At 47.8% G+C, this 69,909-nt stretch overlaps 2 protein-coding genes and 2 long non-coding RNA genes across 9 annotated transcripts in view; 2 read left to right on the top strand and 2 right to left on the bottom strand.

Annotated features, from left to right (window-relative positions):
- Positions 1-9,395: 9,395 nt before the first annotated feature.
- Positions 9,396-12,827, bottom strand: LOC140637336 (DLA class I histocompatibility antigen, A9/A9 alpha chain-like). Its single transcript, XM_072833781.1, has 8 exons — positions 12,673-12,827; positions 12,206-12,475; positions 11,730-12,005; positions 10,862-11,137; positions 10,640-10,744; positions 10,175-10,207; positions 9,993-10,040; positions 9,396-9,866 (listed from the first exon to the last, which is right to left on the bottom strand). Exons 1-8 carry the CDS (start codon positions 12,743-12,745, stop codon positions 9,862-9,864), a joined length of 1,086 nt encoding a protein of 361 aa, XP_072689882.1. The 5' UTR covers positions 12,746-12,827; the 3' UTR covers positions 9,396-9,861.
- Positions 12,828-34,990: 22,163 nt separating this feature from the next.
- Positions 34,991-38,933, bottom strand: LOC140637326 (uncharacterized). 2 transcript variants are annotated; one of them, XR_012034502.1, is made up of 3 exons: positions 37,681-38,933; positions 36,393-36,524; positions 34,991-35,491 (listed from the first exon to the last, which is right to left on the bottom strand). It is a non-coding gene; the product is annotated as an uncharacterized lncRNA (long non-coding RNA). The 2 variants fall into 2 exon arrangements; XR_012034501.1 differs by lacking the exon at positions 34,991-35,491 and having other exon boundaries at positions 35,673-36,524; positions 37,681-38,166; positions 38,576-38,933.
- A 12,071-nt stretch (positions 38,934-51,004) lies between these two features.
- LOC140637335 (DLA class I histocompatibility antigen, A9/A9 alpha chain) lies at positions 51,005-54,372 on the top strand. 2 transcript variants are annotated; one of them, XM_072833780.1, is made up of 8 exons: positions 51,005-51,162; positions 51,336-51,605; positions 51,806-52,081; positions 52,675-52,950; positions 53,069-53,176; positions 53,609-53,641; positions 53,775-53,822; positions 53,950-54,372. In XM_072833780.1, exons 1-8 carry the CDS (start codon positions 51,090-51,092, stop codon positions 53,952-53,954), a joined length of 1,089 nt encoding a protein of 362 aa, XP_072689881.1. In that variant the 5' UTR covers positions 51,005-51,089; the 3' UTR covers positions 53,955-54,372. The 2 variants fall into 2 exon arrangements, with proteins under 2 accessions (XP_072689881.1, XP_072689880.1); XM_072833779.1 differs by lacking the exons at positions 53,609-53,641; positions 53,775-53,822 and having other exon boundaries at positions 53,069-53,199; positions 53,905-54,372.
- A 14,758-nt stretch (positions 54,373-69,130) lies between these two features.
- The window catches only part of LOC140637340 (uncharacterized), a 9,450-nt gene continuing 8,671 nt past the window's right edge, over positions 69,131-69,909 (top strand). The window contains exon 1 of one of the 4 annotated variants that reach the window (XR_012034513.1): positions 69,131-69,517. This is a non-coding gene — a long non-coding RNA (uncharacterized lncRNA). The other 3 variants (XR_012034512.1, XR_012034510.1, XR_012034511.1) reach the window with 3 other exon arrangements.

Consider the following 69,909-nt stretch of genomic DNA (forward strand, 5'->3'; position numbering starts at 1 on the left):
TCTCCTCTGTCAGTGATTTTGTTAGATCTTTTTTCTTTTTAATAAGGATGGCTAGAAGCTATTTTATTAATTCTTTCAAAGAACCAGCTCCTGGTTTTGTTGATCTATTCTACAGTTCTTCTGGTCTCTATTTCATTGAGCTCTTCTCTAATCTTTATTATCTCTCTTCTTCTGCTGGATTCAGGCTTTATTTGCTGTTCTTTCTCCAATTCTTTTAGGTGCAAGGTATTTGCTATGTATTTGAGCAAGGTATTTTAGCTATGTATTTGAGTTTTCTCCAATTTTTTGAGGTAGGCTTATATTGTGATGTATTTCCCTCTTAGGACCACTTTTGCTGTATCCCAAAGATTTTTTTTTAATTTTTTTAAATTTTTATTTATTTATGATAGTCACAGAGAGAGAGAAAGAGAGGCAAAGACATAGGCAGAGGGAGAAGCAAGCTCTATGCACCGGGAGCCCGACGTGGGATTCGATCCCGGGTCTCCAGGATCGCGCCCTGGGCCCAAGGCAGGCGCCAAACCGCTGCGCCACCCAGGGATCCCTCCCAAAGATTTTGAACAGTTATATTTTCATTTTCATTAGTTTCTGTGAATCTTTTTAATTCTTCTCTTTTTTACTGGTTGACCCATTCATCTTTTAGTAGGATGCTCTTTAACCTCCATGTGTTTGAGTTTCCTCCAAATTTCTTCTTGTGATTGAGTTGTAGTTTCAAACATTGTGATATGAAAATATGCAGGAGACAATCCCAATCTTTCCCTATGGGTTGAGACCTGATTTGTGACCCACTATGTGGTCTATTATGGAGAAAGTTCCATGTGCACTTGAGAAGAATGTGTGTTCAGTTGCATTAGGCTGAAATGTTCTGTATATGCCTGTGAAATCCATTTGGTCCAGTGTATCATTCAAGACCCTTGTTTCTTTGGTGATATCCTGCTTAGAATATCTGTCATTTGCAGAGAGTGCCGTGTTGAAGTTTCCTACTATTTGTGTATTATTATCTAAGTATCTCCTTACTTTGGTTATGAATCAATTGATATACTTGGCAGCTCCCACATTAGAGGCATAGATATTCATAATTGTTAGGTCTTCTTGTTGGATAGACCTTTTAAGTATGATATAGTGCCCCTCTGCATCTTACTACAGTATGGGATAAAATCTAATTTATTTGATATGAGGACTGCTACCCCAGCTTTCTTTTGAGGACCATTTGAATGGTAAATTGTTCTCCACCCCTTTATTTTCAGGCTGAGGTGTCCTTAGGTGTAAAATGAGTCTCTCGTAGACACATACAGATGGGTCTTGCTTTTTTATCCAGTCCATACCCTGCATCTTTTGATGCGATAATTTAGCCCATTCACATAACTATTGACAGACAGGAATCTAGTGTCATCGTATTCCCTATTCAGTCCTTGTTTTTGTGGATTCTCTGGGCTCCCTCTTTCTTTTACAGTGTCCCCCTTTTGCTGGTTTGGTGGTCACATATTCTTTCAGTTTCTGCCTATCTTGGAAGCTCTTTATCTCTTCTTCTATTCTTAATGAGAGCCTGCTGGATAAAGTATTCTTGGCTGCATGTTCTCATTTAGGACCCTGAATATATCCTACCAGCCCTTTCTGACCTGCCTGGTCTGTGGAGAGGTCTGCTGTTAATCTGATATTTCTCCCCACATAAATTAAGAATCTCTTGTCTCAAGCTGCTTTAAGGATTTTCTGTTTATCTTTGAAATTTGCAAGTTTCACTATCATTATTATTATTGTCAAGGTGTTGAATGGTTTTTATTAATTTTTGAGAGGGTCCTCTCTATCTCTTGGATCTGAATGCCTGTTTCCTTCTCCAGATTGGAGAAGTTCTCAGCTATGATTTGTTCAAATATACTTGTGGTCCTCTCTCTCTTTCAGCCTCTTCTGGAACCCCAATAAGATGAATATTCTTCCTTTACAAACTATCATTTATTTCCCTAAGCCTTTCATTGTGGGCTCTTAATTGTTTTTCTCTTTTTTCCTCGGCTTCCTTCCTTTCCATCAACTTTCCTTCTATGTCTCTCACTCTCTCTTCCACCTCATTAACCCTAGCAGAGCACCCAGTTTGGATTGCATCTCAGTTAAAACTGTTTTTTATTTCGGCCTGATTAGATCTCAATTCTGCAGTAACGAAGTCTCTAGAGTCCTTTATGCTTTTTTCCAGAGCCACCAGTAACTTTATAATTGTACTTCTGAATTGAATTTCTTTATATTATATATATATATATTGAAGTTCAATTTGCCAACATATAGTAGAACACCCAGTGCTCATCCCATCAAGTGCCCCCCTCGGTGCCTGTCACCCAGTCACCCCATCACCCCACCTGCCTCCCCTTCCACTACACCTTGTTCATTTCCCAGAGTTAGGAGTCTCTCATGTTCTGTCACCCTCTCTAATTTTTCCCACTCATTTTCCCTCCTTTCTCATATAATCCCTTTCACTATTTCTCACATTCCCCGTATGAGTAAAACTATATGATGACTGTCCTTCTCCGGTTGACTTATTGCACTCAGCACAATACCCTCCAGTTCCATCCATGTTGAAGCAAATGGTGAGTATTCATCGTTTCTAATGGCTAATATTCCATCATATATATGTCACATCTTCTTTATCCATTCATCTTAAATTTCTGTCATCGTATTTAAATCCATATTCTGTAACTCTGTGGCAGAGCGTATTGGTTCTGGTTCTTTCTTTTGTGGTGAATTCTTCCTTCTGGTTATTTTGTCCAGTGCAGGAGTGGCTGTATGAGTGAACTAAGTAAAAAATATCAACCACAGCCTAAGAAAAATACACTGTAGATGATTTCAAAGAGGTCAGAGACCAGAAAATAAAAGAAAAAGAAGAACAGAACACAATAAAACAAAAGGACTACTTAAATGAAAAACAAATTTTAAAACAAACTAGTAAAAATTAAAAAAAAAAAACAAAACCAAAGACAAGAAAGAAGAAAAAAAAGAAAGGGGAAAAAAAGGGGGCAGGATGATGGTGGTGAGGAAGTGGTAGTGGTTTGGTAATGTAATCTCCTTGAGGGGACCTAGAGGGTGATCCTCTTGGTTCTGAGTGTATTTTGTTCTGTATGTTAGAAGATGCCAGTCCCAAATTTATATAAACCAGCAATACTTATATAAAGACCCAACATTAACCACAAAGATATAAATAAGATAAAAGAGGGGGGCAGAATGGGAAGGAAGAGAGAATATAATCTCTGAGAATGAACCAACATGGTGTTCCATTTGGTTCTGGGTGTATTTGGTCATGTGTTGGAAGGTACTAACTTCCACTATTGTAAAACAAAATGAGACAGAAAAAAAAACAAAAACAAAAACAAAAACAAAAAAAAACAAAAACCCTATAGCTCGTATATCTCCCAAAATTAAATTGAATACATTGAAGGGAATCCAGAAGTGAAAAATATATCTAATACATGTAATTGTAGAAATATGACAGTCAAAAAGGAAAAAACTTAAAAACGAAGAGTTGGTAAAGTATCATAGTTAAGGTGGGAAAAGAGAAAAAATATTGGAAAATTTTAGCCTGATATAAAAATGAGTCGTAATTAAAAAAAAAAAAAAAAAAAGACCCTCTAGTTCTACATACTATTTTCCCTCAGTCCTGGAGCTTTCCAGCGCTGCTTGTTCAGTAAACTTGTTCAGTAAACTTGTTCAGTAAACTTTCCAGCCCTGCTTGTTCAGTAAACTCTTCCCCTGTTCTTCCAGCTGGTCTTCTGGGGGAGGGGACTGCTGTGCTGATTCTCAGGTGTGTGTGCACCTGGGGGAGCTGCCCCACCTCCTGCCAGGTGCGGGTCGCAGTGAGAGCTGTTTACCCTGTGAGGCTTTTGTTCCCTAGAGGCCCTGCCTCTCTCAAAAGCAAGGTGAAAGGAAGAGAAAAAAATAGCTTTGGCCAGATCTCCAACTCTGGAGTCAGCTCCCCCAGTAACCACCCGCAGTCTCCCAGTCCACACTGGCCTGGATGCTCCCTGGGCGGGGGCGGGGGGGCGGTGCTCACCTGCACAGCTCAGGGGCACTCAGCGGCAGGAGCATCTTTGCTATCCTGTGCCCTCCCCACCTCTGCTTGTACCGGGGGAGCGCAGGATCGTGAGCTGTGTCCCCCGGCGCCCTAGGATCTGCGGCCTGCGCTGCTGGAATCGTGCGCTCCGGGCTGCGGCTCCCGAAGGCAGCAGGGCTCAGCCCCCTCAGCCCAGAGCCCCCACCTGACCGACCAGCTTCTCCCCAAGGCCCCGCCGGGCGTGGCTCCAGCCCTTCACCGAGCTCTGCGCAGTGTGGAGCGCAGAGGGGCGCTCTCCCCGAGTGCCCCTCCTCTGCTAATGACCCTGGGAGACTGGAGGCTCCACTGTACCCCTGTGCTTCTGCCCAGTTTCCCTGCTGAGCGCCTTTCCATCGGGGAAGAATCCAGAGCGGAGTTAAAGTCCGCTTCTCAGGGGCTTGGCTTTCCTGTCCCCCTCCCCAGGCTCCCGCAGGCCTTAGCCCGGCTCCTGGGGGAGCAGGTTGGGGGGCTCCTTCACTTGATTCTTTTTTATTTTGTTTTTTTTTTCCACCTTCTAACCTTGATAGAAGTGAAAACCCTTCTCTCTGTAGCGTTCTGGCTATTTTCTCTTTAAATCTCAGGTCAGATTCATAGGTTTTCAGGATGGTTTGAAAGTTATCCAGGTAAGTTGGTGGGGCCGGGTGAGGTGAGGACCCTACTCCTGTGCCATTACCAATCTCCTGCCCAGCTAATATCTTTATGATCATTTTTTAATTTTTTTAATGATCATTGTTTTAAATTCTAGTTCAGACATCTTACTTATATCCATATTGATAATATCCCTGGCAGTGAGTATTACCTCCTTTTTTTGTGTGTCTTTTGGGGTGAATTTCTCTGTCTAGTCATTTTGTCCATGAAAGAAAGAAGGAAAGAAAGAGTGAAAAAAAAAAAAAACCCAGCCAAAATAGCAATAATAACAGTAACAACAATAAGTTTAGAATGTGTTTCTGGTATATCCTGTATACACTCTGCTGTTATGTTTTGGCTGCTCTTTCCTATTGGTCCTCCCTGCACAGAGTTCCTCCGTGCTTGTAGTGGGGAGTGTTTGGACCATTAAGTTGATATGCTTTGATTTGTTTGTCAAACTAAACCTACAAAAGAGGGCAGCCCTGGTGGCTCAGCGGTTTGGCGCCGCCTTCAGCCCAGGGCGTGATCCTGGAGACTGGGGTTCATGTCCCATGTCGGGCTCCCTGCTTGGAGCCTGCTTCTCCCACTACCTGTGTCTCTGCCCCTCTCTCTCTGTGTCTCTCATAAATAAATAAATAAAATCTTAAAAAATAAAAACCTATAAAAGAAAAAAGAAAAGAAGTGAAAACAAAAAAGAAAAAACAAACCAAAAAAACCCTGATCCAAGACAAGAAAAAAAGATAAGAAACTAATACACAAACTTGATTCTAAACAATAAGAAAGAAGAAAGAAAGAAAAAGAAAAAATTAAGAAAGAAAGAAAAGGGAAAGAAGAAAAGAGGACAAATTAAAAAAGAAGCCTGATCTGAAAAATATGAGAAGGAAACAAATCTACAAATGAACAAAATATTATAAGCCTTATACAAAGAAAAGATAAAAAGAAAAAATACATATAAAATAAAAGATAAGGAACAAAAAGGAAAAATTAAAAAACAAATTTAAAAGCTTTTTTTTTTTTTTTTTTTTTTTTTTTTTTATTAAGAAGAGGAGAGAAAAAAGAAAAAGGAAGCAAGCCTGGTCATATTTCCATCGAAGCTGATGTTTTGGAGCTTTCTTCAATCAGTAAACTCCGCAGATGTGGGGCACCTGTGTCGGTGCTCTGGGGAGAGGCGCTCTGCGGGCTCAAGCGGCCCACTTGTCCCGGGAAGGGAGGGCGCTGCTGCCCGGCAGGGGCGGGGTTCGTGCAGGGACTCCAGCCTCGTGGAGGTGCGGTGCTCCTCTCTGGAGTCGGGGTGCCGCGGCGGGGCGGAGGAGAGCGCGGTGGTGGGCAGGATACAATGTGGCTTCACTCACCTCTTGGCCGAGGAGCGAACTCCCACTGCTCAGGAGACCCTCTTAGAAAAGCGAATAACCAAAAAAAAAAAAAAAAAAGAAAAGCGAATAACCTGTGTCCTGGGCGGCCCCGGCTTCCCTACCCTCTCTGTGCCGCAGCCGTGGGCGCGCCCCCAGCCACAGCTCTCTTAGAGTTTCTGTCTGGTCAGTGGTTGGGGTTCAAAATTCCAAGTTTTAAAGGGCCTGGGAACGTGCACGCCTGCCCCCGTCCGCCTGCAGAGAGGCTCGGGGTGTCCCCAGCACCGTCCCAAGCCCAAAAGGCCGCTGCACAGTGGCCGCGCAGAGGCTAGAGTCTACTGCAGCTGCTCAGCGAGAAGACCTGGCTGGAGCCAGGCTACTGGCCGTCTGCCCTCGTCTCGGTCCCCTACCCCCTCTGTCCCAGAGAAGTCATCACAGAGGCTTGAATCTGTTGCGGCTCCCAGAGAAGTAAAGGAGGAGGTTTTCCGTCCTCTGCGCACCTCGACCCTGCTCTGCTGAACGCCCCGCGACGGCTCCCGGCGGGCCTTTCGTCCTTGGAGAGGCTAAATATGCCCCCCACAGGCCCTCCGGGAGGGGAGCACCTCTTCCGACCGGCCCAGGGATCTCCTCACCAGGACTTACTGTGCACCCCTACCTGCTGGGCTCTTTGCGGCTTTCTCCCTCTGCTCCCCTAAAAGGGCGCCCTCCTGCGTCTGGCAGCGGCTTTCCTTGCCACGTGGCCCAACCAGGGCTCGCAACCTCGCATCTGCCACGTTCCCTCGCTAAGTGTGCACATTGGTTCCTTGATCCCCGGATGTCTTCCCAGTTGTTCAAAACCCTTGAACGTTGATCCAGCTGTATTGGAAGGAGGAGGCAAATTTCAGAGTCCCCCCACGTCTCCATCTTACCTCCGCCCCCCCATCCTATCTGACTAGCATTGTTAAAGTCCCTTTTAGCTCATGAGTGCATCCACTCCAGCTTTCTCATGCTTGTCTGCCTGACGTAACCTTTCCAACCCTTTGACTTCAATCAGTTTGTAACTGATTCTCAAGGGTGTCTAGCAGACACTCTAGTAGACGGCGTAGATGGATCTTGTTTTGTAGATGGATCTTGTTTTGTGTTCAGTCTAACAATCTGCACTTTGATGGACGTAATTGACATTGACATCTAATGTTAATATTGACACTGTTGGATTTAGGATGCCATTTTACTTTTATTTTTCATGCCTTCACTCGTTCTTTTACTGAATACTTCTTATTCAGTGAATAAACTGTAATATTTTCATCATTGAATCATCAATCACTCTATATTGTACTTATTTTCAAGAAGTGCTTTTGCTTTTGCCATTATTTTCGACACTTTCAATATAGTGATTTTTTCATTATATCATATCCATAATATATATTCAAATAATATATATTTATATACTTCTATCATACCCTAGTCATGTTATATTTTGTCTTATGATTCCAATATTGAAGTTTCCTGAGCTTTTTTTTACTACTGATTCTTTCTAAAGTTGCTCAATCACAGTCTTTTTTTCATTTGAACTTTACATTTTTGTTATGAATTGCTTTATTTTCTTTGTGTAATTATTTGTGTCATTTTTTTGACACATAGGTTCAAAGAGAGATTTCTCTGGAGAAATTTGTTTCTTTCTTATAATTTTTGGGTCATCACCAATACAGGACAATTACATACTAATCTAGTGACATGAAGTTATTTTGCCCCAATGGCCAATGGGCCAATATTGGATTATGAATAAATAAAATCTTTAAAACTCAGTCCACAGTGTTATTGGAAATGGAATCCCCATCAACTATTTTCCTTTCTGCTATTTATATGGCATGAAAGTAGGTGCCAGAGTGTAAGTCACCTCAACCAGTGGGGATTTGTGTCTCCTGTGAGCCAGTACTGGTCTGTAAACTGTTACTCAGCTTATAAAAACATACATACAGAAATTGAAAGTGAGTGTAAGCAAAAAAGCTCTACATCAACCTGTGTGAGATTGGTCATTACCAAAACAATAATGAGCATGCATATCACATCATTGGATCTGTTAAAAATCACTGTGATTATTACCTGTTCGTGGACTAGAGATGAAATAGGATAATGTCTAACCTGGAATAGTGTTTCAGACTTTTGTGGAGGCCATGAAATCTGATAAAATTGAAGATATTCTCCCCAGAAAAATATATGCATGTATAAAGAAACCTAAAATGTCAGCATATGTACATCATCTGAAGTGATACAGATCTGGATTTTTAATCTCAGGAAGAGACAAAGGCCAGGAGAAGACATGCTGAGCAATCACTTCATCACCCAACGATTCTCTTCCACTTATCTTTGAGTAGGAACTGGAGTCGACAGAAGCTGGACCTGTAACAACCATCAAGGGATAAGGTGAAAGATGCCATTTAGGAGTCACTCTTTCACCCAAGCTCACACGAGGGCCTACAGCGTACAGATCAAGTTCTAGTCTGAGATAACTGCTCCAAATGTTGAAATCTGTCATCCTCTCCAATTCCTGACCCTTGATGTCCATTCCCGGAACTTGTACCACTCTTCCCACGTAAAGGAATCCCACACTTAAAAGAATCTTAAAGATGGCAGAGACCATCTCCTTCTACAGAGAGGAGAAATCACTCTGTCAAATAGTCTTGAACTTGGACATGACATGAAACTACAACAGTCACGTGACCACCTACCACACTTAGGACATGTGACAGACACTGGGACAGTGTACATGCATTGAGCCCAGGTGGTCTGAGGAGTGTCACAGGAGTGTCATGCAGCTGTAAGGTGCAGCAGAGAGCCTCAGCCTCAGGGTCCAATGTCCTACCTCAGGGGAGACAGTGGTGTGAACAGTCACATCTACACCCAGTAGCAGGGAGCTGGTTGTATGGGGGCCTCCACTGAGGGTCCATTGTGGATTCTGTTCCTGGCTGTGTAGCCTCAAGCCTGTTTAGTGGCATTTCTTGAAATAAAAAAAGGCCCCATATACTCTCTCTTCCCTAAGTCTCTAACTGTATGTATGTATCACAATGAGTTAGAAATGCATGTATAGTTTAAGACAATAAAGTTTCAGACATTTTTTAGCTTTATTAAAATGTAACGGATGTACACTTTTGTGTAAGTTTAAAGGCACAACCTGTTAATGTGATACATTTCTATACTACAAAATGATTTCAACCATAGCATTAGCTAACACATGCATCATGTCACCTAGCTACCATTTCCTTTAGGATGGTGCATTCAATATCCATTCATTTCTGTCTCAACCTTACAAACTTCACTTCTATTACTTCATCAGCCTCACGTGCCATGAATTAGAAAATATATCTGGATTCTCATTTTTTTTTTTAAGATTTTATTTATTTATTCATGAGAGACAGGCAGAGGGAGAAGCACGTTCCATGCAGGGAGCCTGATGTGGGACTCCATCCCGGGTCCCCAGGATCAGGCCCTGGGCTGAAAGTGGCGCTAAACCACAGAGCCACCAGGGCTGCCCTGGATTCTCATTTTGAATAGAAAAGTAAGGCACTAGCACTCAGCCCAACATGAAACAAAGACAGGGATGGAGATGGTCCAGCCCTCCCTCTGCTGGACAGGAAAGCACATCAGAGAAGAGAGCGCACATCAGATTAGGGACAGGTCATGGTGGGCAGGGTGGGCCAATCTCCCCACCTCCTCACATTATGCTCCTAGGGACACAGGCACATCCTGACACTGTTTGCAGAGACAAGCCAGGGTTGTTGATGTCATCACATGAGATGTGAACACATCTTGCATCGCTCAGTCCCCACAGGGCAGCTGGTCTCACACTGAAAAACAATCAAGTACAAACTGAGGTCAGTCACATAAGTGCTGACATTCTCAACAGTCCCCCTCGCACTCATCAGGTCCCCAAGGCCCCAACCCTCCCCACTTCAGGGTCTCCAGGGTCTCACCTCTAGGAGCTGTCAGAGACACATCAGAGCCCTGGGCACTGTCATCACCTAGAGGAGAATAAACAGGACGTGGTCAGAGCTCACAGGAGGTGAGTCTAAAGGAGCAACTGTGGGGGTGAGCTCCCCATGGGGTCCTGTCTACACTCCCCCGGGGTCTCAGGGATCACTCCCTGCATACTCACATGCAGCATGAGAGTAGCCTGGTCCTTTTCCTCCTGTGGGAAGAAAACATCATGTGAGAGGCCGGGCACAGGGCTGGGCCAGGAGATCCTCGAGGAAGCTCCCAGTCCTGGTGCAGAGTGAGTCTGCAGAATTCTGACTGACCGCCCAGGTCAGGGTCAGGAGACAAGCCATGAGGTGAGGGGTCACTGGACCACCTGACTTGCTGGAGGTCTGTCCTCAGCAGGGGCCTTCCGCTCTGTCCTGTGACGGCTGGGAATCAGTCCCCGTCACCAGAATCACCAAGGCGAAATTCTGGCCTTCATTTTCCCAAGTGTTTGCTGCACAGTGAGTGTGAGAACACAGCTCCAGTGTGGGAGAGTAACCGCGTATGGACGACACCTCCCGTTAACAAGGCAGGACAGCGTGCTCCCTAGGAAACCCCCCAACAGGACAGGAAAACACAGAGTATTCAGTCGGTTCCCTACCTGAGCGCTGCTTCCTCCAGATCACAGCTCCAATCACCCCAGCGACCACGAGGAGAACCAGAGCAGCAATGCTGACGATGACAATGGTGGACAGAGGGGAAGGCTCTGGAAAGGGGAGGGAGGTGAGGGTCCAGCCTCTGGCTTGAGACCTGACTCTGCTGAAATTCTCCAGAAGAGCTCCACTTGCCCTGAGTAGAAGCTCTACCCCGAGGCCCTCCTTACCCCATCTCTGCGTGACAGGCTCCGCCAGCCCCTCATGCTGCACGTGGCACGTGTATCTCTGCTCCTGTCCAGAGGGCACCACCACGGCCGCCCACTTCTGGAAGGTCCCATCTCCTGCAGGCCTGGTGTCCACAACCTCTGTGTCCTGGGTCTGGTCCTCCCCATCCCGCTGCCAGGTCAGGGTGATCTCCGCAGGGTAGAAGCCCAGCGCCCAGCACCTCAGGGTGACCTCATGGTCAGAGACGGGGTGGCGGGTCACACGTGTGCTGGGGGGTTCTGAGAAGGAAGAATTGGAAAACCCACACTTTGGTTAACTGCGTGGTCCACTGAGACTGCATTTGTGTGACCATCCTAGGGTGGACAGGGCAGTTGGTTCACTTGGAAGAAGCACAAAGCCCAGTCACCAACCTAGCCTTTGGGATGTCCTAATCTTTAGAAATTCTAGAATCAGGGAGAGAGTCCAGGGTAGGAGGCTGCAGGTCTAAGGTGGAGAGCACACTAATGGTCCTGACCATGGTGGAGGCTGAAGGAGTCAGAAAACTCCGAGTTCAAGCTCCAAATATGTTTTCATTGAAGAAGGCCTTGAGGGAAAGTCATGGTTCCCACCCAGCTGCCAGGTCAAAGGGCACCACTGGCGGTTATCTCAGGATGGCCTCCACCTGCCTCCCGGAGACCCTGGATTGCTCCATTGTCCTTCGAGAAAAGCGGCCTCTGGGTGAGTCACCCTAGTAGGACTATCAACACCCAGGCGGATCCCCTGTCCCCACCCGTGGGAGGGGCCGTGTTCTGACCCGGAGTCCATATTCCCTTCCTGGTGGGAAGCCCTCCCTAGTGGAGGCGAGATCGGGGAGGCCCGGGGCCCCGGTACCTGCGCGCAGCAGCGTCTCCTTCCCCATCTCCAGGTACCTCTGCAGCCACTCCACGCACGTCGTCTCCAGGTAGTTCCTACGGTGCTCTGCATCACCTGCCGCCTCCCACTTGCGCCGGGTGATCTGCGCCGCCGTGTCCGCCGCGGTCCAGGAGCGCAGGTCCTCGTTCAGGGCGATGTAATCGGCGCCGTCGTAGGCGTCCTGCCTGTACCCGCGGAGGAGGCGCCCGCCGGGCCCCAGGTCACAGCCGTACATGGTCTGGATGGTGTGAGACCCTGGCCCCGCCCCGACAGGCCGCCAATCAGTCCAAAGAGAAAGTAAAACCTCCCGGGAGTTCCCGCGGGTTCGGGACGGGGACGAGGGGGAGGGGCGGGGGCCTCGGACTCGGGGTGACGCCCGGACCCGGACCCTCGGGGCGACCCGGCCGGTCGGGGGGATGGGGGTCGTGCCCCGGCCCCGGGCCCGCGCCGCTCACCGGCCTCGCTCTGGTTGTAGTAGCCGCGCAGGATGTCCAGGCCCACTCGGTACCCTCGTGCGGTCTCCTTGATGGTCCGCGTCTGCCGGTCCCAATACTCCGGCCCCTCCTGCTCCACCCACGGCGCCCGCGGCTCCGTCCTCCCAGTGGCCGCGTCGCTGTCGAACCGCACGAACTGCGTGTCGTCCACGTAGCCGACGGCGATGAAGCGGGGGTCCCCGCGGCCGGGCCGGGACACGGAGGTGTAGAAATACCTCAGGGAGTGGGAGCCTGCGGAGCCGACGGGTGAGACCCCGCCCGACCCCCTCCCGCCGCGGGGCCCGGGGCCCGGGGGAGATGCCCGGGGCGGGGCGGAGGCGGGAGGGACCGGGGAGCCCAGGCCGCGGGGGGCCGGGGGCGGCGGAGAGGCGGCTTCCCGGGGTCCCGCGTCCCCGCCCGCCGGTCCCCTCGCTCCCGCCCGCACTCACCCGCCCGGGTCAGGGTCACGGCCAGGGCCGCCGACAGCAGCACGAGGAGGGCTCGCGGCATCACCACCTCCATCTCCGGGCTCCGGGGACACTGGCCGTCGCCGCTGGACTCGGGGGCGGAGGCGGAGGCTTTCGAGCCCGGGACCCGGTGCCGCTGATTGGCTCCCCCAGAAACGCTGCACCCAATGGGAGTGCGCGCTGGGGCTGCGTCACGAGTCTCCAGGCAGGGGGCCCTGAGCCAGGTTGGGAGACGGAGAAGTGAAACCCGGGGAGGTGGGGACTCCCCAGCCTGAGCGTCCCCGCCCCGGACCCGCCCTGGGGCCTGAGAGCCTGAGAGGCAGCCCGGGGTCCTGAGACCTTGCCCCGCAGCGCTCTTGTCACTCTGACTCCCTGAGTCCTGGCCCGGGAGCTGTGTGAGGCAGTGAGTCTAGAACATTCTGTTCCCACAGGGCATCTACACAGTGTCACAGATTACTGAGGATCCCAGGAAAATTGTGGCTGTGGGTTAATCTATCAATATTTATCATAGTAGGAACAAAAGAGGTTTAAAAATGTATTGGGGCGCCTGGGTGCCTCTGTCAGGTAAGCCTTAGACCCTTGACTTGCTCTCAACTCAGGATCTCAGGTGGTGAGATCTAGCCGCCAAGGGTTTGGGGCTCAGCAGGGAAAACTGCTCAAGATTCTGTCTCTCCTTCTCCCTCTGCCCCTCCCTGCCACACTCTTTCTCTAAAAAATAAATAAATAAAAATATTGTAAAAATTTTATTAATTCATTAATAAATGATATGATTTAATTAATATGATTAGAATCATATTAATAACCCATGCCATGAAAACAGTAATATTGTTTTTATGAAAAATAACTATTTCCCCAAATACACAGGGTCGTGAGTGGTTTTGTTCATTTTACACAATTTTAAGTTTCTTCTGTCTCATTAGAGTGTCTCTATTAGAAAGTACTAGTTGTTCAGATTTGCTTCTGTATTTATTGTGTTGTTTTGGTTGATTTGTGTGAAAACATTTACAGACTTGCAAAAATAGGGGAGAACCATATGTTTCATAACTTTCTCATATAATTATGGAAAGTCATCTTAGATACTATATTAAAACTACAGAAATTGTACTTTCTCAAGTTATCTGCCAAGTGGCACCGAACACAGTATCACTATGTCCTTCTCTGTTATACTAAAATCCACAGGCCCAACTTGTCACTGAATAGATCCTGTACTAATGCATGATTTTTTTTTTAACCTAATGTGTTGTTTCACTAGGTTATGTGGGTGTTCCAGTGTTGATTAGACAGGAATGAATTACCAGAAAGTCACATTTGTTTTAAAATTACCACATATCCCAACAGAAATGTTTGTCAACACTGAGAAGGTGTCAAGGCTTTTGGTGGATCACAACTTTTCTAAAATTCTGATTATTATTTTGAGAGCTTACATTTTATTGAGGCTTCAAGTATTGTCGGCTATCATATGTGAGTTGATTTTCATGAAATGATAGGTTCATGTTTGTTTTCAGGAAACTGTCTTCCAAATATCCTAGTATAAATATTGCAAGTTTCTGTGTCATTCATTCCTTTAGTTAAAACAGCATTCTGGGGCAGCCCCGGTGGCTCAGCGGTTTAGCGCCACCTTCAGGCCAGGGCTTGATCCTGGAGACGAGGGATCGAGTCCCGCATCTGGCTCCCTGCATGGAGCCTGCTTCTCCCTCTGCCTGTGTTTCTGCCTCTCTCTCTCTCTCTCTCTCTCTCTCTCTCTGTGTGTGTGTGTTTCTCATGAAAAAATAAATAAAATCTTTTTTAAAAACCCCAGCATTCTGTAAAAGAAGAAGAAGAAAGAGAAGCAGCAGCAGCAGCCAGTTAACCAGTTAAATTCATACAAATTTTATAAAAATATTTTCCTTGGAGCTTACAGATGTAGCGGAAATGCAGCACATGCACATAAAAGACATGTTTAAAATGTGGATTTGAGGGATGCCTGAGTGGCTCAGTGGTTGAGCGTCTGCCTTTGGCTCAGGGCGTGATCCCGCGGTCCTGGGATTGAGTCCCACATCGGGCTCCCTGCAAGGAGCCTGCTTCTCCCTCTGCCTCTGTCTTTGACTCTCTCTCTGTGTCTCTCATGAATAAATAAATAAACTCTTTTAAAAACATGTGGATTTAAGAATAATTAGTAGAAATTATAACTTTTAATGCTTCAACCAGGATGTTTGAGTGTGATACTAGCTTGTTTTGTTTTTGTTTTCCATTGAGGTTTTATTTGCCAGTATGTATCACATCCCTAGGAAAAGAACCTCAGGATTTTCCCTCGTGTGTGTTTTCATCTTGCTTCTCCCTGGTCTGTGATGCCAACGGGGTTGTCAGTACAATGAAACCAAACTGATGGGACGGGAGCAGATTCTTCTGCCATTTCTGTAGATCTTTGAGTTGTGTATCTAGTCTGGGGGTGATCCCTCCACACATGTTTGACCTGCCCCTGAGGTCACAACAATTCCCCAGCTCCGTGATCATCAATGATTTCAAATTCGCCGATGAAACCCTGCCTTGTCATCAGCTAGAAACGGTACGATGACTTTGGTGCATGACCTAATAAGACCAACCACTTGCCTCTCTTTTAGGCATTGCTAATGCCTTTGAAAGTGGGGCACTCGGGTGCCTCAGTCCATTAAGTGTCTGCCCTTGGCTTAGGTCATGATCCCAGGGTCCTAAGTTCAAGCCTTGCATCTGGCTTCCTGCCCAGCGGGGAGCCTGCTTCTCCCTCTCCCTCCGTCTGCCACTCCTCCCGCTTGTGCTCTCAATCTCTCTCTCTTTCTCTGTCAAATAAATAAATTCTTTTTTTAAAAAATGCTCTTGAGAGCATCTGCCAGAACATTCATGAACCACTATGACTGCATGAAAAGATGGCAGAAAACAGTGTTTTTGTTTCTTTCTGGAAATAGGTAGTGGTGAAGAAGAAGAGCTATTGCTGTTTGCACCCATAACCTCCATTCTTGCTAAGTTTCACCTCAGTGAGAATGTCAACAAGTGAAAAGGCCAATAATGTCTAAGACTGTTACGAAAATAGGTTCTAACCTCATGGACCACAGTGACGTCAGGTGACGTCAGGTGTTCCACAGAGCACACTTGGAGAACTGCTGCTCTGAATAACCCTGTGGGAGTCTCCCAGCTGGTCCTACCCTGGCCTCCTCCTCACTTAGCAGAATCCGTTTCCTTGAGTTGCACATCCCGTCTCTGCAGACTCAGCTCTGAGGATAGCCCTGAGTGCATCTAGAAGAGAACTCATCTGGGAATGTGATGCAGGCGGGGGTCCTCAGTGAGGGAAGAGAGGTGGAGGGACAGGGATTTTCCTGTTGTAATTGAGGACAGTTTGTGCCTGAAGGCACCAGACCCATGAATAACCCTCTTTGATTTTGTGACACACCAGCTTTATATGTATTCACATCCCAGACAGAAATCTGACGTCGTTGTAAGAGAAATCATATTGGTCTTTTCGTTTTACATGTGTCTAATGCATCTGACTTGAGGCCCACAGGCAGAGCAGTGCCATCCAAAGAACATTCTGTGCAGAAGGAAGTGTTCTGTGCGTTGTGCAGTATGGTGGCCACAAACTACATGGCACTTAAAATGTGGGTTGTGTGCTGACCGGCTGCATTTTTAAAAATTTTATTTAAATTCAATTAATTAACATATAGTATATTGATAGTTTCAGAGACAGAATTTAGTGATTCATCAGTTGTATATAACACACAGTACTCATTACATCAAGTGCCCTCCTTAATGCCCATCACCCACCCTCTACCCGTCTCTTCTTTAGCAGCCCTCAGTTTGTTTCCTATAGTTCAATGTCTCCTATGGTTTGTCTCCCTCTCTGATTTCATCTTATTTTATGTTTCCCTCTTCTCTTGTGATTATCTCTTTTGTGATATCTTGTGATATATCTTTCATATACTTGTCTTTCTCTGATTGACTTATTTCATTTAGCATGAAATCCTCTAGTTCCATCCAAGTCCTTGCAAATGTCAAGATTTTATTCTTTTTGATGGTAGAGTAATATTCCATTATATATATATGTATACACACACATATACATATCTCACTCTTCTTTATTCATTATCTTTTGGTGGACAACTCAATTCTTCCCATATTTTGGCTACTGTGGACATTGCTACTGTAAACATAGGGGCACATGTGCCCCCTCAAATCACTATGATTGTATCTTTTGGATAAATTGCACTGAGTAGTGCAATTGCTGGGTCATAAGGTAGCTCTATTTTTAACTTTTTGAAGAATCTTCATATTGTTTTCCAGAGTGGCTGCACCAGCTTGCATTCCCACTAACAGTTTAAGAGGGTTCCCCTTTCTCTACTTCCTCACCATTATCTATTGATTCTTGAGTTGTTCATTTTAGCCATTCTGACTGGTGTGAAGTGGTATCTTATTGTGGTTCTGGCTTGTATTTCTCTGATGATGAATAACACTGATCATTGCGCATGTGTCTATTGGCCATTAGGATGCTTTCTTTGGAGAAATGTCTGTTCATATCTTCTGCCTATTTCTTGACTAGTTTGTTATTTGGGTGTTGAGTTTGATAAGTTCCTTATAGAGCTTGGATACTAGCCCTTTATCTGATAAGGTATTTGCAAACATCTTCTTCCATTCTGTAGGTTGCCTTTTAGTTTTGTCAACTGTTTTCTTCACTGTGCAGAAGATTTTTATCTTGATGAAGTCTCAATAGTTCATTTTTGCTTTTGTTTCCCTTGCCTTTGGAGACGTGTCTAGCCAGAAGTTGCTGTGGCTGAGGTCAAAGAGGTTGCTTCCTGTGTTGTCTTCTAGATTTTGAGGGATTCCTGTCTCACATAGTTCTTTTATCCATTTTGAATTTATTTTAGTGTATGGTGTAAGAAAATGGTCTAGTTTCATTCTTCTACATGTGGATGTCCAATTTTTTCAACACCGTTTGCTAAAAGACTGTCTTTTTTCCTTGGATATTTTCCTGCTTTGTTGAAGATGAGTTGGCCATAGAGTTTTCAGAGTACAGATCTATTACCTCTTTGGTTGGGTTTATTGCTAGGTATCTTGTGGGTTTGGGTGCAATTGTAAATGGTATCTATTCCTTAATTTCTCTTTCTTCTGTCTCATTGCTAGTGTATGGAAAGGCAACTGATTTCTCTGCACTGATTTTTATATCCTGCCACTTACTGAATTCCTATGAGTTCTAGCAATGTTGAGGTGGAATCCTTTGGGTTTTCAACATAGAGTACCATGTCATCTGCAAAGAGTGAAACCTTGACTTTGACGGGGATCCGTGGGTGGCTCAGTGGTTTGGCGCCTGCCTTCGCCCAGGGCATACTCCTGGAGACCTGGGATCGAGTCCCATGTCAGGCTTCTACATGGAGCCTGCTTCTTCCTCTACCTGTGTCTCTGCCTCCCTTTCTCTCTCTGTGTGTGTCTCTCATGAATAATAAATAAAAATCTTTAAAGAAAAAAGAAAGAAAGCTTTACTTCATCTTTGCTGATTTGGATGCCTTATTTCTTTTTGTTATCTGATTGGTGAGGCTAGAACTTCTAGTACAATGGAGAGAGTGGGCACCCCTGGCATGTTCCTGACCTTAGGAGAAAAGCTCTCAGGTTTTCCCCGTTGAGAATGATAGTCACTGTGGGCTTTTTGTATATGGCTTTTATGATATTGAGGTATGTTCCTATATCCCTACACTGCAAAGAGTTTTAGTCAAGAGAGGAACTGTATTTTGTCACATACTTTTTCTACATCTGTTGAGCGAATCATATGGTTCTTGTCCCTTCTTTTATTATGTAGTATATCACATTGATTGATTTTTGTGGATGTTGAACCACCGTGGCAGCCCAGGAATAAATGCCATTTGGTTTTGGTGAATACTCCTTTTAACATACCATTTGATCCTGTTGGTTACTATCTTGGTGAGAATTTTGGCTCCCGTGTTCAGGGTCTGTAATTCTCCTTTTTTGGGGGGTCTTTGTCTAGTTTTGGGATCAGGGTAATGCTGGCCTCATAGAATGAGTTTGGAAGTTTTCCTTCCATTTCTATTTTTTGAAACAACTTCAAAAGAGTATATATTAATTCTCCTTTAAGCAACTGCCTTTGGCCCAGGGCATGATCCTGGAGTCCCAGGATCAAGTCCCACATCGGGTTACCTGCATGGGGCCCGCTTCTCCTTCTGCCTTGTCTCTGCCTCTCTCTCTCATGAATAAATAAATAAAATCTTTTAAAAAATAAGTAAAAGTTAGGTAGAATTCCACTGGGAGGCCACCTGGTCCTGGAGTCTTATTTGTTGGGAGATTTTGGATTACTGTTTCAATTTCCTTGCTGGTTATGGGTCTATTCAAGGTTTCTATTTCTTCTTGTTTCAGTTTTGGTAGTTTATATGTTTCTAAGAATACATCCATTTCTTCCAGATTGCCTAATTTGTTGGGATATAGTTACTCATAATATGTTCTCCTTTTTTAAAGATTTTATTTATTTATGAATGAGAGACATAGAGAAAGATGCAGAACCATAGGAAGAAGCAGGCTCCCTGCAGGGACCCCAATGTGGGACACTTCAGCCCAGGACCCTGGGATCATGACCTGAGCCAAAGGCAAATGCTCCACCACTGAACCACCCAGGCGCCCTCCTCACAATATGTTCTTATAATTGTTTATTTCTTTGGTGTTGGATCTCTTCTCTTTTATTTATGATTTTATTTATTTCAGTCCTTTCCTTTTTCTTTTTGATAAGTCTGGCTAAGGTTTATCAATCTTACTAATTCTTTCAGAGAACCAGCTCCTAGTTTTGTTGATCTGTTCTGCTATTCTGCTGGTTTCTATTTCATTGATGCCTGGTCTAATCTTTATTATTTCTCTTCTCCAGCTTGGTTTAAGCTTTATTTACTGTTGTTTTTCCAGTTCCTTTAGGTGTAAGGTTAAGTTGTGTATTTGAGACTTTTCTTGTTTCTTTTTTAAAAAAATATTTTATTTATTCATGAGAGACAGAGAGAGAGTGAGAGAGGCAGAGACACAGGCAGAGGGAGAAGCAGGCTCCTAGCAGGGAGCCCGATGTGGGACTTGATCCTGAGACTCCAGGATCACACCCTGATCTGAAGGCAGATGCTCAACCTCTGAGCCACCCAGGCATCCCTTTTCTTATTTCTTGAGAACGGCTTGTATTGCTATATACTTCCCTCTTAGGACCACCTTTGCTGCATCCCAAAGTTTTTGAACTGTCGTGTTTCCATTTTCATTGGTTTCCATGACTTTTTAAAAAATTCTTTAATTTCCTGGTTGTCCCATTCATTCTTTAGTAGGATGCTCTTTAATGTATTTGTGTTCCTTGTATTTGTCTTCCTTCCAGATTATCTCTTGTGACTGAGCTCTAGTTTTAAAGTATCGTGCTCTGAAAATATGTAAGGAATAATTCCAATCTTTCGCTATCAGTTGAGACCTGATTTACGATCTATTCTGGAAAATATTCCACGTGTACTCAAGAAGAATGTGCTTTCTATTGCTTTAGGATGAAAGGCTCTGAATATATCTGTGAGTCCATCTGGTCCAGTGTGTCATTCAAAGCCCTTATTCCCTTGTTGATCTTCTGCTTAGATGATCTGTACCTTGTTGTGAGTGGGGTATTGAAGTCCCTTGCTATTATTTTATTATTATCAGTGAGTTTCTTTAATTTTGTTATTAATTGATTTATATAATTGGCTGCTCCGATTAGGGGCACAAATATTTACAATTGTTAGATCTTCTTGGATAGACCCTTTTTTTATGATATAGTCTCCTTTTTCATCTCTTATATAGTCTTTGCTTTAATGTCTAATTTGTCTGATATAAGGATTGCTACCTTAGCTTTCTTTTGGTGTCCATTAGTATGATATGGTTCTTCACCCCCTTACTTTCAATCTGGAGGTGTCTTTGGGTCTAAAGTGAATCTCTTGTAAAACATCTCTTATATATCAATTGGTCTTGTTTATCAAATCGGATACTCTGTGTCTTTCGGTGAGAGTATTTATTTCATTTACATTCATCATAATTATTGAGTTTATGAATTTATTGCCATTGTATTACCTCTAAAGTCACTGTTTCTGTATATTGTCTCTGTTCCTTTCTTGGCTTTGTTAGTTTTGGGCTCTCTCTTTGCTCAATGGATCCCCTTTAATACTTCTTGCAGGGCTGGTTTAGTGGTCACAAATTATTTTAGTTTCTCTTTGTTCTGGAAGCTCTTTATCTCTCCTTCTATTCTGAATGACAGTCTTGCTGGATAAAAAATTATTGGCTGCATATTTTTTTTCTCATTTAGCCCCTTGAATATCTCATGCCAGCCCTTTCTGGCTTGCTAGGTTTCTGTGGATAGGTCTGCTGTCAGCCTTATGTATCTACCCTTGTAGGTTAAGGACTTCTTCCATGCTTTCAGGATTTTCTATTTATCATTAGAATGATAGCTATGATCTATAGCTATCATTCAGATAGTATATTTAGAACATTCTTAGTTTTCAAGACCCTCTTCAAAAAAATACTGTGACATATAGATTATGTATATTAAATTTCTCTTCATATGGAAGTCATAGATTTGTCTATGTGGGTCTGAGACATTTCCTTAAAATATAGCATTAATATTTAATTAATGTACATTATAACAGTTAAATTGTACTGACATAACACATGATGTACCACATCAAGATCATAAGTGTTCGGGATCCCTGGGTGGCGCAGCGGTTTAGCGCCTGCCTTTGGCCCAGGGCGCGATCCTGGAGACCCGGGATCAAATCCCACATCGGGCTCTCGGTGCATGGAGCCTGCTTCTCCCTCTGCCTATGTCTCTGCCTCTCTCTCTCTCCCTCTGTGACTATCATAAATAAATAAAAAAAATTAAAAAAAAGATCATAAGTGTTCAAAATGCCCATCACTGGAGCTAACTAATGTCTCTATTGCTTTGATTGTCTTGTTGGTATTTGCATTCACTGGGAAAACATAAGCAGGCCCATAAGTCTTCGCTGAACCCAATGAGAAGATATATTGGACATACATCTATCAGTTACCTTGTAGGCCTTGTACATACTTGTAAATGTCATAAAGTGGAAGATGGACATCTGAGATTCCACTACCTTAGAATCTTTTTTACTTGTTTCTCCTGCCCATACTTTTACCCAAATTCAAACAGTTCTGTTTCCTTTCTTCATCCTTGAAACCCTCTGTTCTTCATTTCTACCAAGGTGAAAATACACATGTCCCAGGATTGAGTCCCACATCGGGCTCCCTGCATGGAGCCTGCTTCTCCTTCTGCCTCTATCTCTGCCCCTCTCTGTGTGTCTCTCAGGAATAAATAAATAAAATCTTTGAAAAAAAAGACACAAAAACAACTTTGACAGACAAAAGGGTAACATGCTTCAATGTTCTTCAGCCAAAGACCACCAGGAGCACCTGTGGGCATTCAAGTTGGATCTATTACTTGTTACAGTGAAAGAGATCACACCTCTTTGGGGGCTATGGCACATGTTAAGATGGAGGTGTTGGAACATATAAAAGATGTAAGGGCAGCCCGGGTGGCTCAGTGGTTTAGTGCCACCTTCAGCCCGGGGCAGGATCCTAGAGACCTGGATCGAGTCCCACGTCAGGCTCCCTGCATGGGGCCTGCTTCTCCCTCTGCCTGTGTCTCTGCCTCTCTCTCAATCTCACTCTCTCTCTCTCTCTCTCTCTGATGAATAAATAAATGAAATCTTTAAAAAAGAAAAAAGATATGAGCCTTTGATTGGTGTTGTTGGAGAGGATCTGAGGAAGCTGGGGCCCACTCCTAACTATGTGTTGTCAGGAGGTGTGGGCAATTCTATGCTTGAACATCTCAAAGAATCTCATCTCTGGGCAGGTCAGACCAGAGTGAGGATAAAGTATCGTGGTAAAGAAGCAGCGATTGCTCACATTGGCTGACACAGGGAGAGGTTTGGTATTTTGTGGGTTATACAGTGCCTTGTTTTTTTGTTTGTAATGACACAAATAGTGTCATGATTTGAATTTCCTTGTCTGATGTTGATGTTTATGTCCTACAGGAGAATAATATGGCCAGGTAGTTGGCATTAGCCAGCTTCTTATCACACTGGCAGCCAACTCTCAGTGTCAGACCAGTTCCTGATGTTGAAGGCTGCTATTTTTTCTCTCTCTTAAATTCCATATTTTAAAATAACTATAACCCATTTCAAAAATAATTAAATAATTTGTGTTTTCTTTTTCTTTGGGTAAATACCCAAGAGTGGAATTATAGGGTTATATGGTGAATCACTATGTTGTATACATGAAAGGAATGTAACATTGTATGCCAAAGCTGCTCAAGAAATAAAAAAAGAAAAAGAAAAAAAGGATTTAAAATATTTTTTTAAATTTTGGAAAAGAAGAAATGAAATATCAAACAAATATATGCTGGGATACCCGGGTGGCGCAGCCGTTTGGCGCCTGCCTTTGGCCCGGGGCACGATCCTGGAGACCTGGGATTGAATCCCACATTGGGCTCCCTGCATGGAGCCTGCTTCTCCCTCTGCCTATGTCTCTGCCTCTCTCTCTGTGTGTGTGACTATCATGAATAAATAAATAAAATCTTTAAAAAAACAAATATATGCTAATAAGGATACACAAACAAAAATGAGAATGTGGACTAAGAAATAGGAATAAAACTTAGAATCTATAAGCTTGTCAAAGGTGAAAGTAAGGAATGAGAGTGTCCATCAGAGAGTTGGGAAAAGGCAACATCATAGAAGTTGATGAGAGTGAAAACTGGCATAAAATTTGTAAAGGGTGCTTCATAAAATATCTCCATAATTTAAATTTGCTTATATTGTGACACAGACATTTTCTTTGAGGAGTTTATCCTAAGGAGATAATCACACAGATTCTCAAGAATATATTTCAAAGATGTTTCTTGAATTGTGGTTTATAAAAACAAGGAACAGAGCTCATCTAAATGCTATAATAAATATGATAATGATAAATATAAACTTCTTTTTTAATTTTTTTTTTATTTTATTTATGATAGTCGCACAGAGAGAGAGAGAGAAGCAGAGACATAGGCAGAGGGAGAAGCAGGCTCCATGCACCGGGAGCCTGACGTGGGATTCGATCCCGGGTCTCCAGGATCGCGCCCTGGGCCAAAGGCAGGCGCCAAACCGCTGCGCCACCCAGGGATCCCGATAATGATAAATATAAATAGTGGAGGGGATCCCTGGGTGGCGCAGCGGTTTGGCGCCTGCCTTTGGCCCAGGGCGCGATCCTGGAGACCCGGGATCGAATCCCACGTCAGGCTCCCGGTGCATGGAGCCTGCTTCTCCCTCTGCCTGTGTCTCTGCCTCTCTCTCTCACTGTGTGCCTATCATAAATAAAAAAAAAAAAAAAAAAAAAAAAAAAAAAAAAAAAAAAATTAAAAAAAATTAAAAAAAAATATATAAATAGTGGAACACCTAGTCTGTCTCAAGGATTAGGACCATGTGATTTATACAGAGGGTCAAAGTTAATCATCCAAGCAGACTCATGAAATATCACATAGGGGATCCCTTTGTATAGATATGGAAACAGAGATTCGAAGAGAATGAGAAGGTGGAAGACCCAGGTTTCAACGCAGCAGATTTGCTCTCAGAGATCTTGAAGATTTATCCTTCATTGTTACCTGTCCATCAGGAAGTGGTTACGACCGTGCACTCTGTGTAAGTGAATTGTTACAATGTTCCAGAATGTTCTGCCATAGGAGGCTGCTGGACTCAGAGCCTAGGAGGTCATTGAGGGGCAGTGTGACTCTCCTGCTCAAAGCCCATCCATCAGTGTACATCTCAAAGCTTCCAGTGGCTCAGGATCAACTGGACTCTGGAGGCTACAACACAGAAAAATTGTGAGCCCCTGGTCAATATGACACTGGCACTGTCATGTGGGAGATGAGCATGTAGCAGAATAGACAGAGGTAAATGTAAGTTGTGCCTGAGATGAGTGGTGTGTGATAAAATACCATGATACCATGAAAGCAGATGACCGGGAGACCTAGAAGATCCCCTAACACCAGTATGAATCATACCTGCAGTATATAAATAGAAAACAAAAACACAACTATACACAGTGGTATACATAGAACAGGGAACAGCTCTGGGAAATTGAAAATATGAGCATAGAAATGAATTATTTAGTTGATGCACTGGACAATTAACGTTGTCCTTCCCTGAAGCAGTACAATCAGGAAGGTGAAGGCATCAGCAGAGAAGACCTGTTTGTTTCTTAATAAAGTGATTCCAACAAGTTATAACACTATTTTTAAAAAGAATAGAGAGTAGGAATTGATGCAAACAATATTTCAAGAATATTTCTCAGAGTTGACAGGATATACACACATGTTGAAAGACCTACTCAAATTCTTAACTGAAGTAGATGAGAAGAGACCCACACCAGGGACGTCATGAAAAGTCAGAAGATGGAAGAGCAGACACCCTGAAAACTCCAAGAGTCAACAACACAGATCACAGGTCTGGGGCCCCAAAGACATGACATGAGGCCCCCAATTCCCAAGGACAACTCTGCCTAGCACAGAGTCTCTCACTTCACCGTGTGAATCAGGGTGAAGGCAGCCTGAAGCTCCACAGATGTTTATAGTTTCTGTTCTACTTTCCATGGTCCTTTCCACAGGACACCACTGCCAGTAGGCAAAGTGGGAATAATGACTGAGAAAAGGAAACATGGGGAGCACATGGGACCCCAGCAACAGGGGGCCAGGACAAGAGAGGCACCCATAAGGAGGTGAAGGGGGTACGGGTGTCAGCGCTGCCTCAGGTGTGTAGGCACCCCGTCCCCATGGGACAAGGCTGAGGGCTGCAGACCAGGCGTCTGCACAGACATAAAGCTAGGGGGAGAGTGGGTGGGCTCAAAGATGTTCTTGAAGATTTCCCCAGTGGGAGCTGGGGAACGATTTAAAAGGAGCACAACAGAACTAAGCAAATTAAGGGATAAAATATTTATTTATGGGGAAAATTTTAAACTGACTCAAAAGGAAACTTAATCATAAGTCTACAAAATGCTCAGTTGTGACTAACATTTCATGGTCATAATAATGTAAACACTGCACACTGAGCTCATCAAAATTATCAAGTTATTATATGAGGAAGATGGGAGTGTGTGAAAGAAGAGCCAATTCAGTGAAGAAGTCCCATAAACCTGAAGACCAGAGAACCAGTCTGAGAAGCAGGCTACTTAAAAGCACAGGAATGACTTGTGCTCATCAGCAGGCCCCCCTGCTTCTCCCATCACCTCTCCCACATCCTGGGCAACCACTAAACTACTGTCTTTCTCTGTAGATTTGCCTTTTATGGACATTTCTTAAAATGTCACCTTGATTTCTTTGTCACTTTCCCATTTATCCCCTTTCCCACTGCTCACCGTGTCTGCACCCTGGGAGACCATCCTCCACCCACCACTTAGGGAGTGGACTCCTGTATCTCCAGATGCTCCTGTGCCTTCTGCCTGCCACTTGAGTTTGGCAAATGGGAAGCTCCAGCCCATTTACTCAGTAAGTAGTGTGTCCAATGCTCACTGATCTGAGCAGTGTTGACATGTTCTGTGTGCTAATCCTTGGTTGCTAGCATGCGTGGCAAAGATTCCTCCCAATACATGGCCTGTCTTTCCATTTTCTTGATGACGTCTTTAGATGAACAGCACTTATTAGTCATAACTAATAACATAAAGGAAATCTTTCTCTATTGCAAATGTCTTCCGAGTTCTGCTAACCAAGTTCTTTCTTTAAAAAAAAAAAAAGATTTTATTTATTTATTCATGAGAGACACAGAGAGAGATATGAAGAGACCCAAGCAGAGGGAGAAGCAAGCTCCATGCAGGAAGCCCAACCTGAGACTCAATCCCAGGTCTCCAGGATCATGTCCTGGGCTGAAGGTGGAGCTAAACAGCTGAGCCACCTGGGCGTCCCCAAGTTCTCTTTTTATCAGAATCATAAAGATCTTTTTCTGTAATCTTTTCTGAAATTTTATAGATTGTAATCTATTCGTTTTTGCATGTGTATGGTGTGAAAAAAAGGTTCACATCTATTTTGTTGCTTCACAAATGGCCAGTAGTTGGTTCACTTTTACTGAAAAACTCCATCCTTTCTCCTCTCTCCTCAAGTCCTATCTCTATCAACAATCCATATCCACGTATATATGGGATTATTTCTAAATTCCTTAAGTGGTACACTGGCCTCCTTTTTCATCTCTGACAATTTCCTTCTGAATATCCTAGCTTTATAGTTTCTGTTGGATTAAATAAATCCATAAATGTTGTGTTCTGATCTGACTTCGAGAGTGTCTTTGCAACCATTGAAGATTGAGAAGCACCTTTCCAAGTTCAACAAAAATGTTTCATCTTAGCTGGCAACATGCATGTCAGGTAACTAATGTTTTTGGCTGCTCTCGTGTGTCCCTGAATGACGGTATAAGTGCCATGAGTATTGATTTTCAGGTTAAAACAATTTTTAGCAAATAGGTGAATTTGTAAATATGCAACCTGTGAATGCTAAGGCACGACTATAAGTGTGTCGTTTGGCCCAACAGGTGATGTGTCTGATGGATGCCAAGGGGCTGAGCATGAGTGGAGTGGGGTGCTCTTAGGTTCCATGGGAGCATGTGGAGACATTGAATAAATTAAAATCTCAATAAAAAAATCAAACCTCATATATAAAAATCTTGAATGGTTTTAAATTCTTAAAAATCCCAATCTACATTGGCCCCATCGGAGTTCTTAAATTTGTTTATTTCTCCTTGTATCACTCCCTGAGGAGCATTCTGACAGCTTACTGATTGTGTAAACTGTTCACACTAAAAGGACTTCCCAGAATTCGGGTAGGTCTTCAGTTTCACGTTTCGTAGTAGGGAGATAGATGTTGGTCTTTCCAGACCCTAGTTCCAATATTTACCCCTTTTCCATGGAGCATCTGATTCCCGCCTCCTCACGTGTCTGCCGAATTTCCTCCTGTTCTCTGTATCTTCTCAGAGGCCAATCTGCTCAGAGAACCAAAGGAGAGAAAGAAGGAGTAAGTTATAGTGGGAGCACAGACGAAACATGTGGGGGGAAGAAGAGGGACTCGGAGGGGCCCGCGGGGAGGAGTGCACGTGCTGAACCCTCCCACTCGAGCACACACCCTCGGTCCCCTACACACCGCCCCGTGGACCCACCCCTTGGTCTCCACGCACAGGCAGAGATCTCTGCGGGGTCTGTGCGGGGCTGCACGGCGTTGGCCCAGCTGCGGGAGAAGCAGAACTCCCCAGCCATCGCCATCGCCCCCACAGAGGACACCCGGGGGAGAGGGAGTCACAGATGAAAGATGTCTCCTGTGGAAACATCTTGGAAGAATCAGACCCTTGTGAGGAGGGACTGCTCACTTTCTTCTTATTTCCTTTCTCACAAAGGCTTTGTCCGTATCCGAGTTTAAGGAACTTCAAGGACAAGTTCACGTGGCTGCCGACCTACCTGGCCGAGGCCCGGACGCTGAGCAGGTGAACCCCGCCGTCACTACCAGGTGCCCGAGGATTCCCACACCTACCTGCATGGGGTACGCTCCAACCACGCGGCACCAGTGACCCCGTCCTCCTGATTTCCTGTGCCTTCATACCTGACATCTTCACCCCTCCTGTTGGGGGTCCCTCTACTCTGGGGTCTCGCCAGGACTACCCTCTGTCTCCTTCCAGGTGACCCGAGCAGGCCGGTTTGGCACCAAGGGCTTGGCCGTCATATTTGTGTCAGAAGAAGATGATGCGGGGATCCCTGGGTGGCTCAGCGATTTAGCGTCACCTTTGGCCCAGGGCGCGATCCTGGGGTCCCGGGACTGAGTCCCACATCGGGCTCCCAGCGTGGAGCCTGCTTCTCCCTCTGCCTGTGTCTCTGCCTCTCTCTCTCTCTGTCTCTCATCTCATCTAAAAAAAATTTTTTTTTAATTTTTAAAAAAAGAAGAAGAAAATGATGCCAAGATCGTCACTGAGGTGCAGGGAGGTGCTGAGGGTAGAGCAGTGAGCTGCCCAATGACACAGACACTTCCTCCTACGGTGAGGATGGGCCTCAGGCAACTGGCCCCTCAACTCTTCAGTCGATTTGTTCCTTAGTGTGTTTGTTCTGAACCATATGGTGCCTATACCGGGCACCCGAGGCATGAGGGGCCTCACAAGTTGCTGCCCCCGATCTTGGGATGTTTATTCCTATGTGGGGTCCCTCTTCTCTCTCATCCAATTATTCCTCTTTCTACACCCCGTGTCTCCCCTCTGACCCCACATCCCACACAAACACCCGTGTGTATAGGGTCTGAGTGTCTGCCAATCCACGCGGCCTCTTCACGCCTCATTGTCCCTGTGTCACGTTTCCTCTGTGGATGTGCGGCCACGGGAGAGGGCTCACCCGTCCTTCTGGGATGTGACACTCTGTTCAAGAGACAGGCTGAGGGACACACTGCTGCCACCTGCCCTGGGACCCCCACCCCCGCCCCACGGCTTTCCCCCTGTGGTGCATCACCACCACTCCTGGAACCTCATTTCCTGATTTCTCAGAATTTTTCAAACAATATTAAAATGAACCGTGCATGCATCTGTGGTACCTGTGAGTTTGGGGTGAGGTTGGTTAGGGCATGATTCGGGGTTGATTCCTGTAAGGGCTTTGGGCTTATGTACTGGGCTGTGGAACCCAGGTCAGAGGGCAGTTGTGTGGTTTCCTTTTCTTCTAATTTTTTTTTTTTTTTATGATAGTCACACACAGAGAGAGAGAGAGGCAGAGACACAGGCAGAGGGAGAAGCAGGCTCCATGCACCGGGAACCCGACATGGGATTCGATCCCGGGTCTCCAGGATCACGCCCTGGGCCAAAGGCAGGCGCCAAACCGCTGCGCCACCCAGGGATCCCAGTTTCCTTTTCTTCTAGACTCTTTGTCTGCCTTGGGGATCTTGGTCAGGCTGGCACCATGGACAAGACAAGAAGTGTTCTCTCCTTTTCAAGTTTGGAAGATTTTGGGAAGGATTGGTGTTGATTCTTCCTCGGTGTTTGGTAGAGTTCACCGCTAAAAGCATCTGACCAAGGGCATCTCTGTGGTTTGATTAGGGGTTTAATATTCTTACTAGTTATGGGTCTTGTCACGGCTGTTTCTTCATAATTACATCTTCGCAGGTTGCCTGTTCCTAGGGATTTGTTCATTTCATGTAGGTTTTCCAATTTTTTTCATGTATTCATGTTATTTCCCTAAGGCCTTTCCACACTCATTAACTGTAGGTTTTTAATTGTTAACCTATTGTACTTCACAAAATGTGTAGCTCTTAAATTATGTAATTAAGAGAGGTTTTTCAAAGAATGGAAGGATTACCCAAATATCCATGACCATAAATAAAAATTGGTATGTTTTATAGATTAATCTTTCCAATTAGTTTCTTTAATTTTTTTTATTTGGACATAGTTAACAGAAAGGTTAGTTAGTTTCAAGTGTAAAAGAGAACAACTCCACCTCTCTGCTTCCCACAGTGTAAGTAACACCACAGAATGATGAGCCAGTACCACTGATGGCATTCCCTGTCTCTCCCTGCCTTTATTCCTAGGACTTCTTCATTCTAGAACCTCTGCCTCGTGCTCTCCTTCACCCATTGCGCCTGTCCTCCCACCTGCTTGCCTCTGGCAATCACCTTGTTCTTGATATGTATAGATAGGAGTCTACTTTTTGATTTTTTACTCATTTGATTTGTTCTTTAGATTCCACATATGAGTTAATCATAGGGTGTCTGTCTTTCTCAAGTCTGACTTGTTTCACTTGGCACACAAACCACATGTAGGTCCATCCCTGTTGTCACAGATGGCAAGATCTTATCCTGACTTATGGCTGCAGAATATTCTATTGTGTGCATCCGTGCTAGTGTGTATATAACCAATCCTTGTCCTCCTGTCTCTGGGTGGACACAGGTGGCACCCGTGTGGATTTGAAAAGCATCACATTCTCATCATTAGCCGGGATGAGCGCCCCCTGGTGTCCAGAGCCCTGTCCAGGTTCTAGGAGCTGAGAGAAACCCTGGAGAGGGCCTGGGAGGAGAGACGGCAGCTGGCTCCTGAGGCCGCACCTGGAGAGGACGGTAAGGGACCTGCCACCACCCTCTGCTCTCAGATGGATTCTGACTGAGAAGCCTGGGTGGGGTCTGCACTGAAAGTCAGGTGGAGATGTCAGAGCAGAAACCTGGGCATCAGTGTAGAGATGAAGAAGCTTCTGGGCAGCCCTGGGCTCCACAGGGGTCAGGCTCTGGGCTGTGGCAGGGGCTGCAGAAGAGGAGAGCTCAGGGGATTCTGAGGATTCTGTATCTCTCTGCAGCTCCTCTCTCCGGGCCCTCGATGGTCAAACCAGGGAAATTCACTGAGTAGAGACTCTTTTTTGGACTCCTTCTTTCTAGATTTTTCAAAACTCAGTTAAACCAAAATCATTTCTTACATGACTCAGCAGCTCACTGTCTACATCCTACTCCATGGTGTGGACGTGAGGACTGGGTTACAGGCCTGAGATCCCAGCTCCCCGGGGCCCCCTGCCCCCTGCAAAGGTCCAAGAGGGGTCCCTTTGCTGGCCTCACCCCTGGTACCCAGAAGTCTCTCTCCCAGTGCAGGGATGGGGCAGAGCTGGGAGTGTACATCTGCTGGGAGTGCACTCCGGCCCCACATGGTGAAGAGTAAACCAGGGATTTCGTTTGACACACCTCCACCCCAGGTACTGACCCCCATACCTGGGGGTTGAGCAAAGTCCACAAGTACAACTAAGGCCCAGTCACCCTAAACATCCTTGTCCTGTTGACAGAGCCCATGTGAGCACCCCAATCCCTGCTCCTCCCTGGCACCTCTCACACACTCAGCACCACCATCTGCCTGGAGTCCACCAGGACCAATGCCGTTAAGTCCTTTCCCTCCCCTGCATCAGTCACCCCGGCCCCCCAGGATCTCCTGCACTCTCACTCCACAAGGCTCTGCACACTCCTACCCTGCCTCCTCTCATGCCCCCTCCCCAGCTCCTGAACCCTCCACTGCACCCCAGGAATGTTCAGCTATGACCAGCAAATACCCAGGGTCCCCTCTCCTCACAGCTCTAACAGAATCCAGGTCCCCCTGAGGACCCGGATCCCCATGCAGTCCTCTCCCGTGGGATATATCCTCTCCCATGGACCTGGCATCCCTGGGATGGGAGGTGGGTGAGCCTTTGGTACCTCCAACACCCAGCCCCCTCTTCTCTCTGCTAATGATCTTGTTTCCTAAGTCACTGAACACACGGAACACATTAGAGGACAATTTTACAGATTTCTCCCACCATCTACTCATGTCCTAGCACCTGTACCCACTTGATGGGCCTTCCTGTCCTTTAGCACAGGTGACCCATCCAGTTGTGCGAGCCAGAGCCAGTCCCTCCGCTGCTGCCCAACACCTCATCCCTTCTTATCAACTTACAAGTCCTGGTCCAGAAGTTACTTCCCCGTTAACATTTTCCTCATCGGTGTTGGTCCTCAACTAGATCATTGTGGTGGCCGTGACAATACACGACCCTGACTCTCAGCTTGAGGAAGTGTAACTGAGCCATGGCCTCGGCTGTGTGCTCTCAAATCTGACGCCATCTCTGCCCAGAGATGACACTTCCTATGGAATTCCTCCAGCCAATGCTTGGGAACAGCAAGGAAACTGAGGCAGGACTCTTCCTCTTCTCCCGGCTGACCTGGGCTCTGGACTCCCCGACACCCTGGTGAGCTTGCCTTACTCTGCACTGGGTCTAGGGTGCTTCCAGCCAACCTCCCTTCTCTCTCTCCTTCCCTCAGCTTCAGACTGGCATCAAGATCTGATGTCTCCTAGCCTTTCGGCCTCCTTCCCCATGTCTTCTCACAAGGAGTTCTCCTAACCAGTCCAATTCCTGGCATTATCATGCTGTACTTGTGGCTGTTCATATGGGACACCAAAACACAAGTGGCATCAGGAATGGCCCAAGAATGGGGGCACAAAAGGGGATTTGGGACGAGATGAGCTCACGCACTGTCTGGTAGGAAAGGAAGACACTATAGTGGGGATACAGCTTTCACCAAAATAGCCCAAAGTCCCTATGCTCATGTGCCTTTGTTCTAGATGCTTCTCAAGAGTGAGATGGAGCCACTGGAGCATTTTCAGTGAAGACATGACACAACCTCACTCACATCAGCAGAATTGCTGTTCTGGGTGGTGAAAGTGGCCCTGGGTGGCAGGTGTTGGGGTGGCAGCAGGGCCCCAATCAGGAGTGAGAGGGGGTGTAGCAGGACAAGAGGCCCTGAAGGATGAGAGACAGAGAGAAGGGCTGCAGACATAGGTGGAAGGAGAGAAGCAGAGGTGAAGGTTCTACAGCAGTGGAATCCTCACGTTTAAATCCGTGGTTATACAGATTTTTAATAAATTCCTATCTACAGGGCTTAGCAAGACGTTGGCATCTAGTACGTGCTACCCTGTGTGCGGCTGCCTGAAAACCAATTGCCTCCTTATGATAATCAGATAATACCCAGAGCGGGAATACATATGCCCTTATCTTGGCGTTCCTTCCCACACGGGCAATGCGTGGACGCGGTGAGGGCCCGGTGACGGCCCAGAACACTTGCCACTTCCAGGTGATCAACGCTTGTCCAGGCTTCAGCTGAAATAACAGCAACAGATGTGCTTCCGTGCCCTGAGGAGACGTCCCGGAGGCCACAGACAACCTGGGGCTCGGGAATGGAGGTAATCGGGACGCGGTCACCGATCTAGCGTTTGGGACAACCCAAGAGCTCTGTGAGTCTGAGCGCTGCTGTATGGTCCCCTGTCTGCAGGAAGGGCCAAAGTCACCCCACAGATCAGACTGCCGCTGTTCAGGGGCTAGGAGGTTGTGCAGCACGCCTGGGGTCAACAGGAAGGACACGGGCCTCAGTGGGACTCCGTGGCTGCCGCCTCAGACACAGCTTCTCCAGGTAAAGAGAAAAGCCCTGTCTCTCCATCTCTGCTCCCAGGGCAGCTGACTGTGTGCTGTCAGAGTCCCTGGGGATGCGTTTCCTCCTAGAAGAGTCCAGAAGGAGACAGGTAGGCGGTGGGAGGTAAGAGAGTCCAGTTCAGCGAGTATTCTGGAAAGGGCAGTGAGGACCAGGGGCAGAGTCCAGCCTGAGAGTCTCTCCCTAGTAGTGTCCTCAGAGCCCTGGGCCAGGACTCAGGAAGAGGGGGTGACAAAGTGGTCACCTGGTCACCGTGCAGGAGGAGAGGGGTCAGGGCAAAGTCCCGGGTCCCCGGGAAGGCCTGGATCTCAGGGTCCCCGGATGGAGGGCAGGTGAGGTGTAGGGAAGCCCAGCGCTGGCGGTCCCCACCTCCCGGGGTTTGACGTCATCTCGCGGCCTGGCTCGGGTCCTCCTGCCCGGAGACTCCTGACGCGGTCCCGGCTCGCACTCCCATTGGGTGCGAGGTTTCCGGAGGAGCCAATCAGCGGTCCCGGGTCCCGGGCTCTAGAGTCCTCCCGAGATCTGCGGGGACGCCGCTACCCCTCCCACCCTGAGGGTCAGGGTCGTGGGCCCCCAGCGCTCGTCCTGCTGCGGTCGGGGGCCCTGGCCGCGACCCTGACCCGGCCGGGGAGTGCGGGCGGGAGCGGGGGGGCCGCCCGGCGGGGACGCGGGACCCGGGGAAGCCGCCTCTCCGCCGCCCCCGGCCCCCGCGGCCAGGACTCCCCGGTCCCTCCCGCCTCCGCCCCGCTCCCCCGCGCCCCCCCGGCCCCCTTCGGCGCCCACAGGCTCCCATCCCTGAGCTGTTTGAGCACCGCCGTGCCCCGGCCGGGCCGCGGGGACCCCGCTGCGTCGCCCCCGCGCCCCGCCCCCACTGCTCTGCGCCCTCCTCCCTCCTCTGCTCCCCTGGCCCAGCGGAGGGGGGTCTCGGCCCGTCGGTGCTTGGTGTCCCTCGGAGCTGCTGCTCTCACTCCCTTGTTGAGGGTGAAACTCTGGATGCGTGGGGGCACCCGGGGGACTTAGTCGTTGGAGGGAGAGACCGGTGATTCCTGCTCAGGCGGGGATCCCGGGGTTCTGGGGTGGAGGGGGGCTCCACACTAAGCTGGAAGTTGGCTTGAGATTCTCTCTGCCTCTCTCTCTCATATTTAAAAAAAAACGGATGCGAATTTGTTTTCTTGCTTTCCTGCCGCGAGGGGTTGACGGGTTAATCTGAAAAGAGGATTCCTGAAGTCTGAGAGAGGAACTAAACAGAAGTCCTGGGAACCTTCCAGAGTCTGACCCTTGCTGTGCTTGGGGGGGGGGGGGGGGGCGACGCAGGAGAACCTGTGAGGAGCCTGCATGGAGGGGACTGTGCCCAGCCTGTGCTCAGTGCATCCTGGGCTTTGACAGGGTCACTTCTCAGCTGGGTCATCGTGGCTGCTCCCTAGTCCCTGTCCCTCCAGTGGACCCTTGTCCCACCAGGCCTGGGATCACAGGGACTGGGACTCTCCTCCTCCAGGATCTTGTGCAGCAAGCGCTTCCCGTGACCAGGGGGGCCTAGGCTCAGGTCTGGGTCAGGACTCAGCCCCCAAGTTTTCAGTGTCTATTTTTGATTTGTTTCTTAGAGATTTTGGCCTGTTCTTCTTCTTGGGTACAAGGCCTGGTCTCATGCTGCCCAGCTGTCCCCCAGTCTGGGACAGCCACAGGGGTCCTTCGGTCTCTTCTCATGTCCACGAGGCCCAGTGAGTCCCTGCACAAAGGAGTCGCTGTGGAATTGCAAGATGACTTTTCAGACCCATCCATCTCTTCACCTCCTTCTGGGAGCTGTTCTGGATCATTCTGTCCATCTTTCCCTCATATCTTTTAAAAAGCAGATTCTGGAGTTAGAGACAGGAGTGGATTAAGGATCCACTCCTTATTAGATTGGTTAGTTTCTATCTTCCTTGCTCACCTGCCTGCCCCCCCCCCCCCCCGCCCCTGGCTCTACTGAGCCTAGTTCTGGCTCCACTCCTAATTCATAGCATGATGAAGCAGAGTTTGAGGTGAATCCACATTTGTCTGGAATGCATGACCCATAATCTGGGTATCCCTTTTCTGAAGGGAGAACTGTAGTTGTTTCCTGTGCTGTGCAGGAGGGATGCTGTGGGAGGAGGACATGGGGACGTGGTGGAGGAGACCAGCGCTGGTGAGGAAAGTGGTCCCTGCCATGAGAACCTGTGGCCTGGGGGTCATCTAGAAGAGACAGGTGCTCTATGCTGATCCTTTCCCCAAGTGGCAATTGAGTGCGAGACACAGGAACACTATTGAGGCATCTAGGACACCTCAGGGCAGCAAAAACAGGCTAAATGTGCCCACCTGGTAGGGCACATCTTCTGGTGGTGAGGGGCGGACTGTGTGCTAGTAGCTAAGGAAGTGTGTGTGTGAGAGGTTGGGAAGTGCAGGGAGGAAGGGGACTCAGAGTGGACCTGTGTGGTGACAGGGAAGATGGCTATTTAATGATGGCATGTGTGAGCCAATCAAATCACTTAACCTCTGCGTGACCTTGGTTTCCTTGACCATGAATTGGGGTTGGTACCTTTCGCCATCTCACAGGATTATTATGAAGCTTTAAATGATTCAATTCACCTAATCCCTTAAAACATTGCCTGAAATTTTTATCAACCAGAACCCCGGAGAAGGGAGTCCCACCAATGTAGCTCCTGTTTTCTTATTATTATTATTGGGAGTCCTCGTTGGGAGAATCACAAGCACTTAATTGAACCTGGAGGCCAGGTGGTCTTCATGCAGATTCAATGGCAGGGCCACAGCGGTGGGGCTGAGGGGTCCTCTGATCACTCCCTGGCCTTGGGTGTCACAGCTGCACTGGATTCTGAGGGCTGTTGACTCCCTGCAACTTGGGCAAGCAAGAGAACAAATCGTCTGAAGATTTTCACCTTTTATTTTTAGTGATTCCATACAGCGGCATGTTATAGCCAATGATTGTGGTTTCAAGTTTATTTTAATCTGTAGCAAAGTTTTGTAATGATTTTCTAATCTGTTTCTGAGTACCAGAGTACTCTGTGGCCCTGCATTATGAGGCACCTACCTTCATTTTGCTAATGCTTATTCTGAATAAAAGTTTTTCCTTGCAAAAAAAAAAAAAAAGGTCTCTTTTTTGTCTCAGGGTGATGGGCACAGGTAGTCCCTCATGCTGCATATGGCATGTGTATCTCTCCTCATCTCAGAAGGTAGCACAATGGCCACCCACTTCTGGATGGTTCCATCCCCTTCTTCCTGGTCCCCACAAGCTCCCTGTCTTAGGTCTGATGCTCCCTGGCACACTGCCAGGTCAGGGTGATACCTGCAGGGCAGGAGCCCAGGGCACATAGCCCCTCAGGGTGACCCTATTGTCGGGGGTGGGGGTAGTGGGTCATGTGTGTTCTGGGAGGCTCTGTGGGAGACCAAACAGGGAGGCTAAGGCAAGGCCTTCTGGAAAAGCATAGGCTCCACAAACCAAGATGCCATGACTCCTGAGGGTTTGGCTGCTTATGGGGGTGAGGCAGGGGTGTTCCCTCTCAGGAGGTAGAAGGAACCCACTCTAGCCAGGCCCGGGCTGAAGACAAGGGGTGGGAACCCCTTCTGACATTTCGCTCCAAGGGAAGAGCCTTTTCAAAGACTCTCCACCGTCTTACCAAGCCTGTAACTCAGTATTCCTAGGTAAGTATTTATAGGTACTCACAGCTACAGGATCTCTGGGGGGAAGAGGCTGAAAGGTGAAAACACGAGCCTCAGAGCTAGTCCTGTGCTCTCCTGAGAAAACTTTCTCCCGGCCTGGGCCTAAGAAGAGTGAGTGACACGGCAGTGCCCCAGGGACTCAGGATGGGGGAGCTGCCCTCAGCATATGCCCCCCCCACTAGCTGTCCTGCACCCCTGTGTGTGATCACCCCTGGGCACCCCCCACGGCTCTGGAGAGAGGGCTGCCCCCCACTGGGGCTGGGCAGAGCTGCAGGGCTGGCCTGTGGGAAGTCCTTCCCAGTGGGGTTGGTGTTCCTGCCCGCAGCTCCCAGTACCTGTGCAGCCACAGGAAGCACTGCTCCTCCAGTACATCTTGTCCCTCCGCAGAGTGCCACGGCCTCCCCTCGGTGCTGCTGAGAGCCAATGAGGAGGCCACCAGAGGCAGCCCTGTGTCCAAATTCGGGTCACCGCCCTTTTTGTAGCCATCCTGCCACTGCCCCAGGGTCCTGATGTCCTCCTGGAGCTCACGGTCATGGGGCGCTGCGGGGTGGGGGCCTGCCCACCTCCTCCCCGGGACCAGGCAGGGTCGGAGAGGGCAGAGCCTGCCTCCGAAGCCCCTGCAGCATCTGCCCCTGCAGCCGCCCTGGCTCCTCCGTGGGGAACATGCACTCTCTAGACTGGATGTGGTGATCCAGCAGGAAGGATGGTCGTGGTCTTGCTCCTGCGTCCCTCACATGGCTCCTAACACCTTTGTCATCCCCTCAGTGATGAGAGTCACAGGAGCATCTCTTCTGAGATTGCGTCCCCAGGTCCGGAAAGCTCTGGGACGGACCTCGGTGCCACCGTCAGCCTGCACCGGAGCTCAGGGCAGAGCGTGGCCCTCCTGTCCCATGGGAGCCCTCAGACTGCAGGACTGCATCGGTGCCTGTGCGGGACCAACTGGCCAAGTGGGGTTTCCCTGCTCCTGTAGGACCCGCTGGTGCGACCTGAGCAGCCTCCCGCTCGCCTCTGGTTGTGCCTCTCCCGGGGTCCTGCCTGCATTCCACATGCAGCCCCTGCCCTGCCCCTCTCCTGGGCTAATCCCTCATGACCTTAACTAGAAATTACTAACCTCCGTCCTGACTCCCTGGGCCCAGTGCCACCCAACCTCGCTTATGCCAACTGCTGACTGCTTGGAACCCCCACCATCGACCCAGATCATCCGCACACATCAGAGTCTACGCAGCCCACCTGTGAGGACACTTCCCCTGAGCCCTGGGCTATCTGGCCTGTGAACTCTGTGAGCCAGGTCTCTGCTTTCCGTGGGACATTCAGGACGAGCCTGTCGCCCAGCGCTGTCAGGATGCCTCACCAGCGTAGGCACGGGCTGGGAGGAGTATGGGCACCTCCCCGTCTCAGCCGTCAGCTCTGTGAGGACAAACGCCAGGGATCCCGCCTGGTTCCCCGCAGACAGGGACCTGAACCGAGTCGGTGACCCACAGAGTCCGCCTAGGTAACAACTTAGTGATGTCACACAGCTCCCGCCCCCTGGGCACTGGACCAGCCTCACTCTGGAGGGACAGCTTGTGCACCTGCTGCCCCGCCTGACCCTGGGGGACACTCGGCAGGAGGGTCTCCCAGCCCCGGGGGTCGGGGTGAGGGCTTGGCACGGTCCCCCTGCTTCTCCCCAGGCCCCAGGCTGCTCGCCCTGGGCTGCGCCCGTCCAGACTGAGCCCCGTGGTTGGTGGTAGGACCGCTGCACATTCTCCCATTTCTGCGGCTCCTCTTCACCTGGCCTGTGAAGATCTGGGTCTGGTTGCCAGAGGGACTTGGCTCCTCCATCAGCCCCTGCGCTCCACACTCTGCCTCCACCTCCAGGGTCGCGGCAGAGGAAGGGGTGCGGCTCCAGGGAGCCCGCGGGCAGGAGATGCAGGAGCTTGAGTGGGTGGGCGGCCTGGGGAAATCCTGCCGCCATCCTGAGGGAGGAGGCAGCGGGTTCAGAGGAGGCTCCGGGATCTACTGACCGAGGACCTAGTCATGCTCGTGTGGGGAGTGTGTGTGTGTCCGTGTGTCCGTGTGTCCGTGTGCACGCGTGTGTTGTGTGATGGGAGAGACGCGGCCGACGCCGCAAAACCCCGGGGAGACGATTACCCAACGCCCTCCCTGCCCCCGCCCCTGCCATAGACTAATTCAAACCCACACCCACTGTGCACCCGCAGAATTCAGTTTGGTGTATGATTTCCTTCAAAGGAAACACTCCTTGGCGTTTTTCATTAAAAAACCAGTTTCCGCTGCTGTTGTGCAATCTCCCCGGCGCCCTCCTCTGCGGCCGTGTGAGAGCTGCGCGGAGCCCTTGCCGCGGAAATCATCAGCGAGCATCCAGAGAAAAGTCGAAGAACATTATAAAGGAGCCTCCCTCCCGCGGGCACGTCTTGGAATAGTAGAGCTTTGGGCAGGAACGCGACGGGTGGGGAGAGAAGCAAGCGCGGACGGTGCCATCCCGAGCTGGCGCTCTCTGAGCAGCGTCGCAGCGTCGGACACGGTGACCGTGACCGTGACCGTGACCGAGGCTGTGAGAGCCTGGGAGCCCGCCCTCCCCGCAGCCGGTGTCACTGCTTCCGCTGCTGCCAACCCGGCTGCCGCCAGAACAAGACCAGTGTGGGAAAGGCTACCAGGTGGGCCGCAAGCCGTCATCACTGCACCTCCAAGTATGTCCCAAGAAGTCTTTTACTCCCGTATTTAAATGCTTAAGTTAAGGGATCCCTGGGTGGCGCAGCGGTTTGGCGCCTGCCTTTGGCCCAGGGCGCGATCCCGGAGACCGGGGATCGAATCCCACGTCGGGCTCCCGGTGCATGGAGCCTGCTTCTCCCTCTGTGTGTGTGTGTGTGTGTGTGTGTGACTATCATAAGTAAATAAAAATTTTAAAAAAATGCTAAAGTTAAGGCTTATAACAACCAGGGGTTTTCTTGATGGGAGGAATTCAGTGTATCAGGTGGCTGTCCTAGCTGAAATCCTTACGTGGTGGCACAGGTGCTGCCCCTCTTGCCACAAAGATCAGGGTTTCAGAGTTTCAGACAGTTCTAGAGAAATTTCTGGATGGTGTCACTTGCTGCTGCAGAAGTCACTGGAGTCAGTGATTTCAGGGCGATACAGTAAAATGTTAAATTCAAACAAATCACTGTATAGATTTACTTCAGGTGGGTGGGGAGATGGGGTCAGTGGGTGACAGGTACCAAGGAGGGCAAATGATGAGATGAGCACTGGCTGTTCCACTCTAGGTTGGCGAAAATAATTTAAATAGCATATTAAAAATGAATAACTTGGGATCCCTGGGTGGCGCAGCGGTTTGGCGCCTGCCTTTGGCCCAGGGCGCGATCCTGGAGACCCGGGATCGAATCCCACATCGGGCTCCCGGTGCATGGAGCCTACTTCTCCCTCTGCCTGTGTCTCTGCCTCTCTCTCTCTCTCTGTAACTATCATAAATAAATAAAAATAAAAAAAAATGAATAACTTATTTCAGTACACATTTTATTCACACGATTATCTTGTTCACAGGTATTGTTCATACAGTAAATGATCATCTGAGCCGGTTGCCAGAGGGGATGGTGTGGGGGCTGGGAAACTAGGAGGGGGGCAGTGGGAACCCTGGCTGCCAGTCCCAGAATGAGGAAGTGTGGGGGTCAGAGGCGCCACACGAAGGCTACCGCAGATGATACTGTAATAGGGCTGGACTGGGGCAGGCAGGAGTACACCCGTGGTGAGTAGAGCGTGCTGTGCGAACTCATCAGATCACTTTCTGTACACCTAAACAAATGGAACATGATGTGCCAATTATACTCAAAATTTAGAGATTTTTTATAATTTTTCTAGTACAATTTGGGTTGCTTTATGACATTTTACATTAAGTGTATATGTATATCAGATTCTAATCTGGGTCTGAGAATTGATAAATAAAATGTATAATGATGGCATTTAACTTACACAAAGTTACCTGTAAAAATATATATATATAAAGAAATAAACAGCTGAGAAAATTAAATACCGTATCTGAATATTTGCACGGAAAGCATGACACTGGGCAGATCTGGGCCTCCCGTGGGGCTAAGATGGCCAAAGCAGCTGAAAGTGGTATCAAAACTCTTAGAGTCACTTTATTAAGAAATTGTACAATCAGGGCAGCCCGGGTGGCGCAGCGGTTTAGCGCCGCCTTCAGCCTGGAGTGTGATCCTGGAGACCCGGGATGGAGTCCCGCGTCGGGCTCCCTCCATGGGGTCTGCTTCTCCCTCTGCCTGTGTCTCTGCCTCTCGGTGTCTCTCATGAATAAATAAATAAATTCTTAAATAAATAAATAAATAAATAAATAAATAAATAAATAAATAAATAACTTAGCCTTCTTTATAAGGGGTTTCACCACATGACATGCCCTTCAAAATCCAGTATTCAGGGACACCTGGGTGGCTCAGTTGGTTGGCGTCTGCCTTCAGCTTAGATCATGCTCCTGTGGGCCTGAGATTGAGCCCCACGTCTGGCTTTCTGCTCAGCAGGGAGCCTGCTTCTCCCTCTCCCTCTGCTGTTCCCCCTGCATGCTCGCTCTCTGTCAAATAGTAAGTTCTTTTTTTAAAATCCAGTATTCCAAAGTCAAACAGCCTGACAATTGAGCAGTTCCATGCACAAGAGCCCATGAATCTATGTGCATCAGTCTGCATCACTCTGTGTGTCCTTTGGCAGCAAGTGGTGTCATCATAACTGCACAGAGTCCCCAATGCTGTGGGCTGTTAGATGTTCCCTTCGACAGTGGATGGCTGCAGTGCCTTCTTTGCAATTCCCAGGCCAGAACACAGGAGCTGTCCCATCAGTGAACATGCCTCTTTATCAAGTGGCAGATCTGTGGTCAAGTCCCTCAGCGGTCAGTGGCTCAGGGAGGACAGCCGACAAGCACAGCCTCTGCCTACCAACGACCTGTGCAGTGTCCTAACATTTGTGCAGTATGCTTGGCCCCAAGAAGAGGTGCCATTTCCACTTCCCATGAAGGAAATTCTGCACTTTTCATCCCTCTGATGATGTGAGAAGACTCCTGATGAGAGAGAAATCCTAAGTTGTTCTTTGACATGATAGCAAGTGTTACTCAGTAGGATCTGATAACCTGGTGCACTTGCATCTCCAAGGGCTTGTGCTGCTTAGAATTGAGGAGAAGCCTTCAGTTCAAATGCCCAGAGCACCCCGAGTATTCAGGCATCTCATTGATGAAAGCTGCAAGCAGCTGTCAGATTGGGGACAGTCATCTGTCACTTCATGGTTCTGACGAGGATGGAGGACTAGACAGCTTGTTTCAGATTTAACTCAACTACTTCCCAGTCCTCCATCCAATGTAGCCGTTTCTCTGGGGACTTGGTGCAGATAATGTAAGAAAATTCTCACGTGTGGAACATGTTTCCAATACTTAAGAAGCAGTCAGATGGAGGTGTGGTGGGGGCATCCTTCTTGGTCACTGTGGGTTATATCAAGTCAGCTGTGAGTCCAGACCCCAGGCCTCCTTGCATTTCAGTTGGAGAAACCTGCATACAGAATGCCAGGTGCCTGAACCCTCACTGGTCTCACAAGATCACACCATAGGCTCTGACCTCTTCACCCCCAATCCTCTCTCAGGTGAGACTTCTAGTAATGGCAGGAGGGAGTGGTTGAGTCAGTTCTTTCGCAGAAGGCAGTAATGAAAAACATTAAAAATAGTATTTGATGTTGGAGAGGATGTGGAGAAAGGGGAAACCTCCTTCACTGTTGGTGGGAATGTGAACTGGTGCAGCCACTCTGGAAAACTGTGTGGAGGTTCCTCAAAGAATTAAAAATAGACCAGCCCTACGACCCAGCAACTGCTGGGGATTTACCCCAAAGATCCAGATGCAATGAAACGCCGGGACACCTGCACCCCAATGTTTATAGCAGCAATGTCCACAATAGCCAAAGTGTGGAAGGAGCCTCAGTGTCCATCGAAAGATGAATGGATAAAGAAGATGTGGTCTATGTATACAATGGAATATTACTCAGCCATTAGAAACGACAAATACCCACCATTTGCTTCAACGTGGATGGAACTGGAGGGTATTATGCTGAGTGAAATAAGTCAATTGGAGAAGGACAAACATTATATGGTCTCATTCATTTGGGGAATATAAACAATAGTGAAAGGGAATAAAGGGGAAAGGAGAAAAAATGAGTGGGAAATATCAGGGAGGGAGACAGAACATGGGAGACTCCTAACTCTGGGAAATGAACTAGGGGTGGTAGAAGGGGAGGAGGGCCGGGGGGTGGGGGTGACTGGGTGACGGGCACTGAGCGGGGCACTTGATGGGATGAGCACTGGGTGTTATGCTATATTTTGGCAAATTGAACACCAATAAAAAATAAATTTACTACTACTACTACTACTACTACTAATAATAATAATAATAAATAAAAATAGTATTTGAACTCACTGAAAAGTAAATGAAGGCAGGCAGGAACATGAGAGAACTTTAATCCTGAATACAGCTATGATGGGCAAGAAGCGCTAGTTCCCAGCCTTCTCACCTGTGGGGGCTCTCCCTTCCCCCAGCATAACTGCAGGCTCATGGGGCCGATGACAGCAGTCACAGCAGGTGCCAAGGACCTGGACATTTCATGGGGAAAATCTGAAAGTGAGGGAGCAGCAGAGGGTCGCGATCCAAAATCTGAATACAGGCTCAGTCAAAATCCCTGGAACCACCACACTCTGCAGGGCTGGGGGACACTCAGGAGACACTGCAGAAAAAGCAGAAAGAACCAGAGGGAGCTCTAGCTTTAAAGAGAGAATCATCCTGATCAACAGGCACTTGGCTCGCTCTTCTGCAGAGCATGAGACTCTTGATCTCAGGGTTGTAAATTTGAGCCCCGCATTGGATGTAGAGATTACTTTAAAATAAATCTATAAAAACAGTCTTTAAAAAAAAGATTGTCCTAGCCCAATCTGTGAGTCTGTGCCTTTGACTTATGAATTTTACAATCAGCACAAGGCTCAAGCAACAGCAAGAAAAATGTCATACTGGGGGAGGGTGGCGGGCTCAGTCTGTAAAGCACACAACTCTTGATTTTGGATTCGTGTGTGCAAAACCCACGTTGGACATAGAGTTTACTTAGAAAAGTAAAACCATACTGGACAAACGTATCAGATATCAGACCCTGGGCTGGCACGGCATTTGGAAATTTAGGGGACATCCCAGGAACAAGACAACCACAGAGAAGGTGAGTGCCAAAATCTGAATACAGACTGCACAGAGCATTGATTGACCACTAAATCACACAGATGGAGGGCAGCTCTCTCAAGACTGAGGATGGAAATGCAGCCACTGGATGTGGGAAAACAGGGCATAGACAACAGCTGTCAGCACTGCAGGGTCCATGCAAGTGAAATACTAGGAAAAAAGCAATCTTCAAAAGAAGAGAATAGATTCCAGATCTGCTAAAACATTAAATGCATATTCCACTTTTAAAATACTTATTACCTGACATACAAAGAAACAGAAATGAGTGACTCTAATGAACGCATTCCCAGTGCGCCCAGATGTTGGAATCAGCACCAGAGGCTCCCACGCGGTGTCAGGAATTACGTGAAAGAATTGAATAGGGCGGCCCAGGTGGCTCAGCGGTTTAGCGCCACCTTCCGCCCCAGGTCGTGATCCTGGAGACCCGGGATATAGTCCCACGTTGGGCTCCCTGCATGGAGCCTGCTTCTGTCTCTGCCTGTGTCTCTGCCTCTCTGTGTGTGTGTGTCTCTCATTAATAAATAAATAAAATCTTAAAAAAGAAAGAAAGAAGGAAGGAAAGAAAGAATTGAATAAACGTGTTGAAGGAATTTAAGAAAATCTTGTTATTAAAGCATGAACAGAAAGGAAATCTGAATGAAAAAGAGGAATGTAGGGATCCCTGGGTGGCGCAGCGGTTTGGCGCCTGCCTTTGGCCCAGGGCGTGATCCTGGAGACTCGGGATCGAATCCCACATCGGGCTCCCGGTGCTTGGAGCCTGCTTCTCCCTCTGCCTGTGTCTCTGCCTCTCTCTCTCTCTCCGTGTGACTATCATGAATAAATAAATTAAAAAAAAAAAAAAAGAAAAAAAAAAAAGAGGAATGTATACAGAACATCAAATAGAAGTTCTAGAGCTGGGCAGCCCCGGTGGCTCAGCGGTTTAGTGCTGTCTGCAGCCCAGGGCGTGATCCTGGAGACCCAGGATCAAGTCCCATGTCAGGCTCCCTGCATGGAGCCTGCTTCTTCCTCTGCCTGTGTCCCTCTCTTTCTCTCTGTCTCTCTCTCTCTGTCTAAATAAATAAAAATCTTAAAAAAAAAAAAAGCAAAAAAAAAAAAAAAAAGAAGGAGTTCTAGAACTGAAAAGAAAAAATGTAACGGAAATTCTGTGAGTAAAAGCCACTGAAGCTTTCGAAAGGCAGATTAAAGAATCAATGAGGAAAAGAAATTAAAAAAAAAAAGAATCAATGAGGGTGGGGGCACCTGGGGGCTTAGCGGTTGATCATCTGCTTTCAGTTCAGGTCACGATCCTGGTGTCCCGGGATCGAGTCCCACGTCGGGCTCCCTGCATGGAGCCTGCTTCTCCCTCTGCCTATGTCTCTGCTTCCCTCTGTGTCTCTCATGACTAAATCAATAAAACCTTAAAAAAAAAAAATAGAAAAGAAAAAAGATTGGAAAGAAACTAATAAAACTCAGATATCCATGTAAGAATGTTAAAATGGCAAATAGATGATCAGAGTCCAAACATGAAACAGGAAAAAAAAGAGCAGTTTGAATCCAGTTTGAAAATTCTTCTAATTTAGTGCAGGAACCGAGAACCTCATCCCTGACTCTCCAGAGAAGAGAAGCAGAAGCACATCATACCTGGGCTCATCCCTGTCCACAGGAGGGAACCAAACAGAAGACAAATCTTCAAAGCAATGACAGTTAATGACACCTTCCACCCAAGGTGAACTGGTTGTAAAATGCTCACAGATTCACTGAAATCCTCCAAGAAGAAGTAGAATTGGCCTCCTCTTGTGGGTGGACTGGACCTGGTGACTCACTCCTCATGGACAGAACGAGGGGGACGTGATGGTGTGTGTGGTTTTCTGCGCTCTCTTCTCTCTCTCCCTCCCTCAGACCACAGGTTTGGGAAGCAGCCGGGTACCATGGGAGAAAGAGCCTCACTTGCGGAGACCCCCAGGCACCAGGAGCTGGGGCTCGCCCCACCCCGCCCCCCAGAGCCAAGCTCACACCCTGCAGCTCGAGGCCTCCGCATCCCTGGGCTCCTGGTCCATCTCAGCAGCAGCCTGAGGGCAACCTCAGCTGGCGCCACCCGCTCCCCTGCCTCACACGTCTGATCCTCGGGAATGTGTTGCCCTAGTAACAGCATGGGAAGCTGTGAGCGTGTTACACTTGTCACACTGCACTGGTAACTCTTACACACATTGGAACCTGGCGGCGCGCACTTTACCCGAGGCAGGAGCTTTGGAGCAGGGCAGGGGTGGGGTTGGAGGGACTCCGAGGTCAGAGTGTAGGAGACAGAGGTTAAGAGGACGGTTGGAAATTTTCCAGGAAAGGGGTGGAGACCGTAGAAAAAGGAAAAGAGGCCTCTAGAGCCCTACAGTTCTCCCAGGGAGAAGCTGCCGAGGACTTGACCCTCCGCAAACTCAGCTACATGTCCCAGAAAGATGGGTCAGCAGGTGCATAGAGAGGCTCGGAAACACGCCCACTGGGTGTCGTGACCCCAACATGCACTGCCACTCTGGAATCGCAGGTGGAAGGGCGGCTGTGACCTGAGGAGGCAGTGGCTCTGTGAATATCGGGAATAAAAGAGATTGGAGGGATCCCTGGGTGGCGCAGCTGTTTGGCGCCTGCCTTTGGCCCAGGGCGCGATCCTGGAGACCCAGGATTGAATCCCACATCGGGCTCCCAGTGCATGGAGCCTGCTTCTCCCTCTGCCTGTGTCTCTGCCTCTCTCTCTCTTTCTCTGTGACTATCATAAATAAATAAAAATTAAAAAAATAAAAAAAGAAAGTCTTAATTGGGGGAAAATGGCAAAGGAAGATAAATATCAACTAGGTAAATATAAATGAAGAGATGGATGCTAGATAAATATATAATATAAATAAACTATGAAAAAAAAATAAAAAAAAATAAATAAATAAACTATGAGAATTCATTGCCAGCTCTCCTGTCATAAAATAATTTTAAAGGAAATCCTATGGCCAAAGGGACATGACCCTGGATGGTAACATATACAGAATAGAATACTTCACAACAGAAACGGTACTATTCTGTTTAGGTACATTGTTTGTTAATTTCTTTAAAAGATGTATAACTTTAGGGCAGCCGGGGGGGCTCAGCAGTTTAGCATTGCCTTCCGCCCAGGGCCTGATCCTGGAGACCCGGGATCAAGTCCCACATTGGGCTCCCTGCGTGGAGCCTGCTTCTCCCTCTGCCTGTGTCTCTGCCTCTCTCTCTGTGTGTGTCTCTCATGAATGAATAAATAAAATCTTTAAAAAATAAAATAAAAATAAAAGATGTATAACTTTAAAATTTTAAGGAGTAACAAGATATTCTCTGGCTTATACTTTGTGTTGCTGTGACACATGTGCGAATAGTAGCACAGAGGGGGTACGTGGAACTCCGTGGAACTCCGTTGCTACAAGTTTCCTGTTTCCTGGATGGAGCTCAATGCTACCTTAAGTAGACTGTGAAAAGTCAAAGATTCAGGTTTCAAGTCCTACAACTTCAATTAAAAGTAAGAAATAAAAATAGTGAAAGAGACACTAGAGCATCAAACTGTAAACAAAAAATATCTGTTTGAATCAAAGCAACTAAGGAAAAGAGGCACAAGAATGGAAAAGACCTGAGACAACTCAGAAACAGAGAGCATTACATACTCTAAAGCATATAATTGAAGCCAACTGCACGCATCGCCTGCAATGAGCTCACCCTCACTGCGCTTTACCCTGCACCTCCCATCCCCAACTAATGACTTACATGTACCAAGAAGATGGGCCTTATTTTATGCCAATATGGCCTATGACATCATTCCTAAATGATTCTTGGGGTTATGTACTGTAGACAAACTAGGATTATTACTCTTCCCAGCCCCAGCAACTCATTACTTATGAGAACTGCCTCATCTGCCCCCAATTCCCATAATATGGTTCTCATATCAGACAGGGGAACACCAACCTTACCCTCCCCTGGTGGCTCTTCCAGCCCTGGGGAAGGTCTTATATCATGAGATAAAACAAACCGCTTGCTCAGCAGAACCTTAAATGACACATCCCAAGCATTAGATGTTCTAAGTCAAGAACTAAGTAAAGTTAGGGCAAGATTTCTGGAAAATCAGGCAACTATTATTACTCATTACTTGAACATCACTTAGGTTGTAAAGTCTCTACACATATGTTGTTTTAACATAACTGACAATTCTTATAAGGTCTCATGATTAATAAATGACATTCAAGCTCAACTGAACAAAATCCCATTCTCTCCAGGACTGTTTGCCTCAGAAACCACGGTCAATATTTCAGAGATGCCGTTTTACTGATGGAAATAATTGTTGGATTTTGTCTTTCTGTGTTTGTTGGTGCCTGTTTGTTTGGTGGCCTCATGCCTTCCAGCACATCCCAGGAGCCACACCATGAACTCTTGGCCTTGGCCGATCCCTGAGAATACTCTGCCTAGAGTCCCTTCGCGCCGTCCCTTGTCAGCCTGAAGCAGCCAGAGTGGTCATCGTCCCACTCCCCAACGACAGTGAGGGTTACTATTCCAGGGGGAGGAATGAGTTAGGGACAGGAGGGGCTAGGCACGGAGAGATGGACGGGGACCATGGAATCAGGCTCACTGAAATCCCAAGGACGCTGAAATATAAAAACCAGAGATAAAAATAGACCAAACCACCAGGTCCCAAATGTTAAGGGAGTCTCTTTCTTTGATGGCTACACAGTAATCACAGGACTCACCAGACCCAAAAAAAGCCATATGTCATTCACCCAAAATGGCACAAGAATCTCAAGGCTACAAGGTCTCTGATCAAGTTTTCAATAAGACCAGCCTAAAAGCTGTCAGTGGCAACCCTGACAGGACCCCTCTCCCTCCTGAGAGCCTTTATTCTGTATACTTACTTAATAAACTTCTATCCCCTTACTCACTCTCCTTTGTCCGCCAGATTTCTTTTTCTTTTCTTTTTCTTTTTTAAATTTCATTTATGTATTCATGAGAGACACAGAAAGAGAGAGTCAAAGACACAGGCAGAGGGAGAAGCAGGCTTCATGCAGGAAGCCCGATGTGGATCTTGAACCCAGGACTCCAGGATCATGCCTTGGGCTGAAGACAGGCACCAAACCGCTGAGCCACCCAGGGATCCCCAAGATTCATTTTTCAACTACGTGAGACAAGAACGTAGCTCTCCCACAGCGGTACAAGAACCATTCAGTGTGCAAGTTGGACCTGTGGATTTTAATGTAATGAGAAGGACATAGTGATACTGCTTCAGGTGCCACTTTGCCAAGAACCTTAGAGAAAGTACAACTTGTGTAGTTTTGGGGCACCTGGATGGCTCAGTGGTGGAGCCTCTGCCTTTGGCTCCTGTTGTGATCCTGGGGTCCTGGGATCTAGTCCCATATTGGGCTCCCTGCGTGGAGCCTGCTTCTCCCTCTCTCTATGTCTCTGCCTTTCTGGGTGTGTCTCTCATGACTAAATAAATAAAATCTTAAAAAAAAAAAAATCTTAAAAAAAAAAAAAACTTGGGGGCAGCCCCAGTGGCACAGTGGTTTAACCCCGCCTGCAGTCTAGGGTGTGATCTCAGAGATCCAGACTGAGGTGGGACTCGGGCTCCCTGCATGGAGCCTGCTTCTCCCTCTGCCTGTGTCTCTGCCTCTCTCGCTCTCTGTGTCTCTCATGAATAAATAAATAAAATCTTAAAAAAAAAAAAAAACTTGTGTAGTTTCAAAACCTGAAAAGGTTATGAAATATACGATTCTCCCCAATTTATGCAAGGATATAAATGTTTTCATATACTTCAACCAAAACAAGACAGTAAGTGAAGTAAAACTGAACGAGCAGTGATCTTCTAAGGAGACGGACAAGAAAGAGACTTGCAAAAATGTGAAATGCGACAAAACCACTTCACTCACTATGCTGTTTATTCCCGGAAATAGTTATTTTTCATACAAATAATGTTTGTTTTCATGCCGTGAGTTATTAATACCATTCTAAAGGAATTAATGAATTTTTACACCGGCTTTGTTCCTATTCTGGTAAATGCGATAGCCAGAACCACAGCCACAACGTTATCCTGGGATCCTCAGTAATCTGTGACACTGTGTAGATGCCCTGTGGGAACAGAATGTTCTAGACTCACTGCCTCACACAGCTCCCGGGCCAGGACTCAGGGAGACAGTGCGACAAGAGCCCTGTGTGCCCTAGGTGAGGAGTCAGGGCAAGGTGTCAGGACCCCGGGCTGCCTCTCAGGCTCTCAGGCCCCAGGGCGGGTCCGGGGCGGGGACGCTCAGGCTGGGGAGTCCCCACCTCCCCGGGTTTCACTTCTGCGTCTCCCAACCTGGCTCAGGGCCCCCTGCCTGGAGACTCGTGACGCAGCCCCAGCTCGCACTCCCATTGGGTGCAGCGTTTCTGGAGGAGCCAATCAGCGGCACCGGGTTCCGGGCTCTAAAGCCTCCGCCGCCGCCTCCGCCCCCCAGTCCGGCGGCGACCGCCAGTGTCCCCGGAGCCCGGAGATGGAGGTGGTGATGCCGCGAGCCCTCCTCGTGCTGCTGTCGGCGGCCCTGGCCGTGACCCTGACCCGGGCGGGTGAGTGCGGGCGGGAGCGAGGGGACCGGCGGGCGGGGACGCGGGACCCCGGGAAGCCGCCTCTCCGCCGCCCCCGGCCCCTCCCGCCTCCGCCCCGCCCCGGGCATCTCCCCTGGGCCCCGGGCCCCGCGGCGGGAGGGGGTCGGGCGGGGTCTCACCCGTCGGCTCCGCAGGCTCCCACTCCCTGAGGTATTTCTACACCTCCGTGTCCCGGCCCGGCCGCGGGGACCCCCGCTTCATCGCCGTCGGCTACGTGGACGACACGCAGTTCGTGCGGTTCGACAGCGACGCGGCCACTGGGAGGACGGAGCCGCGGGCGCCGTGGGTGGAGCAGGAGGGGCCGGAGTATTGGGACGGGGAGACGCGGACCGCCAAGGAGACCGCACAGGTGTACCGAGTGGACCTGGACACCCTGCGCGGCTACTACAACCAGAGCGAGGCCGGTGAGCGGCGCGGGCCCGGGGCCGGGGCACGACCCCCATCCCCCCGACCGGCCGGGTCGCCCCGAGGGTCCGGGTCCGGGCGTCACCCCGAGTCCGAGGCCCCCGCCCCTCCCCCTCGTCCCCGTCCCGAACCCGCGGGAACTCCCGGGAGGTTTTACTTTCTCTTTGGACTGATTGGCGGCCTGTCGGGGCGGGGCCAGGGTCTCACACCCGCCAGACCATGTACGGCTGTGACCTGGGGCCCGGCGGGCGCCTCCTCCGCGGGTACAGTCAGGACGCCTACGACGGCGCCGATTACCTGGCCCTGAACGAGGACCTGCGCTCCTGGACCGCGGCGGACACCGCGGCGCAGATCACCCGGCGCAAGACGGAGGCGGCAGGTGTAGCAGAGCACCTGAGGAACTACCTGGAGACGACGTGCGTGGAGTGGCTGCGGAGGTACCTGGAGATGGGGAAAGAGACGCTGCTGCGCGCAGGTACCGGGGCCCCGGGCCTCCCCGATCTCGCCTCCACTAGGGAGGGCTTCCCTCCAGGAAGGGAATATGGACTCAGGGTCAGAACACCGCCCCTCCCACGGGTGGGGACAGGGGATCCGCCTGGGTGTTGATAGTCCTACTAGGGTGACTCACCCAGAGGCCGCTTTTCTCGAAGGGCAATGGAGCAATCCAGGGTCTCCGGGGAGGCAGGCGGAGGCCATCCTGAGATAACAGCCAGTGGTGCCCTTTGACCTGGAAGCCTTGTGAGGACCATGACTTTCCCTCAAGGCCTTCTTCAATGAAAACATATTTGGAGCTTGAACTCGGAGTTTTCTGACTCCTTCAGCCTCCACTATGGTCAGGACCATTAGTGTGCTCTCCACCTTAGACCTGCAGCCTCCTACCCTGGACTCTCTCCCTGATTCTAGAATTTCTAAAGATTAGGATATCCCAAAGGCTAGGTTGGTGACTGGGCTTTGTGCTTCTTCCAAGTGAACCAACTGCCCTGTCCACCCTAGGATGGTCACACAAATTCAGTCTCAGTGGACCACGCAGTTAACCAAAGTGTGGGTTTTCCAATTCTTCCTTCTCAGAACCCCCCAGCACACGTGTGACCCGCCACCCCATCTCTGACCATGAGGTCACCCTGAGGTGCTGGGCGCTGGGCTTCTACCCTGCGGAGATCACCCTGACCTGGCAGCGGGATGGGGAGGACCAGACCCAGGACACAGAGGTTGTGGACACCAGGCCTGCAGGAGATGGGACCTTCCAGAAGTGGGCGGCCGTGGTGGTGCCCTCTGGACAGGAGCAGAGATACACGTGCCACGTGCAGCATGAGGGGCTGGTGGAGCCTGTCACTCGGAGATGGGGTAAGGAGGGCCTCGGGGTAGAGCTTCTACTCAGGGCAAGTGGAGCTCTTCTGGAGAATTTCAGCAGAGTCAGGACTCAAGCCAGAGGCTGGACCCTCATCCTCCCTCCCCTTTCCAGAGCCTTCCCCTCTGTCCACCATTGTCATCGTCAGCATTGCTGCTATGGTTCTCCTCGTGGTCGTCGCTGGGGTGATTGGAGCTGTGATCTGGAGGAAGCAGCGCTCAGGTAGGGAACCGACTGAATACTCTGTGTTTTCCTGTCCTGTTGGGGGGTTTCCTAGGGAGCACGCTGTCCTGCCTTGTTAACGGGAGGTGCCGTCCATACGCGGTTACTCTCCCACACTGGAGCTGTGTACTCACACTCACTGTGCAGCAAACACTTGGGAAAATGAAGGCCAGAGTTTCGCCTTGGTGATTCTGGTGACGGGGACTGATTCCCAGCCGTCACAGGACAGAGCGGAAGGCCCCTGCTGAGGACAGACCTCCAGCAAGTCAGGTGGTCCAGTGACCCCTCACCTCATGGCTTGTCTCCTGACCCTGACCTGGGCGGTCAGTCAGAATTCTGCAGACTCACTCTGCACCAGGACTGGGAGCTTCCTCGAGGATCTCCTGGCCCAGCCCTGTGCCCGGCCTCTCACATGATGTTTTCTTCCCACAGGAGGAAAAGGACCAGGCTACTCTCATGCTGCACGTGAGTATGCAGGGAGTGATCCCTGAGACCCCGGGGAGTGTAGACAGGACCCCATGGGGAGGTCACCCCCACAGCTGCTCCTTTAGTCTCACCTCCTGTGAGCTCTGACCACGTCCTGTTTATTCTCCTCTAGGCGATGACAGTGCCCAGGGCTCTGATGTGTCTCTGACAGCTCCTAGAGGTGAGACCCCAGAGACCCTGAAGTGGGGAGGGTTGGGGCACTGGGGACCAGATGAGCGCGAGGGGGCTGTTGAGAATGTCAGCACTTATGTGACCGACCTCAATTTGTACTTGATTTTTTCTCACAGTGTGAGACCAGCTGCCCTGTGGGGACTGAGCGATGCAAGATGTGTTCACATCTCACGTGATGACATCAACAACCCTGGCTTGTCTCTGCAAACAGTGTCAGGATGTGCCTGTGTCCCTAGGAGCATAATGTGAGGAGGTGGGGAGATTGGCCCACCCTGCCCACCATGACCTGTCCCTAATCTGATGTGCGCTCTCCTCTCTGATGTGCTTTCCTGTCCAGGAGAGGCAGGGCTGGACCATCTCCATCCCTGTCTTTGTTTCATGTTGAGTACTAATCTCTTACTACCCGATTGAAAATAAGAATCCAGATATGAGTTTGTGTTTCCTGAGTCTTGGGATGTGGGGCTGATGAGGTAATAAAAGGAGATTTGTGAAGTTGAGAGAGCAAATAAATGGAAGCCCTGAGAACCTTCCAGAACTCTCATGTTTGCTGTGTTGAGTCTGTTGAAGTGGGGGGCCGAAAGGTGTCAGGAGCCGAGGGGGGATGGGGCCTGTGCCCAGTAGGTGCTCAGTGCATCCTGGGTGTGCCCCTCAGCTGGGTCATCTCTCTGCTCCGTGTCCTTGCTGTGGAAGCTTGTCTCATAAGGATTTGTGATCAAGGGGACTTGGACATCACCCGTCACCAGGACCTTCTTTAGCCACAGCATCCTAAGACTGGGTTAGCCTAAACTCATGTCTGCGTTGCGGCATAGCCCCCATTTTCTTTTTTAATTACTCCTCTAGAGGCTCATGCCTGCTGTTACTCTTGTGTCCAAGTTCCTGTCCCATTGTCCCCTGGTGACCCCATCGGTTACAGTAGCAGGTGTCCTTTGGGCTCACGTCCCCACAGGTCTAGGTCATCCCCTGCACATAGGAGTCCCCGAGGTTTGGAGAGATGAACTTCCAGATCCATCCACTCTCCCCCTCCCAGATGGAGTCCCACATCGGGCTCCTTTCATGGAGCCTGCTTCTCCCTTTGCCTGTGTCTCTGCCTCTCTCTCTCTCTCTTCTCTCTCATGAATAAATATATAAAATCTTTTTAAAAAAAAATAAGGATCTGTGGGATCCCTGGGTGGCGCAGCGGTTTGGCGCCTGCCTTTGGCCCAGGGCGCGATCCTGGATACCCGGGATCGAATCCCACGTCGGGCTCCCGGTGCATGGAGCCTGCTTCTTCCTCTGCCTGTGTCTCTGCCTCTCTCTGTGATTATCATAAATAAAATAAATAAAAATTTTAAAAAAATAAAAAAAATAAGGATCCAGATAGGGGTTTGTGTTTCCTAAGTCTTGGGATGTGGGGCTGCTAAGGTAATAAAAGATTTCTGAAGTTGAGAGAGCAAATAAATGGAAGCCCTGAGAACCTTCCAGAATCCTCATGTTTGCTGTGCTGAATCAGTTGCAGTTGGGGGCTGAAAGCTGTCAGGAGCCTAGGGGGGACGGTGCCAGTGCCCAGTAGGTGCTCAGTACATACTGGGTGAGTCGTGTTCAGGCCTCAGCAGGGTCCTCTCTTCTCCGTGTCCTTGCCCCTTCTATAGAAGCTTGTCTCACCAGGACCTGTGATCACAGGGACTTGGACGTCACCTGTCACCAGGACCTTCTGTAGCCAGAGCTTCCTGAGACTGGGTCAGCCTGCTAGACTCAGGTCTGGGTCACAGCATAGGCCCCATTTTGTTTCTTCCTTTTTTTCTTTCTTTCTTTTTTTTTTTTTTTTTTTTTGAGTTGTTCCTCTAGAGCCTCATGCCTGCTCTTGCTCTTGTGTCCAAGTTCCTGTCCCATTGTCCCCTGGTGACCCCATTGGTTACAGCAGCAGGTGTCCTTTGGGCTCCCGTCCCCACAGGCCTAGGTCGTCCCCTGCACACAGGAGTCCCCGAGGTTTGGAGAGATGAACTTCCAGATCCATCCAGTCTCCCCCTCCCTCCCCAGCTGCTTTCTGGATTATTGTTCACATCCTGAGGTAGAGAGGGGAGAAGTCAGAGGTTCTCCTCCTCATAAGCGTCCAGGAGTTTCTGCCTCCCCTGCTGCTCTGCCCTCCCTCCCCGCCCTGGGCCCCGTGATCCCCGTGGGATTTATAAAGCAGAGTGTAACGTAGATTTCTCTGTGGCTGGAGAAGAGGACCCAGGAAGCCCAAGTGCAGGGTGCCTGAGGAGTGAACTCTGTGCGTGGTGTGTGCAGGAGAAACGGTGTGGGGGTGGGAGCTGAGGGAGGGAGGTGGGGGCAGCCCCATGAGGAGAGAGAGGGGGCACTGATGACCAGTGGCTGGTGGGGGGCAGGAGCTGCCACAGAACAGCTGTGCCCCAGGCGCTTCTAGAAGAGGGAGATCCTCTTCCTGCGCATTCATTCAGCTGTAACTGTCCTGTGTCACATGCAGGACACACTGTTTGCATCTGGGCAGCTCAGTGAGACTCAGGTGAGGCAAACCTGCTGGTCTCCTGGAGAGTATGTTCTAGTGGTCGGGGGAGACTACACCTGACCCAGGCTGGTGGGTGATTGGGGCAGTGACCCCCTTCTGTAGTAGGAAATCCGAGTGTAGCTCATGTCTCCCCCAAAGCATACCAACTAATAGCATGCTCATGACTGGAAGCCTCACGGAGAACATGAGCAGTTGCTTACACTGTGTGTTACGGGTAGTGTGTACTGTGTTCTTACGATGAGCGAAGCTGCAATAAATTAGCAAATCATAAGGAAGGGAAACACCGCGGATAGTACTTACAGTAAAAAAGTCCTCATACAGGTGCACACGCACAGTCCCAACCCGTGTAATTCAGACATGAACTGTGTGTGTGTGTGTGTGTGTGTGTGTGTAAGCACAGTAAGTAAGGGAGGTGTAGACATTGGAAGTAGGTAGGAGCCTTGAGGAAGGTGACCCAGAGAGAACCTGCTCTAGGACAGGGACGGTGGCCACCTTACTGCAGGGATTGGGGGAGCCTCCCTGAGAAGGTGACCTGGGAGAGATTGGAGGACATGAATTGTGTAGGAGGATGTCTGGGGGAAGTTCTTTCCAGGCAGGGAACCTCCATGCTCAAGCTCCAGGGCAGGAGCCTGTCCCATGTTTGAGGGAGGGTGAGGAGGCCCCTGGGGCTGGAGCAGAGAGCAAGGGGGATGACATGACATCATGTCATGGAGCCTGAGGACAGTAGAAGGGTTTTGAGTTTTCTCTGAGTGAGATGTGGAGTTATAAGAATGAACAGATCAATTCATTGAATTTCCTTACCAGCACCTGTTTGCTGCGTGCAGAATTGAGAGGTGAAGGGGAGCAACTAGTAGGGAACCTGTAGGACCCAGGGCAGTGTCCCAGGAGGGGGATGGGGGCTGAACATCTGGAATGTGGGGGGGGAAGATAATAGGAAATGAGTGGGTGCTGGATATGTTTACAGGTGAACTTTGCAGCATTTCCTAAGGCATTCCTTCTGGGGGGTGAGAGGGAGGGATCAAGGAGGGCATCCGGTATTTCAGACTGCAAGGAGAAGTGTGCAGTGCCTTCCATGTGTCTCTGCCTCTCTCTATGTGTCTCTCATGAGTAAATAAATTTAAAATAAATAAATAAATAATGAACTTATATTCACCTAATGACTCAACACCAAATACATGAAAACTAAACTGACAGAACTTGAGAGGGAAATAGACCTAAAGACAAAAATAGTCAGGAACTGCAATATATCACCTTCAGTGATCGATAGAACTATACAGAGATCAATGAACATTCAGAAGATTTCAACCACACTTTAAACCAGCTATAAATATGACATTTATAGAACATCCCATCCATCAACAGATTATAAATTCTTTTCAATGCACATGGAGCTTTTTTTTAAGATTTTATTTATTTATTCAAGAGAGAGACAGAGGGAAAGAGGCAGAGACACAGGCAGAGGGAGAAGGAGGCTCCTCGCAGGGAGCCCGATGTGGGACTCAATCCCAGGACTCCAGGATCTCACCCTGGGCGGAAGGCAGAAGCTCAACCACTGAGCCACCCAGGCATCCCTGCGTGTAGCTTTCTTGAGGCTAAACCATATGCTATGCCATAAAACAAACTTCCATGAATTTAAAGGGCTAAAAATAATACAAAATATGTTCTCTTAGCACAGTGCCATGATACTAGAAATCAAGCAGTAACCGAAAGAAATTTGGGAAACTCACAAATATGCAGAATTAAAGAACAATTTTACATAATCAAAGGATCGAAGAGATATCAAAATGGAAATCAGAAAATACTTTGAAATTAACAAAATGAAGACAGAGCTCACCCAAACCTAGAGGATGCTACTAAAGCAGTGCTGCAAGTGCCTGGGTGGCTCAGTCGGCAGTCGTCTCCCTTTAGCTCAGGTCATGATCCTAGGGTCCTGGGATTGAGCCCCACATCAGATTCTCTGCTCAGTGGGGATCCTGCTTCTCCTCCTCCCTATGCCTGCCTCTCCCCTTGCTTGTGCTCTCTCTCTGTGTCAAGTAAATAAAACCTTAAAAAAAAAACTAAACTAAAGCAGAGCTGCGAGGTAAATATATAGCTGTAAATGCCTGTATTAAAAAAGAAACGTCTCGGAGTGCCTGGGTGGCTCAGTCAGTTAAGTGGCCAACTCTTGATTTTGGCTCAGGACATGATCTCAGGGTCATGAGATCAAACCCAGCGCTGAATGTGGAGCCTGCTTAATATTTCCCTCTCCCTCTGCCCCATCCACACACACATGTGCGCATTCCCTCACTCTCTCTAAAAAAAGAAGGATCCCTGGGTGGCTCAGTGGTTTAGCGCCTGCCGTGGGTCCAGGCCGTGATCCTGGAGTCCCGGGATCGGAATGCAGTCCCTCACTGGGCTCCCTGCATGGAGCCAGCCTCTCACTCTGCCTGTGTCTCTGCCTCTCTCTCTGTCTCTCATGAATAAATATATAACATCTTAAGAAGAAAAAAAGAATATGTAATGAGATAGAAGATGGACTCAATTGTCAAAAACTATTTTGGGGGGACACCTGAGAGGCTCAGTCGGTCAAGTGGCTGACTCTTGGTTTAGGCTCAGATCATGATCTCAGGGTCGTGATATCCAGCCCCACATCAGGCTTTGTACTCAGCATAGAGTCTACTTGTCCCTCTCCCTCATCCTCTCCCCTCCTCAAATAAGTAAATAAAATTATTTGGCAAAAATACCCGGAAGTGAAATTACCGGTAGTTCTACTTTTAATTTTTTGAGGAATCTCCATACTGTTTTCCATAGTGGCTGCACCGATTTACATTTCCGCCAATAGTGCATAAGAGTTCCCTTCTTTCTACATCATCACCAACACTTGCTATTTCTTCTCCCTTTTTTTTTTTTTTTTTAAAGTAATCTCAGGATCCCTGGGTGGTGCAGCAGTTTAGCGCCTGCCTTTGGCCCAGGGCGCGATCCTGGAGACCCAGGATCGAATCCCACATCGGGCTCCCGGTGCATGGAGCCTGCTTCTCCCTCTGCCTGTGTCTCTGCCTCTCTCTCTCTCTCTCTCTCTCTCTGTGACTATCATAAATAAATAAATAAATAAATAAATAAATAAATAAATAAATATTAAAAAAAAAATCTCTATGCCCAACATGGGGCTCAAACTCACAACGAGGAGGTCAAGAGTGGCATGCTCTACCAATTGAGCCAGCCAGGCGCCCCTCTTGTCTTTTTGGTACTAGTTATTCTGATTGGTATGAGGTGACATCTCAAAGTGGTTAGATTTGCATTTCAATGGGTAAGGAAACATTAACAGGAATGATAAGTGCAAGCTGCACATGGGCTTTTTGGATATATATGTAGCCCATCAGCTCTAAGGAGTCCCAAAACCTCATAAAAGAGACAACATGTTAACTGCATTTGAGGTATGAGTAGAAACCCAGTGGACACCCAGGACAAGTGAACATGGCTCAGAATCCAGGACATGAGTGTCTTTGCCCGGGCCAGGCCTAAATTCAGGTGCCAGGTGCTTCCTGGTAAGAAAGTGTCCTGACCTCTGACTATTCGGAGTCACAGCTACTGCATATTGAAACTTGAGAGAGGAAAGCCTGATTTGAAAAGCAAAATCCTAGGGATTCCTGGGTGGCTCAGCGGTTAAGTGCCTGCCTTCAACCCAGGGCATGGTCCTGGAGACCCTGGATCAAATCCCACGTCAGGCTCACTGCATGGAGCCTGCTTCTCCCTCTGCCTCTCTCTCTCTCTCATGAATAAATAAATCAAATCTTAAAAAAAAAAAAAAATGAAAAGCAAAATCCTGCTGGAGGTGTGAAAAAAAGAAGAAAAAAAAAAAAAAGGGCAGCTCCGGTGGCGCAGCGGTTTAGCTGCCGCCTGCAGCCCAGGGCGTGATCCTGGAGACCTTGGAATCAAGTCCCACATCAGGCTCTCTGTATGATGCCTGCTTCTCCCTCTGCCTGTGTCTCTGCCTCTGTCTCTCTCTCTGTCTCTATGAATAAATAAATAAAAATTTAAAAAAAATAAAATCCGGTGTGTTGGACCCTCACCCCTGGAATTTCTCATTCAGTAGGTTCTGGGTAGAGCCTGAGATTTGCATTTCTAACAAGTTCCCAGGTGTTGCCAATGCAGCTTGTCTCAGGTCCACACTTTGAGAACCATAGCCCCGAGTCAGTCTGGTTTGGTTTCTAATATCAGAAGAGGCCTGGAGGGCACCTGGGTGGCTCTGTCAGTTAAGCATCTGTCTTCGGCTCAGGTCATGATCTCAAGGTCTTGGGATCAAGTCCCACATCAGGTTTCCTGTCAGGTGGGAGCCTGCTTCTCCCTCTGCCTGCTGTTCCTCCTACTTGGGTGCTCTCTCTCTCTCTCTTTGTCAAATAAATAAAATATTTTTTAAAAGGAGAAGGCGAAGTGGCTTGGAAAAGGACTATAAGGCGGCAGTATAGGACAAACTGAACCACACCTGGCTTATCCTGGAACCCTGCTCCAACCCCAGTGATCCCGTGTTTGTCTGATTGCCTTGAGTTCCAGCAACGGGCAGACATCCAGGCAGGCACCAGACATGGAGGTCTGAGAGGGTGATCCAGAAGCAGCGCTTTACACACAGCACCTGGGGCAACTGTGCCTCCAAAGATTGGTTCCTGTCCCCTCAGGCCCTTCCACCCCTCACAGCATTGACCTCCAGGCCCTTGCTCAGCCATTGGGACCTATGATGCCACCTGAGGAACTCTGAGCACACTTTCTAATCCAAAGATAGGGTAGCATAGCCTGACAATGACAAGCCAACTAACAGGATAACACAATGGGCGAATAATGATGGTTCTGCTATTTTGGCAAATGGCTACAATAAGATGTCCTAGACTAGAAGCACCAGTGATTTATTTTTGAATCATTGGACTTTGAATCCATATGGACACTAGAGGGCGTCCTGAGACTTCTAAAGCTACAAAGATTGTGTCTAACCATCAACAACCAAAAAGTCTTGTAGATGGGGCTTTCCTGCTGAAACAAGACTTGGTCGATTTCCTTGACCAAACGAATTGCATTTGTTGAATAATCGTGCCCTTATTCTACCTCTTAATGAATGAAAAACAAATATACCAAGAAAGATACGGCATTTTTAAAAAAATATTTTATTTATTTATTCATGACAGATACAGGGAGAGAGAGAGAGAGAGAGAGGCAAAGACACAGGCAGAGAGAGAAGCGGGCTTCATGCAGGGGGCCCCGGGTCTCCAGGATCACACCCCGGGCTGAAGACGGCGCCTAAACCACTGAGCCACCAGGGCTGCCCAGATGCGGCATTTAAAAAGGAAATAACCAGGGATCCCTGGGTGGTGCAGCAGTTTGGCGCCTGCCTTTGGCCCGGGGCACGATCCTGGAGACCCAGAATCGAATCCCACGTCGGGCTCCCGGTGCATGGAGCCTGCTTCTCCCTCTGCCTGTGTCTCTGCCTCTCTGTCTCTCTCTGTGTGACTATCATGAATAAATAAATAAAATCTTTTAAAAAAATAAATAAATAAATAAATAAATAAAAAGGAAATAACCGGGATCCCTGGGTGGCGCAGCGGTTTGGCGCCTGCCTTTGGCCCAGGGCGCGATCCTGGAGACCCGGGATCGAATCCCACGTCGGGCTCCCGGTGCATGGGGCCTGCTTCTCCCTCTGCCTGTGTCTCTGCCTCTCTCTCTCTCTCTCTCTCTCTCTCTGTGACTATCATAAAAAAAAAAAAAAAAAGAAAGAAAGAAAAGAAAATAACCTGCTAAGTTAAAACTGTAGTAAACAGGGCAGCCCAGGTGGCTCAATGGTTTAGCACTGCCTTCAGCCCAGGGTGTGATCCTGGAGACCCAGGATTGAGTCCCACATCGGGCTCCCGGTGCATAGAGCCTGCTTCTCCCTCTGTCTGTGTCTCTGCCTCTCTCTCTCTCTCTCTGTGACTATCATAAATAAATAAAATATATATTTTTTAAATGGTAGTAAACATCATTGTTCAAGAACCAATACATTTTCAGACAATTTTTTATCTTAATAAGAGTAGAGGAATTATTCCTGTCATTTTCTTTTCATTTATTTACTTTGAGTTTTTCAATTTTATTTGTTTTGTCTCCTTTGAAATTATTTGTTTTTGTTTTGTTTTTTGTTTTATATCTTGATTTAATTCAAAAGCTTCAAAAAGATAAAAAGTCTCTTTCTCACCCCTGTCCCATCCCTAACAGGTAACCACTAATATTAGTCCCTTGCTTATTTTTCCAAAGACATTTTATGCTTATGCAAGCAAACAAGTAATAATATATAATGTATTTTTTTCCTTTTACACAAATTTTGACATATGCTTTCCTACACCTTACTTTCTTACACTTAACCACATACCATGGATATCCTCCCATAAAGATGTATTAAGAGCTTCCTGTGTCTTTTTATTTTTTATTTTAAAGATTTATTTATTCATAAATTGGGCAGCCCTGGTGGCTCAGAGGTTTAGCGCCGCCTTCAGCCCAGGGTGTGATCCTGGAGTCCGGGAATCAAGTCCCACATCAGGCTCCTTGCATGGGGCCTGCTTCTCCCTCCGCCTATGTCTCTGCCTCTCTCTCTCTCTGTCTGTCATGAATAAATAAATAAAATCTTTTAAAAAATTATTAGATAGAAATTTAATTTATAGATAGAAATTGCCATTTTGCCTTTCAGAAAAACATGACCAGTTTGCAATTCCATCTGCACAATATATTTGAGCACTTATTTGGGTGTGCTATTTCTTAAACTATGATAAGATGTAGATATATATTTCGGGCTGTGTATAAATGATATTTAAAATCCTGGGAAGGGCAGCCCCGGTGGTGCAGCGGTTTAGCGCCACCTGCAGCCTGGGGTGTGATCCTGGAGACCCAGGATCGAGTCCCACCTTGGGCTTCCTGCATGGAGCCTGCTTCTCTCTCTGCCTGTGTCTCTGCCTTTCTCTCTCTCTCTCTCTCTCTGAATAAATAAATAAATCTTTAAAAAATAAAATATAAAATCCTGGGACTAGGGCAGCCCGGGTGGCTCAGTGGTTTAGCACCGCCTTCGGCCCAGGGCCTAGTCCTGGAGACCCGGGATCAAGTCCTACGTCGGGCTCCCTGCATGGAGCCTGCTTCTCCCTCTGCCTGTGTCTCTGCTGCCTGTGTCTCTGCCCCTCTCTCTCTTCTCTGTGTGTCTCTCATGAATAAATAAATAAAATCTTTAAAAAAAAAACTATAAAAAAAATCCTGGGACTAGATGAAAGTAGAGTGATTAAGAAGGCAGTAAAAACAGAGCAAGCAGCCCATATACAGTTCTTAAACACACCAGTATTTAGAGGAAAGAGAGTCAGCAAAGGGCGTCAAAGAAAACCAGAACTATATAATGTCACAGAAGCTTTAAAAGGGGGGCAATAGGGGGAGGAGTACTATAAAACAATGCAATCACTTCAGAGAACAATTCAGCATCATGTGGTAGAGATGTGCAATAATTCCACTCCTATAAACATATCCTAGGGGAACTTACACAAGGAACCAAAGAGAGAAGCCCTAGAACATTCACTATAGAAACAAACTAGAGGGCAGCCCGGGTGGCTCCGCAGTTTGGCGCTGCCTTCGGCCCAGGGCCTGATCCTGGAGATCAAGCACCAAGTCCCACGTAGGGCTCCCTGCATGGAGCCTGCTTCTCCCTCTGTCGGTGTTTCTGCCTCTCTCTCTCTCTCTCTGTGTCTGTGTCTCTCATGAATAAATGAAATCTTAAAAAAAAAAAAAGGAAACAAACTAAAGGTCAAAGGAGAGAGGGAATAAATTGTAGCATATTGGATCCCATCTCATAATAAAAATAAATGAACTATTTGGATAAACATGGATTCATTTCATATATAATGTTAATCAAAAAAGCAAGCTACAGAATGATGGATTCAGAGAGAAACAATTTATACAAAGTCTTTTTTTTTTTTTTTTTTTTTTTTTTTTACATATACAAAGTCTTAAACATGCCAAATAAAGGGATTTTTTAGAAAGTCTTGGTAAAGGGGTGTCTAGTGGGTAGAGCATGCAACTCTTGATCTCAGACTCATGAGTTTGAGCCCCGCATTGGGCATAGAGTTAACTTCAAGAAATAAAATAAAATGAAAGTCTTAGTAAAAAACATACCTATACACCAAATTCAACACACATCCGCCAGGCAATGCAATAGGTGGGTGACAAAGGATCTGGATGTGGAGTGTATAAACAACTCCTATAATTTCACGGTGAAAGAAACAAAACCAACAACAACAAGAAACATGAACAAAAGACTTAAACAGGGATTTTACAAAAGAAGATAAGTGAATGGTCAATGGTCAATATATATATGAAAAAACTTTCAACATCAGTGGTCATTAGTGGAAAATGCAGAGTAAAATCACAATGGGAAACCAGTATGTACTCATTAGAATGACTAAGAGTAAAAAGATTAATAAACTATAAATATTTGTAAGGATGTGGAATGATCTGAATTCTCATCCATTGCTTATAGGAATATAAAATAATCAGGACACTTGGCTGGCTCTCTTAGTAGGACATGTGACCCTTGATCTCTGGGTCATGAGTTCAAGCTCCCCATTGGCTGTAGAGATTACTATTTAAAAAACAAAAAGAGGGGCAGCCCGGGTGGCTCAGCGGTTTAGCACAGCCTTCAGCCCAGGGCCTGATTCTGGAGACCTGGGATTGAGTCCCACATCAGGCTCCCTCCAGGGAGCCTGCTTCTCCCTCTGTCTGTGTCTCTGCATCTCTCTCTCTCTCTCATGAATAAATAAATAAAATCTTAAAAAATAAAAAAAAAATAAAAAACAAAAAGAGGGCAGCCCCCGTGGCGCAGCGGTTTGGCGCCCCCTGCAGCCTGGGGTGTGATCCTGGAGCCCCGGGATTGAGTCCCACATCTGGCTCCCTGCATGGAGCCTGCTTCTCTCTCTGCCTGTCTCTCTCTCTCTCTCTCTCTCTCTCTCTGTGTCTCTCATGAGTAAATAAATAAATAAAAATCTTTAAAAAAAAAGAAGAAAAATTTTAAAAAACAAAAATAAAAAAATAAAATCCCACAGAGTGAGGAGGCTGCACAAATACCTTTTTCTGGGTAGATTCATAACTACCCTGAAACACCTGCCAGACACCCAAATTAGCTCAGAGAAAAGAGAAGCAGAAAGAGCTCAAAACACCGGATCTCTGGTACCTTCACATTTTAAGAGAAAAGAGAAAATGGGTACGCCTGGATGGCTCAGGGGTTGAGCATCTGCCTTCGGCTCAGGTCCTGATTCCAGGATCTGGATGGAGTCCCCCATTAGGCTCTTTGTGGGGTGTCTGCTTCTCCCTCTGCCTGTGTCTTTGCTTCTCTGTGTGTCTCTCATGGATAAATAAATAAATAATCTTTTTTTAAAAAAGAGAGAAAATGTACCAAACAACCACACGATGACAATATAGGAACATATATATCTGCAAGCCAACATTTTGTGATTTGTATGATTTCAGGAAAGAAAAAGATGAATGTGGCCAGAAGAGCAATTAGGGTCTTGGGGGCAGAGAAAGGAACTGATGGGGGAAGTAGCTCACTTCTTGTAGCATATATTGTTTGCTGGGAACTTATATTAATATCTCTTTTAATCTTCACAATGTTCATGTGAAGAGGAACCTTCCATTTTAGAGATCTATAACTGAGAGTCAAGGGTTTAAATAACCATTCTACAAAATCACCAGGAGCAAAGCTGGATTGATACCTGAGACTCCTGCCTCCAATCGTGCCGTTTCCATCCTCTCACCTCAATACTCCTAAGAAGGGGAAGATTTTGAATAGCCTATGAGATGGGGGATAATGCAGGAGCTGATCTTCCCTAAAACCGTAGAGAAGTTCTCTCTCCGTACCCCTGGAGCCCTCCTCAAAGGACTGGAATCATCCTCTCTGATCCACCCAGCACTCTTTCTTCTCTCTCTCCCCACAATGACTGGAGGAATAGTGAAGGATGGAAGAAGAAATTGCGTTTGTCCTTCTTGGGCCCTCCCCTTCTGGAATCTCAGCCTTTCAACCATTTACCTTTCCCCCACACCAGGCCATTCACTTCACAATCAAATGCCTATTTTTTTTTAAAGTTTTTATTTACTTATTAAAGAGAGAGAAAGAGGATGAGCCCTGGGGTGGGGGGTGGGGTGGCAGAGGGAGAAGCAGGCTCCCCGTTGAGCAGGGAGCCTAATGCTGGGCTTGATCCCAGGACCCTGAGCTGAAGGTAGATGACCTGAGATGCAGGTAGATGCTTACCAGATTGAGCCAAGCAGGTGTCCCAATCAGGTGCCCATTCTATGCCAAGAACTGTGCTTGCTTCTAAGGATAAGAAAATGAGTAAGACATAGTCTGCTCTCAAGGAGTTTAGGGTCTAAGATGGGAACAAAGACACTAGACTAGATCGTAATAATTTCCCGTGTTAAAAATTAGGTGTCACTTCCAGCGTTAGAGGGAGGACAGAAGTAATGCAGGGAAGGGGACCTGGACAGAGCTGACACATCCAGATATGGCTGGAACTCTCTTTACTGGAATTCAAGTCTGGACACAGGTTAATAATGCCTTTTTTTTTCTTTAAGATTTTATTTATTTACTCATGAGGGACACAGAGAGAGAGAAAGAGAGGCAGAGACACAGGCAGAGGGAGAAGCAGGCTCCATGCAAGGAGCCTGATGTGGGACTAGATCCCAGGACTTGATCCCGGGACTCCAGGATCACGCCCTGGGCCAAAGGCAGGCGCTAAACCGCTGAGCCACCCAGGCATTCCAAATAATGCCCTTCTGACTAAATTCCTTTCAGTCTTCTGGAGAGATGGGTAAACTCATTCCAGAACAAGGAAGACAAGTGGAGTGAAGAGACCAGTACCTAAAAACATAGACTCAGGACACTTGGGTTCCACTGGTCATCACTGCCTACCCAGACTTTACCCAGGTCCCAGCCTTCTTCCAAACCTCTCATACCCCTTGACTGTATTCCACCAGGCTCACCCCAGAGATCATGGCCACAGTGAGCCTCAGAGCCAGACTGTTAAGAAATGAAGTAACACTGACCCTAAATCAATCTCCTTGAGGCAGAGATAAACTTGGCACTTTCAGCCCCCTTTACAGATTTAATTACAAATCCAAATGGCCTGCATTTTTAAGAATGGAAACTATGGAGATTGGAAACTGCTTCCATGGTTTGTGAATATAATCTGAAAGTATAAATGAAAACACCTATGCTGACCTAGCAATCCATAGAGGGGAAGGTTGTAAATATATAAGGATGTTTTATATTGTTTTGTTTTTTGTTTTTGTAATCTCTACACTCAGTGTGGGACTTGCACTTACAACCCTGAGATCAAGAGTTGCATGCTCTACCAACTGAGCCAGCCAGGTGCCTCTGTAAGGATGTTTATTGTACCTTTATTTGTAGTGTTGAAATGGAAAGAATTTGTAGTGTTGAAATGGAAAGAATCAATGTCCCTCAAGAGTGAAAACACTGGATAAATGGTGATATGTCTATATTATGGACTATTACAGTGTTATTGAAAAGGTGAAAAACAAACAAACAAATAAATAAATAAATAAGAAGGTGATTGGGACACCTGGGTAGCTCAGTAGTTGAGCGTCTGCCTTTGGCTCAGGGCATGATCACGGGATCCTGGGATCCAGTCCCATATCGGTTCCCAGGGGGGAGTCTGCTTCTCCCTCTGCCTGTGTTTCTGCCTCTTTCTCTGTGTTCCTCATGAATAAATAAATAAAAATCTTTAAAATAAATAGATAGGTAGATAAATAGGTGATTAATCTATGCATACAAAGAAATGTCTGTAAGTTTACGTGTATTATGCATAGCACTATCCTATCTTTGTAAGAGTACAAAAAGCGAGCCTCAAATATGTGGCTGTCTGCTTGTATGGTCATCAGAGAGAGGGTTCACAGCTGTTAAAGTGGCTACCTCCTGGTAGTGGAAAACAGTGCATTTGTTAACTTTTCTTTCACAAAGTTTTGGATTGTTCACCTACAACGTTAAGCATGCACTACGTCTGTAATTTAAATTTTATACTCCATATATCAAAGTTCTTGGTGGTGGTTGCACAACAATGTGAATATACTTTATGTCATGTAAATGTACTTCATGTATACTTAAGAATGGTTAAAATAGGGGGCACTTGGCATGTCGTTCTTGATCTTGGGGTCATAAGTTCAAGCCTCAACTTGAGTGTAGAGATTAGTTAAATACATAAACGTTTTAAAATGGTGGGGGTGGGGGGGACCTGGGTGGCTCAGCCTTTTAGGCATGGGGGCTCTTGATCTCAGCTCAAGTCTTCTCAGAGTCCTGCATTCAGGGCTCCTGTTGGGCTCCACGCTGGGCGTGAAGGCTACTTTAAAAAAAAAAAGTTAAAATGGTAAATTTTTATGTTATGTGTATCTTACCACAATTTAAAATTAAAAAAAAAAAACAAAAAACAAAAACCTTCCGATGCATCTTCAAGTGACTGAGAATGCAAGTTGGTGTTGGTCGGAGGCTTGGAAATCAGAAATGAAAGTGAATTTTTGAAAACATGATATTTAATTGGTGAGGAATCCGAGAATTAAAACACTCATAGGGCCACAGTGATCAAGGACGCAAAATCCCGAATTTCAAGTGGCCCTAAGCACCTCTCCCCACCTGCGGAGCGCAGAATCCCGCCTCCGATTGGATTTGGCCCAATGGGATGCAAGGAAAGGGCAAGTCCCGCCTCCCAAGCAGACACCGCCCAATGGGAGCCTTCGGGGTGGGGCCGCGGGGGCCCGGGGCGCGGAGGCCTGGGAGCTGCGGCTGAACGGAGCCCTTCGCGGCTGCAGTGCCTGCTGCGGGCGGCGCGCTGCGGGAGCCGGCGGTAGGGGGCCCTGTTGAGCCTTCCGAGCCAGCCGACCGCGGCCTCTAACGCCCAGCGCCGCAGACCAGCCGGCGGCTTGACCTCCCGGGAGACTGAGGCCGAGTGTTGCGCTTCCACCGCTGGAGGCCTGACACTTGGGCGCTGAGTAGTGAGGAGACTGGATTGTGTAGACCCCTCCCCTTCACCCCAACCCACCGCCCCCAAACTGTGGCCTCTATTATGAGGCCCTTTGTGACCACTTCCTGGAGCCGGGCTGGAGAGGCCTGGGGAGCTGGAGTCTGAGAAGACGGAACGCCTGGCATAGGGGTAGCGTTTCCTCTGAAACTAGCTGCCTCGAACTAATAGATTACCCTGAATCCTCTCCCCCACATAGGAACCTTAAGCTTAACCCCTACATTTTGTCCTACAGCATGGCAGGAGATGAAGAGAAAAAATGAATTTTACGTCAAATTCCTTTTTGCAACCTCCACTTACTAATTACTTCCTGCTGGGCATGAGTGATGAAAAGAAGAATAAGGTCTGGTCTTAAAGGGTGTCAATTTGATGGATACTACTGAGCAGATTAGTGCAAAAAAATATTAGACATAGCTGCTATCACAGCAGAATATGTAGGGTCTTGAGGCTTCCCAGCAGAGGAGTGAGTTCTGCCTGTGGAGGTGCAGAAAGACTTGAGAGGAGGTGGTTAACATTGACTGTTG

The sequence above is a fragment of the Canis lupus genome, chromosome 7, assembly GCF_048164855.1.
Source record: "Canis lupus baileyi chromosome 7, mCanLup2.hap1, whole genome shotgun sequence".
NCBI lineage: Eukaryota > Metazoa > Chordata > Mammalia > Carnivora > Canidae > Canis > Canis lupus.

Excerpts from the sequence above, each read along its gene's own strand:
- LOC140637336 (XM_072833781.1), bottom strand. The coding sequence starts at position 12,745 with ATGGAGGTGGTGATGCCGCGAGCCCTCCTCGTGCTGCTGTCGGCGGCC. Across the intron at positions 10,745-10,861 it reads GCCTGTCACGCAGAGATGGG|AGCCTTCCCCTCTGTCCACC; the intron begins GTAAGGAGGGCC and ends TCCCCTTTCCAG. Across the intron at positions 10,208-10,639 it reads CTGGAGGAAGCAGCGCTCAG|GAGGAAAAGGACCAGGCTAC; the intron begins GTAGGGAACCGA and ends TTCTTCCCACAG.
- LOC140637335 (XM_072833779.1), top strand. The coding sequence starts at position 51,090 with ATGGAGGTGGTGATGCCGCGAGCCCTCCTCGTGCTGCTGTCGGCGGCC. Across the intron at positions 51,163-51,335 it reads CGTGACCCTGACCCGGGCGG|GCTCCCACTCCCTGAGGTAT; the intron begins GTGAGTGCGGGC and ends TCGGCTCCGCAG. Across the intron at positions 52,082-52,674 it reads AGAGACGCTGCTGCGCGCAG|AACCCCCCAGCACACGTGTG; the intron begins GTACCGGGGCCC and ends CTTCCTTCTCAG.